This window comes from Quercus robur, chromosome 4 (assembly GCF_932294415.1).
Source record: "Quercus robur chromosome 4, dhQueRobu3.1, whole genome shotgun sequence".
Lineage (NCBI taxonomy): Eukaryota > Viridiplantae > Streptophyta > Magnoliopsida > Fagales > Fagaceae > Quercus > Quercus robur.
The window spans coordinates 22,157,577-22,229,665 of record NC_065537.1 but is presented as its reverse complement, the minus strand read 5'-3'; the positions used below and the strand labels follow the sequence as shown (position 1 = coordinate 22,229,665).

Sequence of the window (72,089 nt, the reverse complement as noted above, 5' to 3'; positions counted from 1 at the left end):
CTCTTAGCAAAGATGGACCCAATCCAAAGCTCTAGGAAGAACAACCATCACCCAAACCCATCCCATCCCTTGGTAGTCTCTATCTTTACTCGCAACAGATCACAAATCCACCAAATGATGATGATGATCTCAAAAGTGTTTCATCGAGAGGATAGAGCTTGTTAATTATTCTAACATGAGTCTACGAGGAAATCAAAACATACAGATCAAGCAATAATAACACAGGGATGGATAACATTTCTCGACTTCTTTCCCTAATAAAATTTTTAATTTAATTCAAACCCAAAAAATAGAGAAGAAGAAAAAAAGGATAACCACGGGGAAAACATTTCTTAGTTCATGCTTGACCTTTCCAAAGATGAAAATGAAATTCTATTTGTCTGTCTCTGTTACTGTCTCGGGTTTATTCATATATGTGAAATGATGCTTCCCTCTAATGCACAGATGTGTGTTTTACGTATGTGGTTCTTACATGCTGTGAGAGGGTTGTCTCATGACACCGTCTCCCCAGTTACGGCCAATTAGTACTTCTCTTTAATGCTTGACCAGGCCTCCTTCACCCAAATAACCACAAAATATAAATATATATATATATATATATATATATTATTCATCACATTTTCTCTAAACCATTAGTTTTTGTGAAAAGGGTGACATTTTTCAGTTTTATCAAAAGTAGAGTTCAGAGATACAGTTTATCACAGGTTGCTTATTGTGGAGTCTGAAAATTTTAGCTCATTACTAATGTTGCTATTGTTCACTACTGACCTCTGGGACCTAATACCACTTTGGTCTATAAATACGGAGTAGCGGGTGAAACCATTTAATGCGTGCGCGCATGAATTAGTTACCAAGCCCAAAAAAAAGAAGCAAGAAGATATTATTTTATGTAAAGAAAAGGAAATTTCTTAGAATTATATAATATCTATAAGATCTTGAGTACGAAACTTTATGTTTTTATTTTGGGACCACCCTTAAGGGATTATTTCTTATAATAATCTGGTATGTGTGGGACAAACTGCATATACCCACAGAAATAATCAGATACTAGTAGATATCTAGACACCCTTATTTGTCCCCCTCAAAAAAAAAAGAAAGTATATATTTTGTAGTTATGAGATGTTATGAAGATCAACAAAACAAACTCCCTTAGAAATTTCTCCAAATTTCTTTTATATAGAACCTTATGGAGAATAAGCACTCAATTACGAATATAAAGGATATTGATGATGCCAAAATCGTCAGTTGGATCACTCATCCAATCCGGAGCTTTAGACGATCTTGTGGGACTTGCAAGATAAAGAGAATTGATCGAAGAGACCACTGGATTGTGCCCGGTAGGGGAGCCTCCGATGCTTAAGTAAGTATCAGCCCATATCTTTTCTACTATAAATAGCATTTTGTAGTGGTTTCTTGACATACCTTGCTAGTGAGACCGATTGTCCCTTTTATAGGTGACTTAGGTAGTTGTTATACATAAATTAGGGTAATTATTACCTTGATTGTAACGTTTTTTGTCTTGATGAGAGTTTAAGACCTTTGATAGTCGTTATTGAATGTGTTGAGCAATTATCTTTGATGGTCTACTAATGATGCAAGGTTGTCCATATTAATGGACTACCTTAATGATTTTTCTGGACTCATCAGTTGCCCCCCATTCCCAAGTCTGATTTTGCTTTATGTTGGCCAGGCTTAGGGAATATTCTTGACTTGTTTAGATTCAGGCTTCTTTATCTTCAACTACTTTCTTCTTCAAGAATGGTGATATTTTTGCGATGACTTCTTAGTATATGCCTTTTGAAGGTCTTTTTGGACGTTCGAGGGATCATAGCTTGATCTTGAAAGTGAGCTAATTTCTTCGGACGATCATTTTTTATTACTGCTGAAGAGCAAGCTAATTTCTTTGGACGACCATTTTTGATCACTACGATGCTTCTTCTTTCACTCATTTTCTGGTTGTCACGTTTGTGTGAGAATCCTTGTCTGCTTACACTCGTCTAAGGAAATTTTAGTCACTTAGCCACTTTTAGGTGACTTACATCCAGTTACGAAGCTTCGCCATTTAGACTTCGTTAGTGATTTGCATCGGTCTAGCGGAATCTTGTCCATTTTTTTTTTTGGGTGACTTACATCTATTTAAGGAATCTTGTCACTTAGGCTTTGTCAGTGATTTACATCCGTCTTGGCGGAATCTTATCACTTAACCATTTTTTGGTGACTTATATCCATTTAAGGCTTCGTCGGTGATTTACATCCGTCTTGGCGGAATCTTATCATTTAGCCATTTTTTGGTGACTTATATCCATTTAAGGAATCTTGTCACTTAGGCTTCGTCAGTGATTTACATCCGTCTTGGCGGAATCTTATCACTTAGCCATTTTTTGGTGACTTACATCCATTTAAGGAATCTTGTCACTTAGGCTTCGTCAGTGATTTACATTCGTCTTGGCGGAATCTTATCACTTAGCCATTTTTTGGTGACTTACATCCATTTAAGGAATCTTGTCACTTAGGCTTCATCAGTGATTTACATCCGTCTTGGCGGAATCTTACCACTTAGCCATTTTTTGGTGACTTACATCCATTTAAGGAATCTTGTCACTTAGGCTTCGTCAGTGATTTACATCCGTCTTGGCGGAATCTTATCACTTAGCCATTTTTTGATAACTTACATCCATTTAAGGAATCTTGTCACTTATTGCTGGAAAGATTCCTTGACGCTATGTCGTTTTGGACCTTCTTGAGGCCATGTTGATATCTGCATTAAGTAGCACATGCACTTGCCAAGACTTGGTTATACAAGAATTTTAGAACAATTCATATATAAATAATAAGTTACCAATAGCCTAGGTGGACATTTTTTCTTATTTCCTTGTCATCCTAGAGTTTTACCTCTTTTGTCAGTGATTTACATCCGTCTTGGCGGAATCTTACCACTTAGCCATTTTTTGGTGACTTACATCCATTTAAGAAATCTTGTCACTTAAGCTTCGTCAGTGATTTACATCTGTCTTGGCGGAATCTTATCACTTAGCCATTTTTTGATAACTTACATCCATTTAAGGAATCTTGTCACTTATTGCTGGAAAGATTCCTTGACGCTATGTCGTTTTGGACCTTCTTGAGGCCATGTTGATATTTGCATTAAGTAGCACATGCACTTGCCAAGACTTGGTTATACAAGAATTTTAGAACAATTCATATATAAATAATAAGTTACCAATAGCCTAGGTGGACCTTTTTCTTATTTCCTTGTCATCCTAGAGTTTTACCTCTTTTGTGATCTGTCTAATAATGCATATATTTTTGCATGGAACCTTACTAGGTGTAAATTTTTATAGACGAATATAAAAGATACAGAGATAAATGTGATACCTTAAATGACGATATTATTTTGTCACATACCCCGATCTTTTTATTGCTGGGATCTTCCTGACTAGCTCTTCCTTTTTTAAGATGACGAGCTCTTCTCTTTTCAAGGTTTTTTAAGCTCAACATGGTACTTCATGTCTAAGGCCTAGATCTCTTTTTCTTCAATTTTTTTTTGGGTGCTTTGACGACTATGGCCATTGCTGTTTGTAATAGCAATTTCCTCTTCCTTTTTCTTTAATTGTACGGTTAAGTCACTTCAAAAGTGCTAACTACATTTTGTTAGGAATGACGATGTACGAATATGCAATTGCATGCTATACAATTATGGATGTCATTTGACAAAGTGAATTCTATATGAATCATAGAAAAGTATTCTATGATATAAAAAGGATTGAAGCTATTTGACTACATGCTTCTTTAAGTTGGTCTTTGTTAATTGCTTGCACCATATATAATTTTCAAAGCAATTTAAAAAGATTTTGGTGAGTTGACGGAGATAGAGGAAATTTATCGAGACTTAAAATCATGACCATATTGTGAACACGATCATCTAGCATTTTAAGTTTAGGAGACCTAATAGAACCTCTCAGACTCATGACGATGAAACATTTGCTACTAAGAATATATATAGCCATATTAATTGTGATATTTGTAATAATTTTGTAGCAATATTTTCAACATGTTCTATATATACATATTTGTAGATAATCATGCAAGTTTGATTTGCACTTAGTTATAATAAGCTAATATATGGCATGGCTAATTAAAAAGAAAGGAATGAATGAGTTACCTCGGCAAGAGACCTTAAATCACGATACTATTGTGTACATACCTCAATCTTTTCATTGTTGTAGTCTTCTTGATGAGTTATTTTGACACGTACATCGTTCTTTTTACCATTGGAGTCTCCTTGCCGAGTTCTCCTCCTTTGAGATTTTTTTTTTTTGGTTAAGCTTAACATGATATTTCATGTTGAGGGCCTAGATCTCTCTTATTTCATTCATTTGAAGGGATGAGAACTAGGCCACATTGTGGTAATTCATCGAGGTCATTCCAAGGCTATATTTCATTTATCAAAGGATGAAGGTCATCCTATGTTCTTTTATCGTTGTTGTCCATAGTATCTGAAGACGACCAAAGGGTTTGTCCTCGTTCAAACATGAAGGGTGCAGTCCTTTGTTTGATGATAACCAAATGAATAATCTGTCATGGTTTGAACCCGTATATTTCTTTCTTAGGGCTTAATCTTAGCTTTAATTGTGTACTCAAAATGAGTCACCTCAATAATGCTTGCTGCATTTTGTTAGGAATGACAATATCCAAATAGGCAAATTGCATGTTGAACTATAATAGATATCTTTTGACGAAGTGAACTAAATGTGAATCATAGAGAAGTATACTATGATATATGAAGACTAAAGCTACTAACTATATGCTTCTTTAAAGTGTCAAAGTTAAAGCTGATATGTCCATTATTTTGGATACTCAAGTGTCCAAAGTATATCAAAAATGATTTTAAGATAAAAAGAAGTGTTTGATGTTGTGACAGCATGTGCAATAAGTTGGTAAGATATGAACTAGAGAAACGGTCATGAATTTTTTTTTTTTTTTTTTTTTTTTAAATGGTGTAGCGAATCTTTTATTCTAGACCTCAAGTTTCTCTATTTTGACCTTACTAAATCATATAAGTAATTAACTATCAAAATAACAAACTGTTGCAGATATTTAAAGGATAGAAAGGGTTGAATTGTTAAATAATGCAATTCATCACGTCCTACAATACTATTATGGTAAAACCATAATGATATTTGGTTCCACTTTTTAGTGCCTCAACATGGCATATTTTAAAAAGAATTTGACTTCACCTTTCTTACAGTCTCGGTAATTATAGAGCTAGACTAAAGGAAAGTATAGGATTTCCTTGGATTTATTTATTTATTTTTTTTGACTATCTGCCTTAGATTCATTTCTCATTTAGTTGGTAACTTATGCAATTCCTTAAATTTAAGATATATACATTACACACATCAAAATCAAGTTTTGAAGATTAAGTTAACAAGAGAGAGAGTGAGTAAGGTTTAATTACCTGTTTGCCTTGGGACTTTTTCTAGAAATTGAATATCTGAGCCCACCTTTGCAAGGATCTTAGAATAGGCATACTTGGCTTGGAACCACTTTGTTCACATGGCAAGTGATTTAGATGTGTGTATGTGGTACTTTGGGTACCCTTCTAAGTTGATTTCTTTTCAACGAGCTCTTCTTTGGTGGGTTGATATTGGCTTCAAAGCTATTGAGGCTTGACTCCCCATTTGTGATGTCAAAGGAATTTTCATAACCTTTGGTTGTATTACCCTTTTCCACTTAAGGGTTTTTGATATTTTTCTTGGCAAGTTCTTCTTGACAATTTCTTAAGAATATAGGTACAATCAAGCTAGCCTAGTTACACTAGTGAATAGTTTAGTACTTTTACTGTGCAAAGTGTTAGACTTAGAGCTATATTGTCAAGCATAAATAATATTAACCACAAATGTTTGAATTATTTACTTAATTTTGAGGATGGCATATGTTGATGCGTCCATGACATAGTCTTTAGCACAATATCCCTCCAAGTGACTATGTAAGACAAATATGTATGTGTGTATAAAACAAAGGAAGCGTAATTTAGTTCGTATTGAGCACTAAAATAATGGCTCAATTTATGAAATTATGATGCATAGACATATAGATACCACTAAAGTTTTCATGACACCATATGGTGGGATGTATAAATGGAACAATTTAAATTCTCCATTCTCAAAGTCAAAGTAACATGTAATTATACATGGAAAAGTTTGAATGGTAAACTTTGTTCATTCTATGGTGGAACATTTCAAGATATAAAATTTCATATCTTAGTAATGATGATGGAATTTATTTCAAGAAGAAATATACTGATACTAAATAATATCTTTATGTATATTGGCATAAATTCTAATGATTTTTGAATTATGAAATTTTACAAACTTGCATTCCTTGAATATCTGGATCCTTTGACCCAAAAATAATGCCATTATCATATTTTTTAAACCATCTTATATCTAATGATATTGACCATTCTAGAAGTAAAAACATATAACGTTTTATACATTTAATTGACTGCTCTAAGGAGCATTTATAAAATTAATTTCCATTAGGAAACTAATTGTAGAAAGTAAAAACATATAGGAGTATTCACTAACTTTCTTTATCCAGAAATTCTTTAACTTCAAAAATCGAAATTGAATAACTTCGGGTTTAATACCTAAAGCAGTTTTTTTTTTTATTTTTATAATTTAGACAAGCAATAAGATTCCAATACACCTTTTTAGTGCTCAGAATTATGACACACTATAATTCTATTAAGATAATAAATTTTGGTTTTACTTTTTTCAAATGCAGAAAGTTAAGATTTATTATCTTTGGCAAAGCAATTATCCTTGGCTTCCATCTTTCCTATCTTAGCAAGATGTATTAGGAAAGAAAAGAAGTGATATAAAAAGCCATAATGCTTGAATATCAATTAGGATGTTATCAACGGTTTGTTACAATATTAGGAAAGGTAATAAAATCCTTTCTAATGGCCATAAATTGTATTCAAGATCATAATACTTTGCCGGTATTTAGCCATGGATATTTTTTATTCCTTTCTTTGACTATATATTTATAGTGTGTTTCGTGTCTAGGCTTTAGATTCTTAAACTTCATAGTTATACTAATATTTAAACCCTCTTTTGGATAAGTGTATCTCTTTTAATTTTGTGATTATTTGAAACAAGTAATATGAGATTAAAACCATTCTTGTGAAATCATTCACTATTTTTGGTGTAGCGACGATTATGGTAAGTTTCTAAAAGAATTTGAATTGTTATGCATGTATCTATTATCTCTGTAGTTGATAGGTGCTTTGCTTAATTGGAACCATTCCTTTTTAAGAAAATTTTCTAGAAGACTTACCTAAAATTAAGTTATGCAATACCAATTTGTAAATACATGATTTGATAGCTATAATGTAATTGTTTCCAAGAAAATTTTATGCCTTATTTAGAGTCACCTAAACAGTAAGACTTTAAGATCTTAGGCAATACGCAATTCTACCAAAAAAAAATATTACTATAAGGAGAATCACGTCAGACATACCTGAGTGATTGTACTCAATGGACGTATTAGTGGGTTAGCCCATGGAATGCATCCATTTACCATTCATTTATGAGAAGGATTTTTTCTTTACATGTGTCCTTCACCAGCAAAACGACGAAGGTGCTCCAGTAGTGTATTAGAGATTCAAATGGGAGGATTCCTTGATTGGAGTGATATTTTGGGTTATTTGGTACTGCACTTTAGCGTCCATTACTCCAAATTGAAAAGAGTAACCCTTTGTTGTAGGAAGAGCTTAATGGCTAATCTCCCCACAGACGGCGCCAAACTGATGATGCCAAAATCGTCAGTTGGATCACTCATCCAATCCGGAGCTTTAGACGATCTTGTGGGACCTGCAAGATAAAGAGAATTGATCGAAGAGACCACCGGATTGTGCTCAGTGGGAGAGCCTCCGATGCTTAAGTAAGTATCAGCCCATATCTTTTCTACTATAAATAGCATTTTGTAGTGGTTTCTTGACATACCTTGCTAGTGAGACCGATTGTCCCTTTTATAGGTGACTTAGGTAGTTGTTATACATAAATTAGGGTAATTATTACCTTGATTGTAACGTTTTTTGTCTTGATGAGAGTTTAAGACCTTTGATAGTCGTTATTGAATGTGTTGAGCAATTATCTTTGATGGTCTACTAATGATGCAAGGTTGTCCATATTAATGGACTACCTTAATGATTTTTCTGGACTCATCAGATATGTTAATATAAACCCTAATGATGAATAATTAAAGAATAGATGGATTTTCATGAATAATTAAGGAATGGATTGAGACTTAAGAGCCCTAGTTTACAGCTATGATGGGCAAGCTAATCTAACCTAGCCTATATACACAGACATATATAGGATGTCTTTAAAATATATACAACAAATTTTTTTTTTTTCCAAATTCTTCTTTGTCAACTTTAATTTTTGAATTTAAAATTTTCATATTTTTGTTTTTTGTGGTTTCATATTCAATAAAAACTAAAATGAATCTCAAAGTTGATGCTAGAGCTAAACTTGCTTATGAAATTTTTTGAAGGTGTAAGTCATAGGAGTAAAAACTAAAAAGCCTAATGACTTCAAAGTTTATGGTGAGCAACTCAGCAACCCCTCCACTTATAAACGTTTTCAATCACACGCTTGTTGGGCTTAGTGGTGACGTTGCTATGTCCATAGATGCAAGTGCACTAGATACACATTTACTTAAAACTAAGCTTGCAGGTATTAATTCAATAATTGTACTTAGGCTTATAAAATATGTAGATTTTAAATTATATGTTTATAAACATATAAATAAATACATATATACATGATTATATACAAACACACACAACAACAAAAAAAAAAAAAAAAAAAAAAAACACACACACACACAGCTACTATAAGCTGAGTAGAAGACTGTTTAAACTATTTAGTATAATAATTGAGTCGAATAACACTCAATTTTAGGCAAATTGGGGATCCTGTTAATTAATCTTGCTTTAAGTAACTTGAACGTTATCAATTTTAATAAAATAATGCCACATGGTAACGATGAACCCTTAGTTCCTCCTAAATCTTTGACAAGTTGATGTAATCAAACAAGCTAACAAATTGATTGATATCCAAAATCATATAGGATTTGGACCCAAACAATGCCACATTAAGTTAGTAATCATGCTTTAATTAAGTAACAAAACCAATTGAAAGCGTAATTAATTGTCTGCCACTTGCGGGTGTGTGAAAAGAAGAAAAGTTAACATTAATCAGATAGCCCAAAACACTGTTCTTTAGTGAAAAAACATAAACTATTTCACAATTTCTTTGTCAAAACTGTAACGTGGTAGAGTGTAAGTGGTAGAGAAAAAAAATTATAAGTTTATGTATAAGTAATAGAAAAAATTTTATAGTTACGTTAGAATTGTGAAAAAAAAAAAAGAAAAAAAAAAGTGAAATAGTTTTTAGTCGAGCATCAGCATTGAAGAATGCTACTCTATCCTATTTTACTATCTCAAAAAATTACTTTATCAATTATACCATACAATTTTACAATACACCCTACATCCAAAAACTCTATTATTTTACTTTTTCATTAAAATATTATTTTTTAATCTCTCTTTATTATTTTTTTCACATCATCACTTTTTTTCAGCTAAGGATCTGATTCCAACGGAAAAGGGGTGGAATAAAAAATATATATTTTTACCATAGTGCTATAGTACAATTCTAAGTTTAGAATTGTACTGTAGCACTATTGCAAAAAATTTTGCAATAATGAGGTATACTATTTTTTGATGCAAAGATTTTTGAGCTATGAAATGCCAAAAAGGCCTTAGATATAGCATTAGCATTCTTCAATGCTAATGCTCACCACCCTTGCAAACAACCTATCCTTACCTACCTACCCCTTTCTTGTTATCACCACTATACAATTATGAATACATTTTGCACATAAAAGAAGAAAAGTTGTGTGAAAAGAAGACGGGGCCGGTCAAAAAAAAGAAAAAGAAAAAGTAGAAAAGGAGGGGAAAAAAAAGTGTACCTACTTTTTTTTTCATCGTATATTATTCTAATGAAATTGCATTCTCTACAAAGTGAATCAGACTACAAACAGTATGGTAATTAGTGAAAGAAGGAGAGACATTGATTAAAATTAATTAAAGCAATGGTTGTAAGTTTTCTCTAACAAATCATACAGGAGAAAATAAAAACAAAAGCATTCAACATAATTGGTGCCTTTTTGACAATCACTTGTATGCTGTTTTTGGTAGAGTGAAAAGGGAGATGATGAAAAATGGAAAAAGGAAATGGAGAGGGTAATGAGATTTTTCACATAGTTGTTGCCTGGTAGCAGGCAGTTATATGATGGTGTCCAGGAACACCATCACATAGCCTCCTACTGGCCCTTCAAGTTTTGGCTATTTTGTTATTTTTTCCAGTTTCTTGGCCCACATATATCATTGAGACATAGGTCTCTTGAAACCGTCTCATAAAATATTTTCTCTAGTCCTCCCTCCAAATACACGGCCAATTATTCATGCGATAAAAGCAAATTAGTCAAGAAAATAATTGGAAGGACACCAAACATCAATTAGAGAAATGGTCATGACTCAAGAGTCTACTCTAGCAATCATGCATGAGAAAATAGAAAGAGCAAATTATAACTTTCTTACCTATGAATTGGCTAAAATTTAAGTTGCCTACTTGTGGTTTAAAAGTTAGTACTTTGCTCACCTGAAGTTCATTCCATTAGGCTTTTGTTACCCACCTTTATACTTTCACCGTACCGCTAAAAACACAAAAAACATAACAAAAACATAAAAACCAAGATTTAAAAGTATATTTCTTAAAATGGTGAAGATTTGGCTTAAAAACATTCTTCCTTTTCGTAAGAACATTCTCAAGCCTATTGATCTAAACAAAACTCTCAAGGGGATATTCTAATATGAGAATCAATAAAAACTTGACAACTCAACAATTGCTAAAGTTGTTGTGAAAAATGTTGTGTATTTGGCATTGCTTTTTTTTTTTTTTTTTTGATTGATAGTCCTGGTTTAGCTGTAATTGATGGTTTAGTGTGGCTGAGATTTAACTTCCTCCCAGCAGTTGAACACTTATTCGTAATTCACAACAAGATATATATAGAAATCCTCTTGAAAGTGCGGAAAATGCTAAAGGAGTGTAATATACAAAGTGGCATCCGACATGGAGTGTATCACAACAGAAACTTAAAACAATAAGTACATTTCTAACTTCTACATCCAAAATTTAAAAATTCATTATTTCATAAAAATTCGAAGTAAAACTAAAATTATGATAAAATTAAAAATCATTACATTTCCCCCTTCTATCTCATCTTCGTAAACTCTTGGTAATACCCAAAATGAACCCCATTCAAGCACAGCAGTGGAGTTGGAGATGAACCAGTTGGATTAGATGGCCCAAAGCTTTAATCTCCCCATGGCCTCTCTCCCATAATATAATAATTTGGTCTTGTCTAGTCTAGAATAAGTTTATCATATCAAAATATGCCTAAAAATTAGTTTGTAAGAGGCTAACATCTATGATTTGCACAACATCCATAAGTCAAGACATGCAAAAATTCAAACATTCATTGATTAAAGGGAGGAAGAATATCCCTTTGACAATTTTGTTAGGATTGATAGGCTTGAAAATGTTCTTATGAAGAGGAAGAATGTTTTTAATCCAAAACTTCATCATTTTAAGAAATATACTTTTAGATCTTGGTTTTTATGTTTTTGTTTGTTTTTATTTTTATTTTTTTTTTATTTTTGTGTTTTTAATGGTACTGTGAAAATACAGAGGTGGATAATGGAAGCCTAACGGAGTGAATCTCAAATGGACAAAGTGCTAACTCTTAAACCACAAGTAGGCAATTTAAATTTCGATCAAACCACAGGTGAGTAAGTTATAATTTACCTAAATAGAAACAAAAGCATATATCCAACATAATTATAGCGCCTTTTCAACAATCATATTTATGTTGTGTTTTGGTTGGAATGAAAAGCAAGGAGTGAAAATAAAGAAAAAAATATATATGATTTCTTGTTGTTCAGTTGGAGTGAAAAAGAAAGAAATGAAAATTGGGTGATTGGAGTTTTTCACCTAGAGGGCCCACTATTTTTATTTTTTATTTTTCCATCCCAATTGGAAATAAAATGGGAGGGGATAGCATTGATCAGAAGACCATTACAAAATTTTTCCCTATCCGTCCACTTTTATATAATAAGTGCACAATATAATATAAATAATTACTCTCCATACTTTTACTTTTTTTATCCCATGCCAAACACATTTGGTGTAAAGTATAAATCATTCCTTTATTTTTTATTTATTTATTTTTTTCAGTTTCCCAAATGTTTCTATCCTCTCACCTTTTCTTATCCCTCAACCAAACGAAGTATTAAAGTTTTAAATTAAATTTGGTTTTGCAAACCTTTACATAAATTGAAATAAAACATTTTCATACCAAACAATTCCAAACCCCACAAATCATTATGCATTTTGGTCCTTGACCTCCTAAGTCCTATGGCAATGAAATATTAACTGTATTCACAAAACTTTTATATATAAGCACATGTAGGCCATATTTGTTGAGGTGTTCCAAAATATAACCCATAAAGTCTTAACATCTTCCATACATTTTTTTTTTTTTTGGTTTTTTGTTTTTTGTTTTGTTTTTTTTTTTTTTTCCCATTCTAATTGTACAATTTTCTTGCAATTTCTTTGTACGGGCTACATGGAAAAGTAAACGAGAGTAGGGCATCTAAGTCAATTTTATTTCTATAAGTACGAAATTCAAAGGTAATAACCTAAATTTCTATTATGTGGCTTATTTCTTAAGATTTTATTCATTTAAGATTTCATTTTAGCAAAAAAAATAAATTGATGCACTTAAGTTAGTGAAAATAATTAATAAATGCTAATTCATCAAGCAATAATCAACATATAATATAATTGAAGTTGATTTTTCCTAATTATTATAACATTTAATAAATATTGTATATGGTAAATAAGATAATATTATAAAATAATTAAATACACCGTGCATCACACAGAACATCAACTAGTTTCTTCAATTGAAAGATCATAACCTATTATGACAAGTAATGCTTACGACATAAGGCAATGATCATTACAGCAAGAAAAATTATGCAATGGGCTCTCAAGTAATGGTTTAAAGAAAATTCTTGCAAAGTAGTTAGAACTTTGAAGGACGGAAATTTTCCTGGTTATAACTCATAACCCTTTTTATAAGAAAGTTGTCGTTTATGGGCTAAGGCTGAACTACAACGAGAAGTACTAACCAGGTCCTCAGATTTATGAGCTATGTTGTCGTTTCTACTATTGCTGCCTTTGCCATCCCTTCCCTGGTCACTTTTTGAATGTTTTTAGTACACCTATATCCGTGTATATTTTTAAATCACAAGAGGTACTTATTTAGTTGATTTAATGGTCATATGATCAAATCAACAACGCAAACGTTGATAATCAGAACCACCACGTAATGGGGTCCAAGAAGAATCCTCTAAATTAATTTAACCAACCAGTCGGACCAATCCCTTCTATAAATACCACTCAATCCATTTGAAATTATTCATTTACCACTCAAACCATAGTTGATCCTTTTCTAGAAAAAGATCAAACCATAATGACATCCCTTTCAAAGAAACCGCTCTTCAACCAATTCATTTCATCTCTACTCTTAGTCCTCCTTCTTGTCATCATCCTTGATTTGGTTTTCTCATCCACTGCTTCTGTTTCCTCCGTTACTTCTCCTTTTGCTTATGCTAACAGAAAGGTTAAGATAGCAGAGGAATCAAAGGAAGCGGTGGTTCTTTTAAACTGGAAACTCAGCCTTCACAACAAAAGCCAGTCTCTCTTGTCCTCCTGGGTTGGAACCACTCCTTGTAATTGGGTTGGAATAAATTGCGACCAATCTGGAAGCGTCACCCATCTAAACCTTTCAAGTTACGGTTTGATAGGTACGCTTCACAATCTTAGCTTTCAATCCTTTCCCAATCTACTCAGTCTTGACCTTTCTGACAACTCACTATATGGGATCATTCCCTCAAATATTTGTCACCTCTTTAAACTCTCTTATCTTAACCTTTACGATAATCAATTCACTGGGAGAATTCCTTCTGAAATAGGAAAATTAACAAGTCTTGACTCCATTGACCTCAGTCAAAATCATTTGAGTGGCCATATCCCTCAAGAAATAGGACAGCTAAGTTCTCTACATTTCTTTGCGTTAGCTTTAAATAATCTCATAGGTGTCATCCCTGCTCCTCTTAAAAATTTAAGCGAAGTAACCATTTTATATCTTTATGAGAACCAACTTTCTGGTTCCATCCCTCAAGAATTAGGAATGCTAAGTTCTCTCACTGACCTTGAGTTATTTTCAAATAGTCTCACTGGTGTCATTCCTGCCTCTCTTGGAAACTTAACAAACCTATTCCGTATAGTTGTTTATGATAATCAACTTTCTGGTTCCATCCCTCAAGAATTAGGAATGCTAAGTTCTCTGACTAACCTTGCGTTATCAATAAACAATCTCACAGGTACCATCCCAATTTCTCTTGGAAACTTAAGCAACCTAAATACTCTATATCTTCAATGGAACCAACTTTCTGGTTCCATCTATCAAGAATTAGGAATGCTAAGTTCTATGACTGACCTTAATTTATTTTTTAACTATTTCACAGGTGCTATTCCTGCTTCTCTTGGAAACTTAACCAAACTCACATATTTAACATTTTTCAATAATAAGTTAAGTGGTCCCATTCCTTTTGAAATGAACAATGTCACTCAATTAAAAGTTTTTGATTTATCAGATAACCAATTGACTGGCCATTTGCCAGAAAATGTGTGCCTTGGTGGAGTGCTTGAGATCTTCAATGCAGAACATAATCATTTTATTGGTTCAATACCAAAGTCTATACAAAACTGCAGTAGCCTAGTTAGATTCCTACATGAAAAAAATCAACTTACTGGAAATATTGGAGAATGTTTCGGTGGTGTATACCCCAACTTAGTATACATAGATTTGAGTTATAATAAGTTTTATGGTGAGCTTTCAATTAAGTCGGGGCAATTTAAAAACTTGACATGCCTAAAAGTCTCTAACAATCAAATTTCAGGTAGAATATCTTCTGGGCTTGGAGATTTAACTCAATTACATGTGCTCAACCTCTCCTCAAATAAGCTAGATGGGGAGATTCCAAAGGAAATATGTAAGCTGACGTCTTTGATAGACCTGTTTCTAGACAATAACAAAATTTCTGGACACATTCCTTACAATTTTGGAATGCTACCAAATCTAGAACGGCTTAATCTTGCCAAAAATAGTCTAAGTGGCCTAATTCCCGAACTAGGGAATTGTAAAAAGTTGTGGTTATTAAATTTGAGCAACAATCACTTAAGCAAATACATCCCACTTCAAATAGGCAATTTACAATATCTCCAAAATCTTGATCTTAGTAAAAATTTTCTAACGGGAGAGATACCACAACAACTTGGAGATTTGAAAAAATTAGAAATTTTGAATCTTTCCCACAATGAGCTCTTTGGATCTATTCCATCAAGTTTTTATCAAATGATAAGCTTGACATCCATTGATTTGTCCTACAATCAACTTCGGGGTCCTATTCCGAATACTAAAGCATTTTGTGAGGCACCTATTGAAGCTTTTAGAAATAACAAGGGTTTGTGTGGCAATACCACAGGATTGAAGGCTTGTCCCTCTGCAATTAGCCACAATCCTCATGTCAAAAGGGGGAATAAAGTCATGAAACTTATTTCAACCCTTTTAGGCATTGTCTTACTTATATTTATCATTATTGGAATCACATTATATATTCGCTCCAGAAAGATGAAGACAAAAATTAAGCCAAAAGAAGAAGAACATCAAAATATGTTTGCAGTGTGGAGCTATGATGGGAAAATGGTTTATGAAAAAATTATTGAAGCAACAGAGGATTTTGATGACAAACATATTATTGGCGTAGGCGGCCATGGAATTGTTTATAAAGCTGAATTGTCTACAGGTCAAGTTGTTGCTATAAAGAAACTTCACTCACTCTCAGAAGATAGTGTGGTCAATCTAAAAGTTTTCACCAGTGAGATATGTAGTCTAACTGAAATACGACACCACAACATTGTAAAGCTTCATGGCTTTTGCTCACATCCAAGACACTTGCTTTTAGTTTATCAATTCTTGGAAGGTGGGAGCTTGGAAAAGATACTAAACAATGATGAATTAGCACTGGAGTTTGATTGGGTTAAGAGGGTAAATGTTGTTAGAGGTGTGGCAAGTGCTCTATCTTATATGCATCATGACTGCTCTAGTCCAATAATTCATCGTGATATATCAAGCAAGAATGTTCTACTAGATTCAGAATATGAATCTCATGTCTCTGATTTTGGCACAGCTAGGATTATGAGTTCTGACACATCTTATTGGACTTCGTTTGCTAGTACATTTGGATACACTGCTCCAGGTATGTTATTTAAGTAATGTTGGCAACATTAAAATTTTCACAATTGCTAATATGACAAGTTATGATTGAAGTAACATCACTTATACATAAACTTTCTTCTTTTTTTCTTGCTTTAGATAAATTGATAGTTAGGGGTGGGGGAATTTGAATGCTAGGCGTTTCAACTAGAAACATCAGAAGATGTTAGTTCAGCTACAAGGCTTTTAGCTTTTACATAAACTTTCTAACACCACTTTTTTTAGTACCAATTATAGTATTTTAAATCACTAACTACGTAAAATATTGTGTCTCTAGTCGTATTCATAATTGTTAGTATGGTACGATACGCAATCTGTATTGTACGATGTGTATCATATCGTGTACAACAAATTTTGTATCGTAAGTGTTCATAAATCGTCATAGTATTTTAAATCACTAGTTATGTAAAATATTGTGTCTCTAGTCATATTCATAGTTGTCATTATCGTAGATATGTGATATGTATTGTACTATGTGTATCATACCATGTACAAAACATTCTGTATCATAAGTACTTATTAATCGTCCGATACATAGGTGTGTATTGTATAAATCATATAGTATTAGTGAATCTTATATACGATGTGTAGACATGTGAGTTTAAAATGAGTTTTTTTTTTTTTTTTTTGGGTTAAAATTTGTGGTTTTATTTTATTTAAACAACTTATTAGATTTTTTTTTTTTAACACAATTTTTGGAAAAACAAGTTTTTAGACTTTGTTTAAACAAAAAATTAATGGGAAATTTAATTGAGTCTAATAAAATAACATTTCCATGAGTTTTTTCCCCCTCTTCTCTTTCTCCTACAAAACTTGGACTATACACATGACAATTCACTTTCATATTTACAAATTTTTTTTTTGTGCTATGAATAATGTATTAAATAAAAATATAATTATTTTTTTATTTTTTTTATTATTGTTATAAGTCTAAAAAGTTAGAATGCCAAGAAAAAATATAAAGAAAAATTTATTAGAAAAAAAAAATATAGTAATTGTTGATAATAATGAAGAAAATGTCAATGAAAAAAATAATTTTGCAAGATGATAAACATGATAATAACATTGACTTAGATAGAGTTGATTAGACAAGATGATGAAAAGAAATTATTATTTTGGCTCATATATAATTTATTATCACTTCTGAGTTTAATCAGTTTGAATATGTATGTTATAAAGTTAATTTGATTTATTTAGTTAGCTTTGTTAAATATTATTACATAAGTAATCATTAAATTTCTAAAAAAAAGTAATCATTAAATTGGTTATAAATTGAATATATTCCAAATTTAAAATGAATATACCTTTTATGTATGTATATCTATAATTTTTTTTATAATTTTATTGGGTGTTCGTGTATCTTACTTTCAGAGCATGCATATACAATGGAAGTAAGTGAAAAGTGTGACGTTTACAGCTTTGGAGTAGTTGCGTTGGAAGTAATTATTGGAAGGCATCCGGGTGATTTGATCTCATCATTTGTATCATCATCATTTTCATTATTGTCCCATGATGTGCCTCTAGAAGATATATTGGATCAACGTCTTGCACATCCTACAAATAGAGTTGCAGAGAAGGTAGTTTTAGTGGCAAAGATAGCATTAGCATGCTTACACACCAGTCCACAATCTCGTCCCACCATGCAACAAGTTTATCAGAAACTATTAAATTGGAAATTCCCTTTCACAAAGCCTTTGCGCATGATCACATTAAGAGAGCTCATTGATCTTGGGAATTTGAATGAAGCTTCATAAGTGTTTACATATCTCATGTATGATATTTTGCTTATATACATTCCATCCTCATGTAAAGTGTTAGATACTTATGAGGCCAATACTTCAAAAACCACAATTCGCGTGACTATTCATCTTCGGCGGCTTCATTGTTCATCTTTGACCCATCCAAGCCTCCATCTTATTGTTGGAGCCTCCATGCCTCTTGACCTAAGCTCTTCAACCCAAATGGAAGCCGAGCTCTTTCTGAAGGTGTGGGAAACATAGTTGGTCAAGGTCAATCAGAACATTGGCTTCGAACTTATCATGGTATGTTCTTTGGGTTCCTTCTATTTTATTACAGTTATTATTGATTATGTTTTGTTAAGATTGCTATTTGAGATGTTGTATCAAGTTCTAAAGAATTAGTTCTTCTCAAGTGTCTCACTCTGCCAATGTCGTAGGTATCTTCACTCTTGCTTTCATTGTTTCTGACCACACAACTCATCGACAAGACAGGAATAAAAACAGGACTTCCCCTCTCGTTGTTACTATCCAAAATATGCCAATTAGGCCTATGGCAATGTAAAATGGGATTCCATACATCTAGACAATTATGCATTGAAACTTTCTTCCAATGGGAATGAAATGAAAGAAACTCAAAAGATAAGGCCAAGGAAACAAGCAAAACTGAGCTGGGGAGCCTTAATTTAAATAAGCAGCAATGGAGGGAAGAGGTTAACTAGGGGAGGTAAGGAAAGCATTGCGCATGAATTACCTACTTTGATTGATTGAGATCCTTTTACAGCCCAGGTAGTTTTTTACATATATATTTTAAGCTCATGAATACAAAAACACTAGAAGCATGCAATTTGTATCGAAGTTCATGAAAAATGATTTGCTATATTAAAAAACAAAATTTTTTTATGAAACACATGGCTAGACTTTGACAAGCTATCAAGACAAACTTAAATGCCCTGGCTTTTTTTATTTTTTTATATTTATTTTTATTTTTAATGAACGGGTGGTATGAAATTGTCAAAAATTTTCTTTTGTCCAAAAAGTCTTTAGATTTTGGATGATAGAATTTTAGGTGCGTAGAACTCTCACATAAGTCATAACTTCCCGACAACTAGCAACATTTTTTTTAACCTACAAAAGGATTTTAAATGGAAAAAAGAAAAAAAAAATCCCATCTTTAAATGTAAATCTTTTACTTCATTCAATTCCTGCCATGAGATTGTAGCTAGAAATTTATTACAGGTTTGGTTGTTGTATTAGTGTTTTTGACCTTGTGGAGTTTTCCTATAATTAGATTTTTTATTTTTGGTTTTTGATAAATGGTTTCTTAATTGTTTGTTTGTTTTTGTGGAGGTGGTCATAGATATTTTAAAGACAATGTTGAAGCTAGGATTAGATTTAAAGGATGAAGTCCTGGGAAAAAGAGGTAGAGACTAAATAACTCATAATTCCAAAATTAATAAGTACAAAAGGATATTAAGAAGCTAAAACTATTGTGTTTGAGAGTAATTGGATGCATTTTGCTTGTATTGGCATATTTGGAGTTACTTTGGGATTACGTGCATTTTGTTCATTCGTTTGTCCTCTAATTTGGTTTTAAGACCATCTTTGAATGCATTTGGAGCCTATTGACATATTTGGAAATAACTTGAACTTGGGTCTTTTGGTTGGGCTTAGTTTTGATTTGGCATTTGAAACATTTGTGGCTTGAGAGAATTCTCTACAAGGTGGACCAGAATTTGATTAAATTTGGTGATCTAAAAATTTCTCCATTGTGGAGAATGGTTGTACGGTTTGGAAAAATTTTTATTTATTTATTTTTGGATTAAGGAGAAATTATTTAATTAACTTGTCTAGAATATTGTACGGTGGAATTTGAGTTATGGTGACGATTTGTTAGATTTTGCATTATATTCATATTTTGAAAAGGGGATTTGCAATTTGAGATAACCTAGAGGATTTTTTGCTTTTCAGGTTTGATTGAGTTCAAGTTAAGTTGGAGTTTTGTCAAATATTGGGTTGACCATTCAGCCGTCTTTGTTCACTTTGTTTTCCTCTTGATTAAATATATATCTGATGCTCTCTTATTTGGTTTGTGTGGCTAGTCTAACAGTTTGGGTGTAGCAGAAATTGTAAAGGAATGGAGTGGCATGGCAAAATGCGAGTGTGACAGATCTCTTTGAGGAGGGCTGTGTGAAGGAGGCTGTGCAGCAATTTTAGAGAAGCGAAAACTTCTTCTTGTTTTAGGTGCAGTCTCGAACTTTGTAATCGGCCCTCTGATTTGTATTGAGAGAGAGAGAGAGAGCTTCTACTTGTATGAAAGAATAATTTTGGGTGTAATGGGATTGGGTTTTGTGAGAATGCTTCCACACCATTTTGTATTCTCTATATTTATTAGTGAAATTTTTTCTTGTTGCAGCCCGTGGATGTAGGCCAAAGGCCGAACCACGTAAATCTTGGTATTTCTTTTTGTGTGTTTGTATCTATTTTTCCTTTTGGTGTTTTTTCATTCATACAATATTATTTAATTTGGATGTATTTCTAAAAATCAGTTGTTTCTTATAACAATTTTTTTTTTTGAGAAATAATTACAACATGCTACTAACTCCTCAGCTTGAATCCTTTCTCCACTAGACCCCAAGCACTTTGTACATAGGGAGGTGTCAATTTAGTTACAAGGCCTTTGGCTCCTATAACAAATTAATAATAAAACTTTCAGTTTTTACAATTAATTGATATCTGTGATTCATATTTTGCAACATTAATGATTTACAACAACTAAATTTTTTGTATAAAATTTTGCAAAGAATTTATACTACAATTTTACCTTTTATTAATAGTTTTTTCTTTTTTGAAAGTTCACTTAATGTGTAAAATACTTGTGAATGTTTAGACCCCCAATTTCAAAATTACCAACACAGGCTTATATTCAAATAATGTATGTGCGGAATGATAAGTATAAGCTATACCCAAACAAGTAAATTACTCTAAGCCATAATTTAATCACAACACAACAGTAATTAAAAGCAAAGAATAAGGGATAGAGAGAAGCAAACGCAAGATAATACCGGCACGTGTTATTGAAGAGGAAATCGAAGAACACGGCGAAAAACCTCTCCACCGTCCTCCAAGCAGTAATGATCTATTAGAAAATCAATTAGGAGGATTTTGATACCGTTGATATGATATTTGATACCAAATACCTTCTCCCTTCCATGAAATTTGCATTTTCCAGGGTGACGTTTTTTAATGGATTGGACCCATTATGGGCTTAGGCCATGAGTTGGGCCACCCTTCAAGAGCTAGTTTAGGTTCCCATTTGTAAGTGGGCATGAACTTCGTAATATCGGCTGCCCACTTGACGTTTCTTTTGGTTCTACTACGTTAGGCTTTTCTTGTTGGCCGAATGAGTGCATGACCTAGACCATTTTATCCAAGCTTTGTTGGTTTACGGATTTGGATCTTTAGACTTGGGCCATTTGAGGCCCAAAGAAAAATGAGGCATGAACATATTTCCAAATTATGGTTGATTTTTCTCCAAAAAAAAAAAAAAAAAAAAAAAAAAATTGTAGCATTTCATTACGATTGGTGTAACATTTCATTGCAACAAAGAATGGTCCATAAATTAAACTTGGTGTGTAAGATATTTTTTTCAATTTGGTGTGAACCCACGATTCAAATGATAGTCTAGTGATAATGACATCTTTTATGATGTTTCATATATGTGGTTTTAACCCTCTCCTTTCTCTACTCTACTATTTGCATCTCAAAAAGTAAAAACTCTTAAAGTGAAACCAACAGTTTTTTTTTTCCTCTCACTTTCATGACAGATTAATGATATATTGAAATTGTCAAAGTCATTTTTGGCGCATCTAGATACCCTAGATGTGGTGAATTGCTTGAATGAGCCAGAGCACAATTCTTATCAAGCACAATGCTCTAGACTTTTTTGACTTATAGAAGGATAAGGAGGTGAAAAAATGAAAGCCTCATAAAATCCCAAGCTCATCTCAAAATGAGTACTTTACGCTCTACTTCTCAGCAAATGCCAAAAATTTCTATTTTAAATCGATGTGAATAATGTGCCAAATTTTATTTTTTTATTTTTAAAGAAAATACTAAAGGTATTACAAGTTTTACTAAGTAAAGCTTACAAAGTGTTGTGGCAATGGTTGTGATTGGTGAGTTTTTATCACTTCATAAATTAATATTTGAATTACCTCTTTATGATTGGTGAATAGTGATGAATGAAATGTCAAATAAAACAAATTCAAAATTCTATTTGAACAACTTACCCTGAATATTTCATTATGGCATTACTGGATATACACACCACAAATACTTTTCTTGAATAATTCAGCATATGAAACAAATTATAGTGAATCATAAACATTGTACAACACATAAAAGCAGCACCTTGTCCATCTAGACTAGTAGTGCTACCATTGATTATGAAACAACGACATAATTAGCACAACATAAAACCAATTGAGATGTCCCATTTTGCTGATTAATTGTACCAACAAAACAATTGGTTTTTCTGTGCAAGTCTTCCAGTGGCATCAGAGCTGAGCATTATTGTCCTGCAATCATTTAACAGATACGAGAACCATAAATAGATTTTAATTTTTAACAGCTCTAACCAAAGAAAAATATAGTTTAAAATTTGACCAACATGAAAATTAAAGTTAAAATCGTAGCCATCTAATTGAACTTCCTTTTTGGAATGTGTTCCAAACCCTCCCCAATCAATCTGAGAAAAAGCAAGTGTAACCAAAATTTTGCCTTCACAGTTTGCTGGTAATTGTGATCACCAGCAAAACACTGTCACCTAGAACTAGGAACCAAACTTCAGTTGTTGCCTCTCAACACTACCATCTTGTCGATATCAAATCATCCCCGATCTCTAAAAGATTTTAGTTTATTGATGAGAAATGTCTGGGACAATACGCACTAGTGGATTTTGTTTGTAAGAGCTTATTTTGGATGTCACATGGAAAACAGAGGAGCTGCTTTCCAATGTCACCTTCATTTTCAAGGTTCTGTTAACAGACCGAGTCCAAAATTAGTCTGGTTTGTTTCTAGATAGAGAGAATGCAAGAAGGAAGAGAGCAAGGAGGGCAGGGGTTCATTATGGATGGAGGGTGGAACTAATAGCTCTCTCTCCCCAATTAGGGGATTGCCTAACTTGCCTAGTGATTGAGCTGGACTTGAATTTATAACGAAAAGAAACCTACAATGAGTATACACTATACACTATTCAATATTCACTATACAGATAAGCCCAATCCTAAACCATATACAACTACAAGCATCATAATAACAAAATTTGAAAGACCCAGAAGCTTTAAATTGCAGAAAAATCACAAAAGAGAGCGTTATAGAAGGAAGCAAGCCACAAGGCATTGAAGCCAATTGAATGTCACACTTGCCAAGCTCCTCAAATTGGTAAAAGAAAACAGTGCTCTTCCCTCACAACGTCCCCAACGTTAGTACTTTTGACTTGCTAACTGTCTTCAAATTCAATTGTGGCTCTCTCTTACTCATATAAATATTCCTCATCAGCTAGTACTGTACTGGGTCGCTATACGGACACGGTTTCTACAAGATTTTCAAATGACTAATCAAGCTTCATCTCGTGACTAATACACAGGCTCCCAGAGTTACGCGATGTACATCTTATCCCAACAGATCTCCTAATTTCCATTGAATAAGGGTCAGAGTGCAACTTTGTACAATCTTTGGAGCTACCTTTTTTTTTTTTTTTTTTGACTGTCTTCGCATCTCTCACTTCTTTTGTAAATGGTACAACTATTATCTAGTACAATTCCCAACACGCATCCAATATGCTAGCAAAGTAATTTTCACAGATTGCAATCTAAGAAAAATATCAAAATAAGCCATTAAAAAAAAAAAAAAAAAAAAAAACCAAACAAACACATACAAGTGAGAGGAAAATGGGTTCTAACAAAATAAGCAAGTTTTGATTCTTTTGAATGCCACAATGATATTAAAAATGGTAGGTTTTGAATCAAATATTTCTACTAATGACAAGAAAAAAATAATAATAATAACAAAAAGAAAATCATTGCAATTTACAATACAAATCAACATCGCAATTCCTTCACACTGTTCACCCAAAAAGAAAATACCAATACAAAAAATCTGCTATCGACTCTAAAGCCAATTTTTGGCAAAATTGCACTAACCTTGCTCGACGGAAGCATTGATATTGTTGCTATTATTGTCTTTGTGATTATCAATATGGTTTATTGTTAGCCCTCTTGACCTCTCCAAGTGCTTGGAATGGAGAATGCGAGTGTCAAAGTCATAATATCCTTTGCCAACCACGTGACAGAGATAAACGATTGGTACATGCTCTATGATCCAATGACATGATCCTTACTCAGGATCCAAACTTTCTTCAAATTCTTTGGGCATATCCCAAAATTCAATGCTTTTGAGGCTTCTTACATGTTTGATTCCAGAGGGTACTTCCTTCAACTGCGGACTGGGCCCAATCAGAAGCTTTTCAAGAAGGGGCAATGCTCCTTCGTTTATAATCAATGAATTCAACTTATCCAAGTGCCTAAGCCATAGTAATCTGAGTTTTGGAAACCCTCCTATCTCAAATTGCAATTGCTCTCCATTGTATGACTGATTAAAGATTCTGAGCTCCAATAAATTTGGCAGATTTTGGAAGGCTTTCATAGGATCATCACTCAACCTTGACCAACAAATTAGTAATCTACTTAGATGTTGAAGTTTTGGAATCCAGTTAGGTAACTGGTCCAATCGCCCCTGTATTTAGAGGCGTTGGAGAAATTGAGGTGGAGATGAAATAGATTGCAAATCTAATATCTCGTCTTTGCTTATTGAGGTTACATCTAGAGATTCAAGGTGGTTCATCTTTTCAATAGAGGCACACAAAGCCCTTTCGATTTCTCTTGTAAGATTTTTCATGCCTAGCTTCCTCAATTGTCTCAAGCTTTCCAACTCAGTAGTAAGATCAATTGCCCCTTCATGATTCGCCTCCATATGATACAATTTTTGCAAGTCCTTTAAGCACCCAATACCCTTTTGTAACTTTACACCTTTTTCTTGAGTCAAACTGAAGTCTATTTTGAAGTCACGATTGTAGGCTATGAAATGTCGCAACTTACGAAGATTGTTGATCTCAACTGGTATTTCATAAACATGGGATTGCTTCAGATCTAGAGTCTCTAGATTTTGCAACTTTCCTATGGATTTTGGAAGCAATTTTACTTTGGTATTTCTCAAACTTAAATACCTTAAGTGAAATAAGCTTCCCACATCTTCTGGAATGAAATCCAATGGAGCATCCTCAAAATCCATTACTTTCAAAAGTTTGAAATTAGCAAAAAATTCATGCATAAATGACTTTGGCAATTCATCAAGATTGAACAATAAAAGTGAAAAATGTGTGTCCTTAAATAGCTTCAATACACTGTATGAAACTCTATTTACAGCCATACGACGAGTTAGTCCCTCAAACTTGGACTCTTGTTTTGATAAAACATGAACAAAACTCAAACCCTTCATCTTTTGGAGGACGATCTCACGGAAGAGATCATGGAGTCGGCATAGTCTAACTTTTCCATCAAAGTCAACCCTTGTTACTTGAACCAAGCTTCTATGGATTAGTTCAGTCAAATATTCTCGTCCAACCTCTTCTAATGTTTTACCCTCAATTTCTTTCACAAAGCCTTCAGCTATCCATTGTCGAATCAACTTTATGCAATTAATATAGTAGTCCTCTGGATACATACCAAGATATAAGAAGCAAGACTTAAGGTTGTATGGTAGGTCTTCAAAACTTAGGGATAGAATTTTGTTGACAGGTGAAAGATGTGGATTTCTTTGCAACTCAATGCCAAGGCTATTTTGCAAGTTTTGCCATTCCAAGATAGTTTTGTCTTTGGTTGACAAAAGACCACCTATAGCAACAATTGCTAATGGTAATCCTTCACACTTTTCCACAAGCTCATGAGACAATTTCTCCAACACTTGGGGACAATGTCCTCCAAAATCAAATTGGAACCCCCTTTTGCAGAAAAGCTCCCATGCCTCATTGGGAGGCAATGGTTGCAACTCTTAAACATGAATAGGTGAAGATTTTCTACCAAAATTAGCAACCTCCCAATTACGTTGATTGCAATTCTACCAACCAAATGATTATCAAGTAAAGCATGTTTTATATCATCCTAAAAGTCTATTTTCCATACATCATCAAATACGACCACATACCTCTTTTGCCGTAAATAGTCTTTTAATATATTGATCAATGACTGTTCGTCCATTGTGTCAATTCCTGGCAATGGGAACTCCCTTCTGGCCTCACAAAATTGCTTTATTATGCTCTTTAGTAGATCTTCTATGTTGTAAGATTGAGAGACTAAGATCCAAGCATGGCAATCAAAGTGTCCTCTTACTATTTGGTGGTCATAGACCTTTTTTACAAGAGTAGTCTTGCCTAGTCCCCCCATTCCGACCACTGAAACCACAATACGATCAGACGGTCCTTCTACCAACCAGTTAATCAATTCATCTCTAGGAGCTTCAATGCCTACAACATCTGCATCCTCAAGATAAAGGGAATCCTTTCGAGGGTCGTTCCACCTAACGTTCTGTGCACCACTGCTTGATCCTTGACTAGTTGATTTGAAGCTATACTCACTACAAAAAAAAGGTCCTCTGGCCGCATTTTTAAGACGCGGCTATATGGCAAAAAAACGTGGCTATAGCCTATAGCCATGTTTTTTTAGGCCACGGTTTCTAATGTGGCCTAAAACCCGTGACTATAGGACTGATGGTCCTATGGCCGCACTTTTTAACCGCGGCCCAAGCTCGGGTCCTATAGCCCCGTTTAAAACGCGGCCTAAGGGTACGGGCTTAGGCCGCGTTTTAAACGCAGCCCAAGGTTGAACCTTAGGCCGCGTTTAAAAAGTGCGGCCATACCTGCCATTGTGAAGGCCTGTGACACTCATTTAAGCCGCGTTTTAACCGTGGCCTAAGGTTCAGGTCTTAGGCCGCACTTAAAACACGGCCTAAGGTTTTGCTCTTAGGCCGCGTTTTAAACGCGGCCCAAGATTACAACGTTAGGCCGCGTTTTAAGTGCGGCCTAAGCCCCCCCGAATTCTTATTATGAATTGGTCTATAGCCACGTTTTTATCGTTTTAAAAACGTGGCTATAGTATTTTTTTTTTCCTTCTTATTTCCTTTTTCTGGGCAGATTTTTACAAACCTGTCAAACATACAAAATTTCAACAAAATATCTCTAATAACAACCCAGAATTCCAACAAAATATCAAGTAAGAATTTTCTCAAGCATTAATTTTCTCTAAAGAAATATCCAAATAACTATACATGAAGAGTCCACGAAGAGTCCAAACAATATTACAATTATGTTTACAATATTTTCAATATCCACGAAGTTACAATATTCCGAATATCCAAACAATTATATATGAAGAGTCCATGAAGAGTCCACGAAGATATTATATACTATGATGTTGCGCTATCCTGAAAATATTATATACGCAAAATTAGTAGCATATATTGCAATAAACACGCAAGTTTCATTAAATTAAACGCAAAGTTTGTATTACCTGAATAACCGCTTAAACTTAAATTGACTGGCATGTTCTTTTGTAAGAAGGCTACTATTTCATCCATTCTCCGCTTTGCATCGGCCATTTCCCGCTTTGTTTCGTCCAGCTGCTGCTGATGCCGTGTTTCTGATTCGCGCATTGCTTCGGCCAGTTGCTGCTCATGCCGTGCATTTGACTCCCGCTTTGCTTTAGCTAGTGCTTCGGCCAGTTGCTGCTGATGCCTTTGCTCTGAGTCAGCAAGTTGGTCCCTCATCGAATTTTCCAATGCAGTCATTCGTTGGGCCGTTTCAGTGGACGACGGCCCAGGCACACATGGAAGGTTGGACCCACTTCTTCCTGATGGGGTTGGTCCAAAACCGACCCCACGGACACGTCCAGAACGTTCTTTGCCCATCACTTGAGCGAACGCATCATCTTTTGCCCAGAGAATTCCATCGTGATGGTCTCCTACTAGTTTGCCCCCGTTGTCTAAAATTTCTTTCATTTTATCCTGTTTTCATATAAGAACCAAATAACATATTATTTGCTATAAACATTTCACGCACAAATGTTAAAATAAATAGGTTATGATATAGGCTTACAATCTTGTCTCGCACTTCATTACTAATAGGAGTCCCATCTTTCGTGCAATATGCTTTTATGAAAACATCTGCACACTCCACTGCTTGGCCGCTTTCTTTTGCCTACATCATATTCAACAGTCTCATTACAATAGTGAAAATTTATGTTGGTGATATGAAGCGACAACCAAACACAGCAAATGGAATTTGGAACATAACATGCAATATAACCATAAAACAAATTCTGTAAACATGTAGTTTATTACGTTCAAAAAGACGAATTGTTTTCTTCATGTGAATGCTTTGTATCAAGCGGTTTTTGGTACCAACACTCTTGCCCTTTGATTTAATAAAATAGCCATTTTATAAGAGGTAACGTTTGAAAAAGTGTGGCCATAACTATATGCCACAACTATAGCCACGTTTCTTAAATGTGGTTATATCTGTTACCTATAGCCACGTTTAAAACGCGGCTATAACCCCCTAACTATTTTTAGAATTTGTCTATAGCCACGTTTTAAACGCAGCTACAACCCCCTAAATATTTTTACAATTACTCCATAGCCACGTTTTAAACGCAGCTACAACCCCCTGCCTATATGCATCCCAATTGCTATATACCAAACCAAACTCTTGCTAACAAAGTGGCAAACATAAATATTAATGAAATCACTAATCAAAAACAGGAAACATCACAAGAAATGTCTATTAACAGTCATAAACATGCAAAAAAGCCAAGTCTTCCTTACCCCAACACTGTGCATATGATCAGTAAACTAGTTTCTTCAAACTCTTCAGATTCATCACACATAATAATTTTAATTCAACCAAACAATATGTACGGAAACTCTTTTGTGATTTTTTAATATTGATTATTTCTAAACCAAGAAGTTTGTATTATTACAGTAATGAAATTGTGGATTGCTTAGTTTGGACCCTACGACAACGTTGGGCATTGCCACCATTACTGTCATCTCCATGCAAGCCCTTCCTCAATGCTAAACTCACGCCGACAAAATCTATTTTAATTTCCATGAATTTGAATCGACCATGTTCTTTCAACAACAAAATAAATAAATAAATACAACTAGAATTTATTGATACCACCAATATGTCACAAGTTCAATTAAAATAGTAGAGCATTAAAACTTGGCTAGTTGTTGTATAATGCATTTCTTACCATATTGTCAGCAGTTTGTGCAAAACTTATAGGCCCTGTCCTCGCTATATCCGTCTGAAACGAACCACTTCTCTTGTTTGTATCCACTAATTCCTTTACACATTCCCGCCAACAAATTAAAACAAACAAATCAGTTAAAACACTGTACTCGGTATATCCAAATACCCCATCATATGTATATTACCACTAAAAGATAATAGAGCAAGAAAATAGCGCAACCTTCATTTTAGAATCAAACCAATAGTCAACTAGTGCGCGGTAGTCCTGCTCGTCAGCCCAAGATGGTTTCTTTTCATAAACATCTTCTTTTAACGCATCTTTTGGGTAGCATTTTTTTTTTTAACTTACTCCTTCGGTTCCTTCTCAACTCCCCTAATAAGTGCATTGCCCAGTTCATTTGATTAGCTGGTCTGATAATTTCTGGGTCAATGATCCACTTTTTCTGAAATGCAAAAATTGAGTTAGCATAGTGCAATAATTCACCCTACTGAAAATGCCATTTAGCACATACACGACTATACATAACAATTAAAAGTATCTTAATTTGATACAACCTCTATCTCTACCCAGGCGTCTTCTTTGCATTTACGGTCGACATGCGTCCAAGTAGCAGGCATAAGTGGGCAATAGTTGCGGCAGATGCATAAGGTGCCCAACCACCTTTTGAATGTTTGCCCGCTTTCCCCAACCGGTTGCTGGCTCCCATTTAACCCACATACAAGTTTCTTGTTCGGTGGAAGAGCCCATATACGCTGCATTAGCGTTATTCCACGTTTTTTATTTATATTATTGGATATTGGGGCTTCCCGAACTGAATCTTCTGCACGCCCATCATTGGATGGTGCGGTTTCTTGGACCAAATCGTCTGCATATAGTAAACCATTATTAGAGAGAATGAAATTTCAAAGTTCACAATTACAGAGAAGTCACTGTATATAGCTCAAGTGCTCAACTAACATGATATATGTGATCTTTGTAAATGTGGACATTTTGATACTTAAAGAAACTGATAATAACAAATAAGTCGATGTCTCTATCTAAAAGCTGTTTTTATCCCTTTCAAAAATAAAAAACTGTTTTTATCCAAAAAATATATGTAAGTTGCATATAATTCAACCATAATACCTATAATATTGGTAACACCATTACTGCCAGTGTCATGTACATGCACAGCCAAGTTGAATATCATTTCCAAAGCTCGTAAATCACATGAATATCATTATTACAGCTTGGGTAAAATAACCTCAAACAAGAACATAATACCCATCAAAAGAAATTAGAACTTTTACCTCAAATAAAGTGATGAAGATGCTTTGGGGTTCCTAAGTATTTTTGTGGTGATCTTGTCAAAAAAATGATGGTGAGGATTGATTGCTTTGGAGTGGAGGCCGGTGGGTGAGTGTGGAAGTGAGTGTGTGTGTGTGTGTGTTTAAGTAAAGATAAAAGAAAGAAAATGAAAGACAGAAAAGAGACAGCCAGCCAAAAGAGAGAAGAGAGGTGGGTGAAAATGAGTGATGGGGAGTGGTGTTAGGTGGGGGGCACGTGCGAACTAAAAATCTGACTTGACCCCCTCTTTTCTTTTTGTTTTTTCTCTGATGACAAGGACGTTACACATCCACAGTGAACAAAATATGAGATAAAAGTAACTGTGCTAAATGGAGTTAGGAATAAAAATATCCTTTAGAGACCGAATTAGTTGTTTTTAAAAGTGTTGAACTTAGTTGATATGAACCCAAACTCCAAAGAAGTTTAGTAAAATTTACTTAAGGACACTCATTACCATTTCCCTTCTTAGTATTACTTGATTTTGCATGAAATGTGCGCCACTATATTTATTGAGTCCAATTTTATTGGAGTTTGTGTTCCTTAGAAATTCATTTACTTTTCCAAGGAACAAGTCCAATTCTATTAAATCGGGTCATCACCGTTTCTCAAAAAAAAAAAAAAAAAATTGGGTCATCACCATTTTAGGCTTTGCTTTTTATTAATTGCTTAAAGAAGTGCACATTTGAAATCGATTTGGTCCCTAATTATGTCAAGTGGTGGTACTTAATTGGATCATTTCCCTAAATCTCACTTCTTCTAGAACCCATCTAGGAAAAGATTTAACAAATTTTGTCCTTACCCCCAAGTTTGCACAGCCAATTTGGTTCCATGCACAACCAAATATTTTCCATACCCTCAACAAATTGCAAGCTGGCCAAATGCCAAAGAAAAAGCGATCTCCCATCCCACGCGACCTCACCATCTTTTACTAAAAAATAAGTAAGGCCTCCCATGCAAATCAAGTTTCCTCAATATTTTTCACACACGTCTCTACCCTCTCCACAGAGAAACACCCAAACTCCCAGACACACTACAAAAACTATCAAAACCCAGAAAATACACAAAAAAACCTTGTCACAAACAAAACCTGCAAGAATCCCTCAATCATATAGAAATCCAACCAAAAACCCAGCTCTAAACCCCTACAAACTTTATAGAGAAACACCCAAATTCCCAGCCAAGAACAGCACCAAAAATACCCAAAAACAATGCCCTTGCAAACCCAAATAGAACCATAAATATCCCTGTTTTAACCCATAAAATCAACCCCAAAATCGACAATCTCAACCCCCACTGAAAATAACCCAGCAAATCCTCCAAAACTCTCACTACAAATATCCTAGAATAAGCCAAGAAAAATCCCACTGGAACTACAGCCAAAACCCCACTGTCAAACCCTTAACAATTCTCAGGAAGACCCAAAAATAGTCACTGTAAACCCAACACTGAAAACTCCATCAGATACCAAGAAAAATCCCTTCATACAAACCAACCAGAAAACCCATTTGAAAACAGCATCAACAGAGCATAAAAAAAAAAAAAAAAATGAAAGATAAAAGGAGCAGAAGCATAAGCTAAATACCAAGACATGAAAGCAGAATACAAAGAAGGAAATAAGAAATTCAAAAGTAGAGAACCATACAGAAAATTTTCTTGAAGTTTAAGGTCAACAAATTTTCTACTTTTGATGTTGGGCTTACTATTTTTTTCCCCTAGATTTTAGATCAAATTGGTTTTTGTTGGGCTTTTTGCATTTAATGTTTAAAAATGCTAAGATATTGTCTAGATAATCATATTTAAGCTCATTTTATCTGTTGAATTTAAAAAAGTTTGGGATCAGGAGTTCAAAATTTTATTTCAAAGGGTCAAAAAAATATTTTAAAAATATTATACATAATTCTTTTTTTTTTATTTAGCTCTTATACTTTTTTTCTTTTTCTTTTTCTTTTTTGGCCAGCTCAGATGATTTATTTAAAGTTTTCAACCCCCTAATCTTCACTTGGTGCCGCCCCTGTGACCACCCCGTGACTTTACCATTACATAAGGTAATGTCCCCCCAACATTAATTGTGTTCTTTTGTTTAGATCTAAATATATCCATCATAAAATTAAAAACTGATTTCTATACTGTGCAAACTGCACATTTTTACAAGGGAAAAGTGTGTTTTTTTTTTTTTTCTTAGAAACAGAAGGGAAAAGTTAATTAAAATGCAGTAAGAGCAGTAGTTTAATATATATTTTCAGAAATTTTTAATGATAAAATGAAAAATAAAATTAATAGTTTTCTCAAGCTTAGTGAGGGAAGAGGGAGATTTGTATTTGTATTTGGAGTTAATGAAACAAGAATTGTGTTAGGAAGTCTAAAATTTGCTACAGCACATCAACTCATTTACATATGCTTATAGGATTTATTAGCTTGTTGAAAAATATTATAATGAACATAATTATGGAATAGTTTTTTAAGCGTATGACTTAGATTTCTGATGTGCACTCTGCACAAATATTGCACTTTAATTTTTGATAATCAGCACAAGTCTTAATGCCTCCAATGTACAGTTGTTTGTAATAATTAATGAATTTCTATTATATATATATATATATATATATATTTATAGTTGACCCTATATCTTCTTCTTGTGGAGATGTACAACTGAGCTAAGCTATCTTAGTTGTCTGCTTCTTTGCTTTGAGTCTCCTCAATTAAAAATGAAAGGTTCAATTGTCTTCATTTTCATGGGAGAGTATTGGCAGAAACTATGCTTTAGGTTGTTTGGAATACTAATGTTATAATCCAAGAATTGAATAGTTGGGTCATGAAATCCCAACTACATTTGTTAATGTGGAACTTAAAAATAGTAGTTCCAGTGTAGATGTCTTTAATCTGTATTTGAACACTTAATGGATTAAATTTGACAGTGATCCTTTGTTAGGCAATAGAACTCATGGTTGTTGATGCTCTGTTAAAAGCAAATGATTTTCTTCAAATTGCATCACCAATTCATCAACCAGCAGAATTTTGGACGGTTTGAGCTTTACACATTATCATCAAACTTCTAGGTTTTACTTTACAGCACTGACATAGTTTCTCTGAATGTGCAGTTAGATGACTCAATCTTAAAAATCATTGAAATTTCTAATGCACAAGAGCGCAAGGAAGCATGAGACATCATTTAACGCATTCGAAGAAGGGAGCTATATCAGGTATCTTATTACAATTGCAAGATGGGGAAGAGGTAGTAATGTTTGAAATTCTTCATGTCTCAAAATCTTTAACTTCTCCTATTGAATTATTTTTTATTAAAAAAAAAAAGGAACTTTAGTGAACCAAAAGAGATAAAAAATTGTTAATTTTATTTATACAGTTTAAATTTTTGGATCATTGTGTGAATTTTAATTCATTCAATTAGTAAATTTCATTTTACTTGAATAATTAAAGTATGTATCAAGTCAAAACTACTAAATAATTGAAACCATATAAACATAAGGTTAAAGATATAGGTAGTTAGAGTGTTTAGTCATTAACAGCAAACATAAAAGTGTTACCCTAAGAATAATTTACACTGTACGAATAACTACCTGCAGAAGGCGGCTGTGTCTCATCATCATCATCATCATCTCCTTCCTCCTATCTTGCGTGCTCAGCATCATAGGCGGCCCTTAACTCCTCCTGCATGATGTCTCGTGAGCGTGATGAACCTTGGCCAACTTGCACAATTGTCAATGGATGGTCCCTCTCCATTCCTACAGCAAACGACCGAAAAATTAGTTACAACAGTAATAAATATCAAACGTTACATTTCAAGATATGTAAACTACCTGTGGGTTGTGACCCAGCATCACTAGTATGGGCGGCTTGCAGCTCCTCCCCTCTCTGTCGTGAACTCGAGGGTCCTTCGCCGACTTCTACAAGTGGCAATCGGCGTTTCTTACCCATTCCTGCGTCTAACAACTTTACAAAACAAAAAAACTGTTAACTATAGACAACAATCAATTGCATAAAATGTAAGTGAAACATTTTTGGGTTCTGACACCCTTTACAATAATTCAACCATATACACGTTGTGTGCACCAAGATAGCCAGAAGAAAACTTTATGTTAAATGTCGCAATTTTTGTTAGAATTGAGCTGGATGAGGACCTATGGTAATTAAGATCATGAAGGTAAGATATTAAAGATGATTTTAAAACCCCCATAAATGAACCAATAAAAAGCTAGACTTTGGTATATTTACAATCTGTTACAAGTCATGTAAATTCAAAATAAGAAAAAGAAAAAGAAAAATTTTAATTTGCTTTTGACGTCTATGTTTTTAATGACACCTTTTTTGTGTTGGTGGGTTTAGACAGTTGGCTTGTACTGCATGTTATAAGCAACTGAGGTACAAAAAATCAAGTGTTTTGACATATGATAAATGGGTTTTCAATTTTAATGATGTTTGGGAAGAAAGAAAGGTTTCTCTCTTCTTCTCTAGTCTCCACCCACTGTGGTTCCATCATCTGCTGTAGGGTCTGTCTGTCTTCTGTCTATATGTATGCAGCTTATGTCTTTGGTTAGAATGTCCCTTTCTATAGGGGTTTCAACTTTCAAAAATATCTAATAATAAGATATTCAGGACTCGTTCAGCTATAGGATGAGTACTATCCACCATCAGACTTGGAGAAAGGGTGGAATGTTTCATGCAACATAATTGGGGTAATGACTTAATGAAGGACACAATAAAATGGGCCGATAAATATCAAAGAACAAGTTAAGCAGTGCCATATGTACTATCGAGTCCTTAATGAGGCTATTATTATAAAAAATTTGTAATTTAACTTACATTTCTTGACATTTCTAACAAATACGTACATAATTCAAATCTCTTTTTAGCTATCAAATTATCAAAAAGAAAAAAGAGTCTAGAGACATGACGTTTCTATTAATATCACCACAACTTTAAAGTGATGAATTAATGTAAAAATAATTGTTTAACATTTACCTTCAATCATCATAATAGTGCACGGTAGTCTTGTATAAAAATTACTTTAAAAGATGAGGTTATGTTTTTAAATTTTTATTTTTTACAATGTCCCCACCAAATGATATACACATTAAACATGAGTCCTCAAAAATAAATTAATATAAATATCTTGAAAGAGAAAATGCTGTTAAAGCCATGATATGATAGTGTATCAAAGTGAAAATAAAAACATAATTAGTCATGGATTGGAAGAGCTTGCTTTAAATCCTTTCCTTCTATAGTATCCTATGACTTTGAAGCTTAACAGCTATGACACCAATAGCAAAATATAATTTTTTGGTAAATGCCATATCTCTTCTGTTATGATCACATGATAACATATTAGTCTTTCCATAATCAGAAAATCAATAACACAAACCCACATGTTTGGATGGATTAAAGTTGACCACCACTTGTACACTGATTATAAGCCAGCAGGCCCAGCACTAATTAAATTAATCAATGAACTAATTAAAAGGGTTAAATATGAGCTTAATGGGGTGAACCAAACTTTCACTTACAAAAATGGGCCAAAGTTCAAATTGACATTGTTTGTTTATTAATTTTTACGAGACTCTATATGAGTGCTCTTCCATTTATGGTGCCAGTGAAAAGAGCGTAAAACTGTAGAAATCACCATAAGTGGAAAAATCCATTTGGGCAGGTCCCAGAAGAGGGCTTTGTTTACTACACACGCTTTACAGAAGAGCGTGGCGAGTATATTTTCTAGAGGAAGGTTGCGTAGAAAACCAACAGTCAGTTTCATTTTTCCATTTTTTTATTGGGTCAAGAACCTCAACACTGACTCCTCTGTATAAAAAAATTAAAGCAGGTCACCCCGACCACAAGCAGAAGGGATGCAGTGATATCCACGCGCCAACTCATTGTCAAACTCAATCTTGGTGTGTGTTTAGGTTTGACTGTAGATGAGCCTACTGATATTAACAGTTATGGAAAACACTGCTTGGAAACGTTTGTTTGCAAACAAGTCAAATCTAATCACAGCTTAAGCTCGATTATTAGACACGCTAAGCTCAAACAATGTATTGCATTGGTGAACAAAACGAAGGTGATTTGAGTGTGTATATTTGGAGGGGTAGGTATATTCACTTGTACAGGTGTTCCTTTTTGAACTAGGACTAGGCTCGAGTGGATTAGCTCCCCATACTTACTTCTTATCATGATAGTTGATTCAAATCAATATGGTATGACCTAAGCCTAGTTTTGGAATACTAGTTTCGATCCTAACCATACCTATTTCTTAACATGATAGTTGGTTTGAATCTATATGGTATGATATAAACCTAGTTTCGGAATAATGGTTTCAGTCCTAGCCATATCAGTATTTGGGTAAAATAACTTATTTTAATATCTAACAATATATAAACTACCCTATCCAAGTTTAAGAGCTTCTCTTTGCCAAACACTACAACCACAACGAAAAGAAACCCTAACACCACACGATCATATAGTTTGTTCATAAGAAATGAATTTCAAATCCAATAGCGAAGAGGGGAAGGAATTGGATACATCATAAGTAAAAATTAAAGGAATTAACAATATTAAGAGGAATTAACAAATTCAACAAATATTACACAGAGGCATTCCAACTTATTCATGAATGAATACGTTTTCATTAACAACTGTAACATCCAAACACATAATACACTACTAAATTATTACACTACTCATCCTCGGTGTACTCATCCTTGTTGTCGTCTTCATTGTCAGACTCATCGTCAATAAACTCATCTTCATTGTTTACTCCATGAAGATCTCTTTCAGCAATGATGGAGGCATCAATTGTCATTCCCTCTAGATCATCCTGAGCCCAACGAAGGTTGTCACTCACAACCTCATTACTACTTATATTGTAGGGAACATTTTCAGAAAAACTATATATGTCATCCTCCTCACATTGGGGACCAACACCAGCATCAAACACGTCCCTAGCTTTAGTTTTGACAACAGCATACCAATCCTTGTGCCTTTTATCTTCCACATAAAAAACTTGTGTAACTTGAGATGCCAAGACGTATGGTTCATCTATCATTTTATCCCCACCATGTATGAAGTGTGTAAAGTTTACCATAGGAAACCCAAATTCATCAGTCCTATATCCTCTCCTATGTTGGTCATGAACCCATTTACACTTGAATAACACATGTTTGATATTGTCAGAATAATTCAACTCAATTATATCACTTAAAATACCATAGTAAGTATTGCCCCCATCAGTAGCCACACTAACTGCACTATTTTGTGTTTTCCTATTTGCCTCATCATTTACACTCCTAAATTTTAAGCCATCTATTACATAATGCTTGAACCGCTTTACATAAATATATTTGGACAATGCAACAAGGGTATCACTAACTCCATCCCTTTCCTTATCAGCACCAGTGAGGGACATCACCTAACATCAGTTGGCCAAAATAAAATAATTCATATCAGTACAGTTAATCATGGTTGAGACAGTGTTACAAGTTTAATAAGTTGAAAATTTCATACGTACGTGACCCCCAAACCAAGTAGAAAACTTCTCCATGTGGTGCTTATATATAATGGCATCGGAAACGTTACGATTGTGGCCTTTTCGAAGTTCATCCTCTATCAATCTTTTGTGCATCCTGTGCAGGCAATTGTATTAGGGTTAATAGACCTTACGTACATTGGATTGACGTGCAATTATATTTGTATATGTAATACTTACTCACGAAAGTGGTTGATGTTTTCAGAATTGAATAAAATGTAGCGATGGGCTTGGGTCCACTCTTTATTGTTTAATGTCATGATCGAAACCACCCCCGTTGACTCCTCAATCATCCTGGTGGGTCGATTGAATATAGTTTCCATTCCTTCCATATACCGTGAACAGAATGTTAAGCACTCCTCTACTATGTATCCTTCAGCAATAGACCCTTCCGGAGCAGCTCTATTTCGTACGTAAGACTTAAGACGTGAGAGGTACCTATAAAGGAATGATAAGATTAATGATTGGCAATGGTAATTCGAACACGCACATGAAACTGGAAGTTGATTAGTAATATTACACACATCTTACCTCTCAATGGGATACATCCAACGGTAGTGCACTGGACCACCAATCTTAGCTTCAGCAGCTAAGTGCATGACCAAATGTACCATCACTGTAAAGAAGGATGGAGGAAATATCTTTTCCAATTCACACAATGTCACTGCAATCTCTGCCTCACTAGTCACAATATCTGAAACCGTAAGGGTTTTGGAACAAATTTCTCTAAAGAAGCAAGCTAACTTTATCAAAGGCCTACTAACATGAGATGGCAAAGACCCACGTAATGCTATGGGAAAAAGTTGCTGCATCAATATGTGATTATCATGACTCTTCAAACCAGAAATCTTGCGTTCTTTCATATTCACACGGCGTGAGATATTGGAAGCGTACCCATCGGGCACTGTTACATCCTTCAAAACTTGCAAAAAACCATGTATCTCCGATGAAGTCATATGAAAACATGCAGCCGGTATGGTATACTGGTCATCACTTTTTCGTTGTAGGTGGAGTTCACTCCTTATCCCCATGTCCGCCAAGTCAAGGCGTGCCTTGTAATTATCCTTCGTTTTATCCTTCAAGTTCAACAGTGTGCTTAGTATATTGTCCATCACATTCTTCTCTATATGCATCACATCAAGATTGTGTCGCAACTTGTGATCCTCCCAATAAGGCAAGGTAAAAAATATACTCCTTTTCTTCCAACCACTCTGGTCTGCCTCCCTTCTCTTCCTTTTTTTGTAAGCAAGCTGACATTTCCTACCCAGACAACGTCCAAGTAAATGTTCAGTTTCCACAATAATGTCAGATGTGACTGGTGGTTCAGGAGCCAATCGAGTATCAATAGATCCATCAAATGACATACCATCTTTGCGGAAATCGTGGTCAACATCCAACCATCGCCGATGTCCCATGTAACAGAATTTGCGACCATTTCTCAAATATCGAGACTCGGTTTTCACGGCATAAGAAGGACACGCCAACTCACCTTTGGTACTCCAACCCGACAAATCCGCGTATGCAGGAAAATCATTTATGGTCCACATCAATGCTGCACGCAATTGGAATACTTCTTTTGAAGATGCATCGTATGCTTGTACTTCAACATCCCATAACTCCCTTAGTTCTTCTACTAACGGTTCCAAGTACACATCTATAGCAATCCCTGGCGAGGTAGGACCAGGAATAACTAATGATAGAATCAAAGATGACCGTTTCATGCACAGCCAAGGTGGGAGATTGTACGGGACCAACATGACAGGCCACGTACTGTGACTAGTACTCATAATTCCGAAGGGGTTGAATCCATCCGCAGCTAATCCAAGTTTGACATTATGAGGGTCAGATGAGAAGTGTAAATGCTTACTGTCAAACATTTTCCATGCATCTGAGTCAGCAGGATGCCGCATTACCCCATCATCAGTACGACCATTAACATGCCATTTCATAGAACTAGCCAGGTCGGGTGACAGAAATAGTCGCTGCAATCTTGGCTTTAAGGGGAACCACCGTAGGATCTTCGCAGCTTTCTTCTTCCCCTTATTGGATGAAGCATGCTTACTAGCAACTGATGCCTCATTTGTTTTCCACCTTGAAGCTTTACAACAAGGACACGCCTCGAGGTTAACATTTTGCTTCCAAAACAGCATACAATCATTGGGACAAGCATGGATCTTCTCATAACCCAAACCCAAATCTCGAACTATCTTCTTAGCCTCATAATGGTCCTTTGGCAACTTAGCATCTGAAGGAAGCATATCCATCAGGACTTGAAGCAACAGAGTAAATGACTTATTTGTCCAACCACACAGAGTCTTCAACTGGAACAACACGACAATGGCTGAGAAAATGCTAAATTTTGTACAACCTTCATATAAAGGTTTGTCTACATCATCTACCATCTTGTAAAACTTCTTGGCGTCATCATTCGGACCTTCACCCTGACATTGCGCAGTTGGACCTTCTTCCATTGGTTCGGGTGGGATTTCATGCGGGGGGCACAAATCGTGCAACATCCCATGGAAATCACCATATGGATTTTGGGTTTCTTGCACATGAGAGCTCCCACATTCGGTAGCTGGCGTAGCAGCCGCCGATTCACCATGAAATTTCCAAACTTTGTAATTTTTAAGCATCCCCGAAGCCCAACAGTGCTCACGTACCACATTTAGCGATTGTATAAGCAAATTCACACATTTCACACAAGGACATAAGATGTTCCCATTGCGCGTGGATGGAGTAGCAAATTCCACGAATTGGTTTACACCTTCAAAATATTCCCTTGTACCCCTCCGCTTCTCCATCCAACTTTTGTCCATTGCGATACAATATTTACCGAATTTTACCTACTCCAAGATTTGTTACTACAAAGATACTAATTATTATAATTACATTCATTTGTCATTTGTTAAGAACAGACATACCCAAGTATGCGGCTATTTTCTTAGAACATATAACACTTGTCGTAGACTAACTCAATGTGATAAGTTGTAAAAGTAGTTAAGCATAAGTGTTTACAAAATATGAAAACAAATACCAAATTCATGTAATTGTAATAATTATTAAAAACTTAATAATTATTAAGTCTATAATACCATGATGCTCAATTACTTGGGTCATTGGTCAAAAGTGAGTTCAAAACATTTGTCAGATAGGTTTAAGATTTGGCGTGATTCAAGTTTATAGTTGTTTTGTTGAGGTTTTTATTTTATTTTTTTTTATTTTAGAAAAAAAATTACATTAGTTTTTCCATGTGTAGCAATTTAGCATATGGGACCCTCTATGATAGTGGGTTTTGTTTGCATTAATAATGATTGCAAACTTGCAACTGTTAAGACTTAATTTTACATGAATTAAATTTTTACTGTTGGGCGATTCCTTGAGTATGAAAGTTGATACATCATGATCATTTTGTGTTCATTATGTTTTTGTAATCATTATCATATATTTGTTTTAATTCATCATACAATCCTGGATTTGTTTGCAATTAGCCAATATAAGGAGTATCTATGCATTTCATTTTTATTCATCTATTGTGAAATTCTGTTTAGGTTATTCGAATGTTGTGGCCTATAGTTTTCTAATACTTACAATTCAGACTAGAAAAAGGGGGGTCCCATCTGTCGTGAAATTACCATTAGTTTATTAGAATGTTGTGGACTTTAGTTTACTAATGCTTTTTGTCATAGAAAAGCAAATGGGGGCTTAAGGGGTACTAACTTGGGCTTAATCACAAACATTAAGATCTTCTTGATTTCAACTTTAATATGTTCCTTCATACCCTCGCACAAATTATGATACCTCAAATTAATGGTTTGCATTTAGGTATAATATCTGGAATGTAAATGGATATTGAACAATTTAGACAAAACTCACGAATTCTTTATCTTGTTTTTCTTTGTTTGTTGCTCTGCATTTTACTTTGGTGTAGAATTTTGTGAGACTATTTACTATTGTAGCTTGATGCATTTAATGGATTAATACTACAAGATTTGAATATCATAATATTATAATTATTAATTATTTTTTTGTCGAAGTTGCCTATATTTGCTTCTACGAAAAACAAAGACGCCTATAATCTCTCTTGGTCTGCCATAATTTTATTTTGTTATTCTTTTGGACAGTCAGAACATGTTTTGAATAATAAATTGTTGGAGTAAAAAAAAAAAAAAAAAACAACACTTTTTTTCTACTTGAGTGCATGGTTGGTAAATAAAAAAATGTTTTTTTTTTTTTTTTTTTTTTTTTTTTTTTTTTTTTAAATCTTTTTTATAAATGGTCTATTTATAATTTTGTTGAATGAGCAAAAAATTTCAAGATAAGATTTTGAAATTTCTATGAAGGACTCCATCAATTTAGGTTTTTTTTTTTTTTCTTGCAAGTAATTATTATTATTATTATTATTATTATTATTGATTTTGTATTGTCTTAGTATAAAATGTTTAAATTTTAAGTTCCCATGTGTCTTTTGTAACAAGAAAAGAAGGTATATTCTTGATGATGATGAGTTGTTCTATTTAATGATCTTTTGTTGTATATTTGCTTCTCATAGTGCTTATTACAAGTGGCTGTCTTGGATATTGCATGATAGTGCTAATGCTTTTAGATTGATTTCATCCTTTTCAATTTTGGGCTTTTCTAGGTTTTGTATGTAATTATATTCTTAAAATCTTAGTTAATCTACTTGGGTGATGAGGGGGGAAAATCAAACGTCTTGACTTGAATTATTTGGAGTAGCAAGTATGGTCAAACTATATTTCCAGTGGTGTGCTCAAATAGAATTTTAATTTAAAACTATCTCGAAATGGAATTGATAGGTGAATCAATCCCAAATTTTCACAGCGTTATCTGTTATAATGTTATGAAGATTAAATGATTAAAGATAGTCTTATATATGTGTATATATATATATATATATTGATTGTAGAGGTTGTAATTTAGTACTTAAGTTTTTTAATCATATTTATGATAAGTATTTTTGCGATATTGTGAACATCTAATTTCTTATCCATTTCTATTTCTATTTGCTCTCGGTCTCTCAAATTTTTCTCAGTGTACCTACAATGCAGAAGATGTATATATAAAAGAAAGAGGAGAGGCTGAAGCAGCTAAAAGGGGCAAGATCCCTTCAATTAGCTGCCTCTATTAGATGTGATGGATGCTCGTGAAAATAAATAGTACATAACAATTACAAACTTATGTTAAAACAGAAACGGTACACCAATACTCAAGTTACTGCATAATTTAGAGCAAACTCAGGGGAATAATTTCAAACTCATGCTAAAGTAGAAAGTGGATTTTCATATTGTTTTTGTATTCATTTGTGGGCATTAAACAATGTTTATATTATTATGTAATTGCATTATGTTTAATAATAAAATGGCATTCCTGGATTTGCCTTCGTCAAATTTGTACAAAACTTTGTAAGACTTTGTAATGTTGCAGCTTTGAGTGCTACTAGTTAGTTCGTTTATATATGATCCCTAATACCCCAAAAAAAAAAAAAAAATTGAACTATCATAGTCTTTTGTTTTCATGCTTGATAGTCCCATGAAAAAGCTAGAAGTTTTCATTGGAAAGTAATTGCAAATTGGGATGATCTAGTAGATTTGTGCGGTAAAGATAGGGCAACTAGTCTGTGAGGGTGCTGAAACAGGTGTAGAAGTTGTTGATTTGGATAGTGGAACTCGAGTCCAAAAGAATTGTTGGTTGATGATGATAATTTATCGTCAGACTTGGTTAATATTGAAAAGATAAGAGCTCAAGTACCAATTGTTCCTATTAGGGCATTCACATCTTGAATTCCTATTTTATTCTATTTTACCATCTCAAAAAGGTACTTTATTAATTACATCATACTATTTTACAACACCCTCAACATCTCAATTTTTATTTTCCTATTCTACTCATTAAATTAATATATACTATCTAATAAAATAATATAATTCAATCTCTCTCTCTCCCTTCTCCCCCATGCCAACAACAAAAAATATTATTATTTTTTTAGGATACTAGACCAATACAAGGCCAAATGCTGGGGCCTTTTTAGTACTTTAATGGTAAAATTTGCTTACATATGCCATTTGCATGGCCAATTGTGAATGCTCTAGAAAAGAATGGCAAATGCCAAATGCCAAATTTTTGGTATTTGGAAAACAAACACCAAAATCATTGTTCCATGGGTGTTTCAAATCTCAAATATTTTTCCAACACGCAACAGTGTGGTTCTATAAATAAAACCGCATTGTGGCATGTTGGAAAAAATTTTATTATTTTTTTATTCACCTAGGTGGACCCTCTATTTTTCTATATATTGATTTATATTCCCTCACACTCTTTCTCTAAGATGTTCCCTCTGCTTCATGTCTCTACTCTCTACTCTCTTCCCTCTCCAATCTCCTCTCTTTGATCACCTTGCTCTCCCTTGCGTCAAAAAGTGGAAAAGGGTCCTATAGGTTGTTTGGGCGGGGCTGGCTAACAGGGGTCAAGGTTGTGGAAGGGAGGGGCCCAACTATTAATAACATAAAATATACCTACGAAAACAAAAAAAAATTTGGGCCGGGGGAGGGTCCGATCCCCCTACTAGGTCCATCCCTAACATAAAATCATGTACTTTAACAACAAAAGACAACTAAATATCCAGAGAAAATTCAGACCTCCCAAACAAAATAAAAATCATTCCATCAGCATACTATTTAGTGACATGAAGTTGCAAAATATTTCTCTTTGTACGGGAAATAAGCATAAATTATGGTTCAGCTTCAACCTGGTAGCGAATGTCAGTTTTTGATGCCCAGTCTGGATGAAATTTTCACACGGCTTGTTTACTGTTTGCACCTGAAATTAAGAAATAATTCATATTAAAGAACATGAAAAGTTTTATATAAGAAGTTGTAACTGTTGCATATATAATGAGACTTATATAACTGTAACTTGGTTTGCCTATGTTAGAAACTTATATGCATATGCCACTATGAATCATGTCAAAGCATTTTCTCCTTACTCTGCCAAAAAAACACTGCTGCAAAGAATTTTTAAATTTCCTGGGTAAACCAAAAGGTCATATTAACAAACCAAAAATTAATGATTTTTAATGTATGGCTGGCCAGTTAGAGTTCTTATAAATTTCAGCAACATCAACATCTGCTGAGATAGACTATTTGCATGACTCCATGATTTTGTGCTGCATAGAAACCTCTAAATTTATTCAATCATTTATTCAGACGCTTCCTTGCATATTTCAGAATTTCAATGATTAAGTCCTGCCACGATTATTATTATGTATATATTTGTACTCAAAAGAATCAGAAAAGGTCAAAGAATGAATGTCTTTGATTTTAGATACATCACTACCAAAGATCAACTCCATCTACGTAGGTATTACCCAAATTACATGTCCAAAAGCTATCAGAATTCAACGAAGAATTACAAATAAAATAAAATATGGGCAGAAGCATACCTTTAGTATATCATAACAGCACCAGAAATGTGCTGAAAATTTATCTTCGCAGATGTCTACACTGAAGCAGCCAGCCGGAACTGATTATTAACCATAGCACCTATAGTTATGATGCAAATGAGTTTAGAAAATTGAAAATGAGAAAAGACAATAGGAGAAGAAAACCAAAAAATAAAATAAAAATAAAAGTAATATTTGTATTGGTAAGTCACATTTGCAGCCAATGACTTTTGACTTAAGGCTCAATGCCAAGAGAGCACAATAATTACACTTTGAAAGCAGTGACTGTGTGAGCTTCATCTTCATCTATTAAAAACTAGGTGGAAATTAAATTATTGGAAAAATATATCCAAATCAAATTAATTTATGTTGATAAAAACGGATAAATCAGAACTTACTTGTGAATATCTTTTTGTTTTTGTCATACACAAATTTTTTTCTTTCCAATTGTGGTAGTTAGATAATTTATTTCAAATATTCATTTCATTATAGTTAGGTTGGGATATTTTCATAAATGCATGAAATGTTTATAAATAGGAGAAAACATTAATGATACCATTCAAATATGAGTATATATAGCATTTATGCAAGATACCATTCAAATATGAACGTTAAAAAAAATTGTGATCAAGTGAAACACAAAATATGCCTAGAGAAGTTTCATTCAACACAACTGAATCTGAGGACAGTAGTATCAAATTAGCAAGTGCTCAAACTCCATATTTGTACTCACTGATTCTCCAAATTTGACATAACAAGAGGGTAACATCCAGAGCCTATAACTAATGACATGGCCTATCTATATACAATTCTAGTATATTTGAGACATTTACAAGACTCACAGAGTGAAAAACTTACAAACTCTTTTCAAGAGCATGCATTGAATATGTGAATAGAGAGTTTACTAAATCACTCTGACAGAAGCACTCACACCTATTATGGTTAAAACGTAATGTAATTGTAAAAGGGAGGCCAAAAAACAAAATGTAAATAATAGCCTCCAACTCTGGCATTCCTTTTTCTTCAATTCTTATGTAATTAATGTTATTTCTACAAAACTTCAAGCTGTGTGAATGAAGATCATATTAATTTTATCACTGTGAGCATGACACAAATTATGAGTAGCCAAAGGGAAAAAAATCAATTATTCTACAAAGTCCATCAGTAAAATTCTATCAAACAGAACACAAAAATTCTACCCTCAATAGACCTGTTAAAAACAAGTAATTGACAATAGAATACCCAATTCAATGCTCAAGCTCAGGAATTGACGACTTTCGTAGATCTGAGTGGCAAAGAATACTCACAATTCTTTCAAGAAAGGATGTTTCTAGAAGTCTGCGTCAATTCTCCCTGTCAACTGGTTGTGATCCAAGTACCTGAGATTGAATCAAAGAATCCTTTAGAGTATATACCAAGACAATTTCCTGCCCATGGACATCAACAATAATAACATAATCCAACGACGCATGTATCCAAAAATTTTTAAATGAAGAAAGAAAATGCATTCCATTAATTGCCAACTCAAAGATGCATGCCAGGACAGCAATGCAAGTTCTGCGTAGGTAAAACAAGCCATGGAAAGTCTTCAAAATGCATCTCTATTTTCCACATTTACAAAGGAAAAAGATTAAAATCTTAAGTCATACTCTAAGAACTTCAAGAATTGGGCATGAAAGACAAAGCCATGGATTAATGAATCATCTAAACAATGCATGTAATGGTACTGAAGTGAAGGTTGCATATCCTAATGAAGGCAGCAACCAAGACACAAAGTTAGGAAGATTAGTGTGGATCATTTTGAACAAACTGAAGTGTGGCAGACATTCCCATTAAATTTAATTATTATCATTCTTGTCTGATAATACACTGCCTTGGTTGCCAATAGCAAGCAAGCAAAAACAACAACAAACTTAATATTACAAAACGTAAAACAGCATTTATATATATATCATAAGAACATTATGTCAAAAGGTTAATTAGATCACTGCCTTACTCCACATATATTGACATGGTTGGAGATAACTAACGCTATTAGATCACTTATTTGTAGAAGGTTGATGACATGGCCATTAGATTTATTACAAATCAATGACTTATAAAAGTTGTAACTCTTTCAAAGTTATACCAGATATAACTTGAACTCACTCATATATATATATATATATAAGTTAATTAAAATGAAAATAAGATTAATATGTCTATGAAGTCAATTATGCATAAAAATTACATGACCTTCTCAAATCAAACAAAGTCTGTTGATGAACAGTATCTCTATAAGTGTATTGAGGTATTATTCATAAATTATTTTGGTCCATAGTTTGTTGAGTATAAAGTATTTCTGTCTTTGGGTAAGTTTAGCTATATTTAGTAAAAGCGGGGTTTATTGAGCCTAATGGGAATGCTCTTATGCCAAAAGAACTTATATAGAAATATGTAAAATAAGTTTGTGTTTTCCCTTATACATATTATCACGATATATTTCAAGACTGTTTTTGTATTTTTTTTATTTTATTTTTTTTGCCAATTTCAGATTGGTAAGAAAAAGAAAAATGAAATAAGAGAAATACAACAAATTTAGCTAGTTACAAAGGTTAGCAAATTGACTAATATCCCACTTCAATCAATTTAAGATCACCTATCGAAACTAATATATGTAAGGAGAGGATTACTTGTTAAAATAAACTATTTGAGGAAGTGGCCAAGATGAGATGATGATATCTCTAACATGAAAATGACGGCAACAGAAATGAAATAAAGATATGTTATATGCAATTTGCACTTTATTCTTTTGGCAAAACCAAACTGCCCAATGAGAAAGACATATGGGACTTTTCAAACCCATAATTAATATCGTATATGGAAGCAACATGCTTTTATTGACTTATACATATATATGAATAGTTCACATGCATATCGTATTTGAAACAACATAATAATTTCTTACTACTGTGAGTTTAAACTTGAAACCACCAATTATTTCCTTTCTCACACTTGAGAATTTAGGGTATGATATCAACTTATCACTGAACCAATGAATCTCAGGCAGAGTAAACATTAACCTGAGTACGTAATTAAAACTGTGTTTTCTAAAGCAACTTCAAGAAGTAATGACTAATGATAGCTATAATGACCCCTAAACCGTTACGATTGTCCTCTTCATTTTAATATTAAAGTAGTAAAGTAACGTTTAGACTTAGAAGGATTGCTATGGAATTTCAAGGATTACATATTATGATTGGGCTTGGAACTTAGAAACCACTTCTTGTTCCAAAATCCAAATAAAGGGGGTCAACTGTTCGTAGCTTTGATGAGTTATAAAATAAGAATGCCGCATTGCCCCCCCCTTAAAAAAAAGTCGTAAAAGGAAATTCATACCTACTAATTGCTTGGTGTGAGTTAAGCTATTGGTCAAATCAGTAGGGTCAAGCTTGATAAGATTGTGAATTTATATTTAAATATTTATGCCGTGGAGCATTTCACTTAATTAGTATTTTTTATATGGCTAGACCACGTTGGTTGACACAATAGTCACAAACACATTTAGCCCAAAAAGTGAAAAAGGTCTCAACACACACCCGGACTTTTCAACACCAGCCCATGGGTTGAAGAGTCACTCGTAGGCTCATAGCGAGTGCCTTCGGCTTCTTGCCTTCGTTTCCAAACAAAAACAAATTAAAAAGAGAAAACATAAAAATATCTTTGTGTATGGAGATAAAGATAATACACCTGCCAAGACTGTCTTTGTTACAATATACAAGACTTCCCCAATGCAATCATTAGGAGAAAAAAAAAGTTTTTTTTTTTAACATTTATATACGCATTGATTTGTTGATTCTAGATTAAATTTCTTTAATCTCTAATCCAGTTAATGAATTACCTTATTCACTCATTTTGATTTATTGATAGGATAATTATCTATACATGTTAAATACTATGCCGAAATAGTTTTCTAGTTTCACTTTAGGTTCCATCACTTTTATGAATTGTAGAGCAAAACTTTCACTACACAATTCAATGCCCCGGATTCAATAGGACTCATAAATCATAACCTTATTAAGCATCAACATATACTGCAAATCGAGACCTAACCCCTTCTTCCCAAACTTTAGTACTATAGTTTATACAACCACCATAAGTTAGTCAATTTTTATTTTTAATACAATAATATTAGGAGTACTATAAATTTTATCATATAAATTTTATAAACCTATGTATGAAGATTTAAAAATAAAATAAAAAATTAATTAAATTCAAATTTAACTCTCCAAGATGAAGCACATGGGAGACGATGGAGATGTGGAAATTCTGGAAAAAGTGGATACAATACTCAAACAGTTGCGAGAAAAAGAAGGAGAATTTGAAGATTTAGAAGCTTTGAACCAAACATTAATAGTGAAGGAGCGCAAGAGCAATGATGAGCTGCAAGAAGCTCGAAAAGAATTAGTTAATGACCTGAAAGACTTAGCTAGCAGTGCTCATATTGGCGTTAAGAGAATGGGAGAACTTGACAGTAAACCATTCCATGAAGCAATGCAAAGAAAGTATAATGAGGAAGAAGCAGAAGACAGAGCTTCAGAGCTATGCTCATTGTGGGAGGAATATCTGAAGGACCCTGACTGGCATCCTTTGAAAGATATTACAGTTGATGGGAACCATCAGCAAGTTATAGATGAAGAAGATGAGAAATTGAATGATCTGAGGAAAGAATTGGGTGATGAAGTTTACAAGGCTGTGACAACAGCTTTAATGGAGATAAATGAATACAATCCTAGTGGGCGGTCTATAATATCAGAATTGTGGAACTATCCAGAGGGAAGAAGAGCTACACTTGAAGAGGGGGTCATGTTTATATTGAAGCAATGGAAAGTAGCTAAACGCAAAAGGGGAATGAGTTGAAGGAAATAATATATCTAAGTCCTCTAACGGAACAATGTAGTGGAATTTGGAAGACATGTCACTGAGAGATGGAATAAGCTGCCCGCTTACATGATGGTGGTGGGTGTTCAAGGCATGTGTTCTCTGTAATTTATTGTGTTTCATATCGGAGGGACGTTCTCTACAAGTCTCCATTGAAAAACTTGTTGAAAGCAACTGCATATTTAGCATTCTTCTTGTTCAATGGATGGGAAACTTGATGGAAAATCTATTTGAAAATGCAGTGTAGCCTTCAATCTAAAACTTGTGTTCTAAAATAAATTTATTTTCTTCCCAAAAAAATAAAAATAAAAATAAAATCTATCAAAAAAAAAATTAAAAATTTATTTATTATACTGTAAATATAGTACCATTTGCATTCATTGTGATTTTATATAAACATTTAATTGTAAAATTGGTAGTAGTTTCAATATTTTTGTTTACATTTTGGAAAAGTTCGTTTACACTCGTCTTATATACAACTTCCCAAATAACAGTGACTTTACTCACAGTTTCACCTTCTCAAGAACCTTGACCATGACTCCATCATGCGACTCTACACCTCTTGGGTTGATATCAATCGTAGAACGTTCAACTTCATCTCCGAAATGTTCACTTCCGGAACACTCAGAGAGTAAGTAATCACATGACCTTATTCTATTTTCCTCTATTTTTGTTTTAGAAGGCGTTAGTTTAGAGGGTTTGTATTACCAAAAGCGGCATTTTCAAGTGTAACTTTTCAAAGGCAACTCTTCATTACATACATAAATGGTGTTTCATATTCATTTATTAAGGAAAATGAAAGTTATATGTCTTTTAGAGCATAAACAATGTTTAATACCATAGGAGAAAAAAATCACAAGATTCTTTCAAGATTGCTAGTTGTAGAATTGGGGATTAGTTGTATCCTGAAGGTGATTTTCCTGGAACCCTATAGCAAGCTCATTCAAGTGGGGGCAAATATCATCTTAAAGCTAACAAATTTATTTGTCCCTCTAACAACTTTAACTTGGTTCAGTGTTTTCGAAAACTGAATGCACCTACATCCAACTAAAAATATCTACTATTATTCACTCCTCACATTATATTCAACAAACCCATATCGTCATACACATCTGATCACAATATTAGTTAGTTTGATTGAAGGCATTGAGTAACAAGAACGCATAGTACCATTTTTCTATAACTTTCTATAGGCTAGTTGGTCATGATATAGCAGCAGCCAAAGTTCAAATACATTTATTATAAGGAATAATAGTAAAATTAATAAATAAGACAATATTAATCACAGATCGCTAAAAAATCACTAAATGCACCGTTTTGCCTTTCATTTCAAAAGCACGTTTCACACACAAAAGAGCCTACAAATAGAATTCTCACACACAATTGATTGTGAATACTATAATGAGCTTGAGAATATCTAACAAGCAAACAAAAGAAACAAAGATGAGTAGAAAGAAGAAAAAAAAGAAAAAAGAAAATAAAACTATGAAAGATAATATATATATATATATATATATATATGTGTGTGTGTGTGTGTGTGTGTGTGTATGAGATGACAGAAAAGATTATCAATATCATCAATAAACCACAACTCTATTTTTATTTTTAGTTTTTTATAGGAAGATTGTGAATTCTTTATTCATGACAAGTAAGATGGATTAAATCATGAGCCAAAGCTTGCTCAATACCTCGACTCTAAATTTGGGAGGAACTTTTACTCCAAAAATAAAGAAAATAAAAATTGAGAGAAAATCTCAGCAAAAAATCCTAGACATCATTTGAATTCGGCAGGCTGAGTTGGGTTCGGCCTTGTCAGCGTTGGGGTCGTCGGCGCTGGGCTGGTCTCTCTGCGGCGGCGTCGGTGGAGAGTAAACTCAAATGGAAGGATAAAAACACTTATTCAAATGGGTTTCTCTGAAGAAAGAAAAAAAATTAAAAAAAAAGTGGGTGAAATTTAGGGTTTTATCTTGAGATCGGTTGAGATCGGATGGAGGGTGAGGGTTGAGATCGGATGAAGGGTTGAGATCGGATGGAGGGTGAGGGTTGAGATCAGATGAAGGCTTGAGATCGGATGGAGGGTGAGGGTTGAGATCAGAGATGGAGGCTTGAGATCGGACGGAGGTGATGAGGGTCAGATCGGGTGGAGCGTAGATGAAAGATGGAGGCTTCAGATCGGATGGAGGGGTAGATGATGGGTTGGAGAGTTTATCATTAATATTTATACTTCCCCTAAAGCCGCATTTTTAACATGCGGCTATAGGGGAAATCTGAAGCCCCGTTTCAAAAACGTGGCCCCATTTAGAACTAGAGCCGCGTTTTTAACACGCGGCTTCAGAACCAGTCCTTAGGCCGCGTTTTTATCTTAAGCAAACGCGGCCTCAGAACCAAACTAGAGCCACGTTTTTAACACGCGGCTTCAGAACCAGTCCTTAGGCCACGTTTTTATTTTAAAAAAATGCGGCCTCAGAACCTGTCTATGGCCCCGCGTACGAAACGCGACCTTAAGGTTCTGTGAAGCCGCGTTTTTTAAAACGGGGCTTTAGGCTCAACCTTAAAATGCGGCCACAGTAAAAGAAGACAAAAAAAAAAAAAAAAAAAAGAGTTTGAGAAAAAAATAAAATGCGGAAGTCCTTAGGCCGCATTTTTTTCTCAAAAAAACGCGGCCTCAAAACCTGTCTAAGGCCCCGCGTAAAAAACACGACCTTAAGGTTCGCCTTGGGCCGCATTTTTTAAAACGGGGCTTTAGCCTCACCTTGGGCCGCGTTTTTTATGGCCGCGGCTTAAAAAACGCGGCCCAAGGCCCCCGCGTTTTGTAGTGACTTTTCACTTCTTTCCTTAATTTTCTGCACTGATGCTTTGAACCCCTGAATTTCACTGGCTATATTGTGACGGGGTTTTAATGATTTTGGTAAGCGAATGATTTTATGGAGGAAACCAGTGAAGCCACGCTGATGAGATTGTTGTGCCATGTGAAGCAAGTATCGGTCAATTGCAACTTCTATGTGAAAAGCTGCTTCTCTTACTTGTTTGACCCAGGTTTTGATACCCTCGCTCATTTCTTCTTCAGCTGCTGCCCTTGCATCTGCATCCTTGAGGAAAGACTGAATGCTCTCCAATTCATCTTTGATGTCAGCTACTTCTCCATGGATGCCTTGTAATAATGTTGCTTCTTGGGTCAGTAATGGGATCAATTTGTCTATGAGAAATAATACCGCGGTTTCTGCCATATCGTGTCTCTTCTTAACAATTTAACCGTTTGGTTTTTCTCTTCGAAGAATCTTTGACTGTGATCGGACTTATAGTTTAGATCTTGTACTTCGAAGTTCAACAACACCAACTGTCAGCACCTTGAGATCTTTTCTAGCTGCAAACGCTGGGCTTGGAATTGGGGGATTGTTTCTGGTCTGCTGAAAAGTTCTGGGTGGTATTTTTTTGTGTAGAGTACGGAAGAAAACTTTCATGTTTTTGAATGGGTTGAATATACGAGCAGGTTTGGAAGCTGTTCAGTTGATCAGATCAAGTTCCAAAATGGAATATTGACCGAGCTGTATGTTTGGTAATTTGCCACTAGTTCATGAATTGTTTAATGCATAGGGCAACTACTCCATTTGTGTTTTTCCTCAAGTGTCTGTATTGTATGGTAATGTGTCTTCAGCAATACACATGTGCCTTGTAGGATTCTTGCTATAGGTTACATTCACAGGGCCAAAGTCATCTTGCCGTGTAGGAATTGTCTAGGACGGGTATTATTATTTTCTTTTAATAAAATTCCAAATCAAACAAAGAGCTACGTGTCTCGGACTTGGTCTTGTAAGCATTACTTGAACAGAGAATACCTTCTCGCAAGTTTTAAATTGCAAGTTGCATTAGCATCTATGCTTAGACTGTCTGATATAAGAAAAGAAGATATTGATTTAAAAAATTTCTTACGAACGTTAAAAAATTCTCACGTGGTTGCAAATCACAGAATCATATGCCACTCAATACTTTTTTTTTTTTTTTGGTGAGAATGTGGATTACTTTAAAAAAAAGTAAGTACCGACATTCTCATACACGGATAAAGTTACATTTTGTATAAATTGATAACTTTACCCACTCTTCCTACCCATTAGCCAATAAAAATATTTTTTTTTATAAAAAAACTATAATTATAAATGACAAAATTTAGCTACAAAATTTGTTGTAGTTAGCCTAAACTATAACCTTACTTAATAAAATAAATATTACTATATATTTTAAAAATCTAACTTTTGAATTATATGTTTTTTATGCTCTTAATATACAAGTCAAATTTTGTGTCAATTGGATATTATTTACTATATGATCTATAACCTTATATTTTATGCATAATTTTAAACTACAAAAACTTGCAATTTAAACAATTTTTAACTAGATGATGTCCTATGCGTTACGCGGACTATTTTACAATTTCATTTGAAATCATTTTTATGTATAATAAGACCTACATATAATACTTATTCTGTTGTATAATATTTATGTTTGCCTACAATATTGTTGAATACTTTGAAACTTAATTTTCTTAATTCACATTTTATTAAAAAAAAAAAAATTTGTATAACACTATAAAACTATAACACTATATTTACCGTTAAAAGTAGATTTTATTTGTTAAACTGTTTAAATGATTTTGAAATCTATAAATAAGAATTTAAAGCATAAAATTATTTTATATTCTAAAATTTCATAAATTTAAGCAACCCCTAAACATTTCCTCAACCACTTTATTCTCACAACCAAATATGGAGACCTCAATCGCAAACACCCAATTCACTATCTCAATAAAATTAAGAAAATCATTTGTAAGTACCAACATAAAGAGAACATAATTAAACATAGAGAAATTGGCTAAAAACACATTCATTTACCAAAATTTAATTCTTTTTAGTTAGGCTTCTGTATCTTTTAAAAAGAAAAGGAGGAAAATACTTTAAATTTATCATCAACTTTTGTTTTAATCACTATGGCTCATACCGCACAAAATAGTAGTAAAAAACCTACAAAGAAACCTACAGATTATGAGTTCTAACACAAAATAATAATAATAAATTAACAAACTTCATACATTTATGACTTTTCCAAACCAAAATCTCAAACACCCAAAGACTCAAAGTGCATCACAACCTTTACAAAATCTACAACGTTCGACTTCAATATCAAAACTGTAAGCTACCATCACTAAATAAAAAATGCAAGCCCCTTTCTTGGTCATATCCTACTCATACAAGTTAGAATCAAATGGTACCAAAATATTGGAATTATATAGGTGTAATTGAAAGGTTGAAGGTAAATGATATTGTTTTTTGTCTAAGTGTATTTGAGATGGGATGACATGAAGGGTTGTGAACATGTGTATATAAAGGAGTAGAAGTGAAAAGGATGAATGAGAATGCGAAGAGTTTTTTGTAGGTGAGAGAGAGGAAAATTCTTAAAAATTTGAACCAAATGAAACAAATAATAATCTTAAAACATTGAATAAAAAATGTAACAAAAAGTAGTCTTGAAACATTGAACCAAAGGAAATAAAAGGTCTCTATTTTTAAATTTGCTCTTATCTCTAAGAGTATTTCAATTATTTTCATAGAGTGTACCACATGGCAAAACCTCAAGCTTTTCCGCATAAGGTCTCTACTTATATATATATATATATATATATATATATATAAATTGATTGATGATTGATTGATTTTCTAGAAATTTTACAAGCATTGAGGATATAAGAAAAAGATGTAATCCAATGGTGGATTTTTCATAATTCACCTCCAATAAAAAGATATTAAGTAAGGTTGTAGCCCAATATTACAACTAATTTTGTAGCTAAATTTTATCCAATCATAAATTAACAATTTGAATAATTATTTTTGTATTTTACACGTCATTTAAAAAATGTTATATTATAGTTTCATTGAATTTTCTATGATTTATAGTTTGTATTTTGTTTCTCATAATTTAATTGGAGGATAATTTTAAAAAGCACCCTTGGCATTGTATTTTCATATCAAATGGTATTTTAGAAAAATAAATAATTCTGATAAGATTCTTAGAAATAAATCAAATATGGGCATTTCATATTCTCAAAATTCCTTTATTAGATTTCAAATCAAACCAAACATATAAATAGTTATGTAGGGACTAGAGCCCAGAGTAGCGTATTGGGCCTTGGGCCTTATCCGAGGACATAGACAAGTCCGAGGAGGAACGAATAGCTACTAAGGGGTTCCCAGTTGAAATCTCACAAGTGGAGTATGAATAGAAGAATATCCGAGGATAAATACCTCCTTGGACATGACAAGTGTAGTCCAAGTATATACTAAATGTGCCCTGTGAACGTTCGAAAAGGAAGGAAACTCAAAATATCTAAGAAAAAACTATTACCACTGCATTAAATGCATTGCAGTTACTTTTCTGGCCGCATTTATGTGGAGAAGACCTCTGAACAGTATTGTATTAGCTACCACAACTTACAGAAAGCTGAAAAGGGTGTCTGATGGGATGGGTACTCAAGTGTGGATTCAGATGATCAACAAGTGTAAGGTCCAGATGATCAACAAGTGTAAGGTCAAGATGATCAGAAAGAAGTTATAAAATGTGGAAGAACCCCTATGAGAGGGGGATTGGAAAAACAAAGAGAAAATACTGTAGTAATCTAAATTATCTCTGTATCCAACTGTGATCAATATACAATAATTGTGGCCTCCTCGGACTGAAAGTTCACAGACTTCAATATCTTTTATTTGTTCTTGATTGTCTTTTAATCCAATACTAGCCATTGACCAATTCATTAGGACCCAGTTCTTTGACCCATTCTCTACAAATTCATTGTATTGGGCTCATTGGACCAAGACTTCATACATTTTGGGCTTGGACTCCAAATTTTTAGCCCTACAAGTTACATTCTCAGACATTTGCATTGCCAAATTTTTAGCCCTTTTCCGTTCCGTGCAAATGGTGCGATGATATGCTTAACATGCTTGTTTGTGCCACCCATTGGCTTTCTATCATCTTGACACACTTGCTTACATGTTCATGCATGAGTCTTGCTTGCTAATGTATTGTTCATACTTCAACATAATGAAGCTACGGACATTCGATTCAAACCTACATTTGTCCCTCGTCGACACCACTTTTTGTTTTTTCTTTTTACTTGTTTGTCTTCTTTCTTGTTTGTTTGCTTGCTTGTTTGCCTTCTTGCTTTCTTGTTTGTTTGTTTATCTTGTAGCTCGTCATGTCTCCTGCCATATCGATGAGAATCAACAAGCATTCAAGGATCCATTGCATGTTCCAGCTGGGCCCATTACTAAAGCAAGATCCAAGAAGATCAAAGAAGCACTTAATAGGCTGATTCAAGAGATTTGGGCTAATTCAAACGCAGGACATTCCAAGCTGGGCCCAAAGAAAGATGAAGACGTAATAAATTTAATTCAAGCTACTGAGGGCTGATTTGGCTTAATTGGGCTTGATGTATGGCATGGATTAATGGCTGATTGATTTTTCAGCTCCATATCAGTCAATAAATATTTTTCTTATTCTAGAGCTTCTAATTTCAGACCAAATCTACCTTAATTTTAGGCTTTTATTATTTAGAACGTTTTTTAGCTATTTTCCTATTTTGGATTTGCTAATTTCAGACCAAATCAACTTTTATTTAGGGTTATATTATTTAGTACGTTTTTAGATTTTCTATTTTTAGTCATGTCTTATAAATAGCATGCACTCATTGTAATAGAGAAGGATTGATTGAATAAAAATCAGAAAAAAGGTGAGGCTTTGCTCTTCTTTTGGTTCTTCAAGAACTGTGAACTTATTAGAGATTCTTCCTTGTGGCGTTCAAACTTTATACCTTTGGTTCGTGATTCAATTATAATCATTGGGTTAAGGTGTTACACTTATACCTTTGGTTCTCGTTTCGATTATAAATGTTGGGTCAAGGTTTCTATCAAAAATCTGAATTTTAGTTTTTTTGGGCAAGTATTCCAATAGTTTTGTTGGGTCTCAAAGTGTGTCGATTGAGGTTCGCATCACATATGTTACGCTTGCCATGTTTATCATACTTATTTGCTTTATGCCTCTTTCACATGCTCTTTACATTTTTTTCCTTCCATTGTTTGTTTGCTGTGTTAGGACATATGTAAGACTTGTTAGAAATATATGTTATGTAAATTGGCTAATCCTTTGACAAAACACACTTTACTTGTAATTGGATAGATCTAGAATGAGTTTAGTACTTTAAAGAACAAGAATTCATATTTAGTATTGAAGCCATACAAATCTATCTAAGAAACAAGTGAAGAAATATTGTTCATTAAAGCTAGATAGATAGCTCGACAGATCCATTTCTATCAAGGTATAATGCTGATGCTCGACAGTAAATCGACAAAAGTTGTATCTATCAAGAATTACAAAATTTAGATTTTCAGATATGATTTCACGCATATCCATGTGTATTTGCGTATGGTTTCTTTTCTCACAACTCAAGACATATATAAGGATTATTTTAAGAGCCGTCAAAGGTGATGTAACTTGATGAAAAGTCATTGTGCATGCAAATTGTGACCAAAGACAGAATTTGCCCAAGTTCATCATATTCTCTCTAGAAGCTACTGCGTCTTTGCGTCAAGGGTTTTGTGACCAAGGAGCTTCCTGATCTTTATTGTTAGATGAACTGAAGAACTTTGCAGCCAACATCTTCCTCAAGTTGGTGTGTTAGTCACGTACTAGGATCCATGCATCATTGGTTAGTCACGTACTGGGATTCATGCATTGAACGAAGAGATTGCCACTACATTACAAGTCCAATTGGATATTGGGATAAGGGTTCAATTGTAGGTTGGTATTAGGTACTAGGATTCCTTTTACTTGTAACCGCTTGTTTTAATAATAATGGATTCTCGGGAGTGGTGACCTTAAATTCACCCAGTGGGGTTTTACCTCGGTGGTTTTCTCCATTCGTAAACAAATCACCCGTATCAAATTTATTTTCCCCTGCATTTAACTTAGTTGGTGATTTGTTTGTGCTACCACGCTTTTTGCATGTAATTGAATCTAATTAATTCACTTGGCCTATCATGCTGGTTTCTTGTCTTTGCCTTTGCCTTTGCATGTACACATATGGAGTGAGGACGCATGGAGTTAGGGCACAATCTCCCAAGCGCAAGCAAAAAGGGTGAGGATGCAAGCATGTGGATATAAGCCAAACAGCTATGTTCAATAGGTTTAAGTGTCTAGCCTCTCCCATTTGGTTATGTACTCTTTTAAATCCCCTTCCTTCCTTCCTACTTTCTCTCTTAGATGGGTTGTATTAGGTATATCATGCCATGTACCATTCGTCCTTATCTCTAGAGTATGGCGACACCTGTTTACTTTCCTACACCTATATTTTGGGACATGCTCTAGGGATGTAGGCATTTACTTTCCTACTCTATATGCTTGCATTGTGCATGATGTATGTATATATATACTTGCTCGCCCTTTCCGATGTGATTGTCATAGTCCGTGTCACTTAAGGCGAAACGAAGCCTAATTTCCGCCGCGAAAGTAAGGTGACATGTCGTTGGATTTTCGCCATGGAAATCTGGTACTTTGCCCGAATGCCTTAGGAAAGCATAGATTGAGACCACACCCATTCAAAAGCCAAACCTCAAAGCCCCCATGCATACAAAGCCCCGAAAGCCAATGCGAAAATCATGTTTTTTACTGCCAATCTCTGAAAATTAAGGTTTTATCAAAACAAATGATTGTCCTTAGACAGGCGTTGTGGGGTGCCTAACACCTTCCCCACACGTAATCAAACTTCCAGACTCAAGAATCAAGATTTTTTGTCATCCACATTAGATTAGGAAAAATGCCCTTTTTCTTAGCCTAGGATTGGTAATAAAATCAACTAGAAATAGGTGACCAATCACATCTTAGAAAAACCCAATGATTGGTGGCAACTTCACTTACCTTTGATAATTCCCTTAAAATTTGGCCTAGATTACTGCCACACCTTCAAAGGTAGACAAATACCCTAATCCACCGAGAGAGAGAGCACCCGAAGCTCCGTGTAAACCACACACTACACGCGCACTAACCAGTTGAGAGAGGGGCCTCCAACGGGCCCCCAACGTGCCCGAGAGCATTGCCATGGCGGGTGGTTGAACGAAGGCTTGACTGTTCTCCATTTCAAGGTCAGGTGTCGACAATGACCACTCGAAGACTAAAAGGATACAACTCAGTTGGTATAATTGTGATATAATTTACACAATTTTGTAAAGTCCACGTTCCAAAAGAACTAACATATTCATGTGTAATATATTCTTGGTAAATGAATTGTGATATGATTATGCTTTATGTGTAATATATGCCTTATACCAAGGATACAACTGAGGACTTTACACAATTGTGATATAATTTATTTAACCCCAGAACCTACTTTCTCCTCTAAAAACATCTCATGCAACAATTGGCACCAATTCAGGGATTGATGCAACAAAGGATACAACTAGGGCTATCCACGGGTCAAGCCGGGTCAGGTTGTTCTAGACCTAGACTTGACCCAAAATTTTTAGGTGGATAAAAACAAAGCCCAAAACTGACCTGAAATTCTCGTCGAATTGACTGGTTCAGGTCTTTTTGGGTTATACCCATCGGTTTCAAGTTTTGTCACCGAGGCTAAGATTTGGCCAGATTTATCGAGATCTAGCCGATATTTGGCCGAATCCATCGAAATCTGGCCAATACCTGGCTGGATCTGTCAAGATCTTGCTAGATCTCGAAGGATCTGGACTAGATCTCGATGGATCTCAACGAAATCTCACTGAATCTGGTTTGAATCTTGACGGATTGAAGATAAGAGAGATATATCGTTGGTTAGTTTAGTTTCTATTAGGTTTTGAAAACCAAAGCCGCCACTCGACTCACGCCCCTCAGGTTCTAACATCGGAGACTCGTCACCGATTGCGAGTTGCTCTGAACGGGTAGGCCTTGTTTTAGGCGGTGCTGGGTCAGTTGGTTCCAATGGGTTATTGGTTCACTTGGACAGCCCTATATACAACTCAGTCAAAACCAGCCTAAGAGCACTATCTTAAGATGCAAAAAGCCTAACCCTTGGGTGATGACCACTGGAAGACTCAAGAAAAGCTCCAAGACAAAAAAAAGAAGGAAATGGAAGGGAAAAGATGCCTAATCTTAGAATAATCTGAAAGTTCAACAACGTGTACAAAAACACTTTTGAACGTTTAGACCCCCAAAAACCAACTTAACCAATACAAGCAATATGTCAAACAACTAGTGTGCGGAAACTTAACATATGCTATAATATGAAATTGGTTAAACAACTATCTAAGTCATAACAAAATAAAACCACAGCAGATAATGTAAAGGCAGAGATAGAGAGGAAGGAAGATGCAAACACAAAGATAACACCCGATGTGTTATCGAAGAGGAAACCGAAGACCTCGGCGAAAAACCTCTCCGCCGCCCTCCAAGCGGTAATCAATCCACTAGAAAATACAGTTGGGATACAAGGACAGCAATAGACCCTCCAAGCCTAATCTACCCAGTGCACCTAAGCCCTCCAAGCTTCTTGCTCCAACGAGGTTGCGCCGAACCTTTTTCTTTTCTAGCTTCCCGGATTCTGCTACTACACCGTAGCATCAACCAATGAAGATTGGCTCCTTCCTAACTGCTTCCCAGAACTCCAAACGACTGTCTCACAGAGATGATGATGGTGAGAACCAGGTTTGGTATAATGCCTCTCAAGGTTTTGACAATGGAGAGGAAGAGAGTGAGGGAATTTGAAGAGACTCTAAGGTATAGATTGTGGGTAAAACAATCTGGTTTTTCTTTAGGGTTTCTCTCTCAAAATTCTCTCTGGAAGCTCTCTTTCAATCGTGGGTTAAAGGGGTATTTATACTGGAGTGGAGAGGAATGTGAAACGTCAGGTTTTGGCAAAACAGGGGTGGCTCGCGGCTTGACCTCGCGGCTTGACCAAGTCGCGAGATCCAGTCGCGAGATAACCGTATGGCCAGTTGTCCTGTTTTATCCTATAGTGCTCCAGCTAGCATGACTGTTTATCTTCCAGCATGCTTGGCACGTGTGCAGCTTCTGGCGGCTTGCAGCCGCGAGTCCACCCGCGAGTCCCAGCCGCGACACTCTGTTTTCTTGCACACTCTTGAGCAATCTTCACTCTATCTCACTCACTACCCTTACAACAAACCCACCTAAATACAGGGTTACTAAATGCTGAATTACAAGCAAATTTGGCACGGAATAAAGCCAATTAGATGGTTGAATAAATTCAACCTTACAATCTCCCCCTTTGGCTATTCCGTGACAAAACCCTAAAACAGACTCTAGACTTAACATGTGAGTTGGGAACAGTTGAACAAAACTCACTCACACCTAACTCTAGAAGCTGTGAAGCACTTGAATCATATGAACATAAACTCCTGAAACACAACAATACACCATGATCATTGTAAGCAGAAAATTATAAATGCATATGAAACAGGCAATATGAGATCAAGCAAAGATGGAGTTAATAAACAAACCATGGCTTGATCAACCAAGTGAACACCATAAGGTAGTGATCACAGTGCTCATTCACACTTGGAATGAACACAAGGACATACAAGTTAACAAGCACAAGGCAAGACACTTGTATGCTCAACACTCAACCAATGCATAGCACACAAGGCATATGCATCTAGGAACAATCCTACAAGGGCACAAGAGTGACAGTACAAAAACCAAAATGCAGAACATTTAGATTAAGGTACTGATTTCAACATAGCATAAAGGCTGCACTTAAGCAAGGTACATACCATAAAGCCTACAAACTATGCATAAAACATAAACCCTAAAAGCTTACAAAAGCACATGGGTACAGACCAACAAATAACCTGAATAACAGTTTTACAAAACACAATATATCAACTTAAAGAGAAAAAAGAAACAAAAAAATAAAGACACTCCCCCTTAGATAATGACACTCCCCCTTAGGGTAATATCCTCCCCCTCTGATTATGCCTATCACTCCCCCTTTTTGTCATGGAATAGGCTAGTCATCCTCTTCTAGCTTCCTCTGAATTTGATCCAATTGAGTTTGAAGAGAAGTAAACTTCATATCCCATCGGTTACTTTGATGGTGTAGAGAAGCAGTGAGTCCAGACATCTTTGTATTCAATTTGTGGACAGAGGAGACAATGCGATCAAGTGTCTCATCGAGGGAGAGATTGCTGAACTGAGAGTCATTGTGAGATGCAGAAGTTTCTGGTTTGGCTCTCTTCCGACTATGTCCAACACTTGCATTGTATGTACGCATGTTGATTGGACTCGGTTTGGGGATAGGAGACTCATCAGCCGTTGGATAAATTCCCTTAAGCTTCAAGATCCGTGAAATGAGACTGCAGAAAGGAATGCATATCCGAGACTCACTTCGAAGAACCGTTTTGCGCAGAACATGAAAGATATGAGCACAAATGTCGATTTCTTCATCAGAGATTAGATCATGAAGAAACAAAGCACGTCCGAAATTCATATACCCAGTACTTGATAAAGGGTACAAATTGTGAAACATCACAATTGTAAGCACTCGCAGTTTCGGAGAAAGGGAGGAAACACTGATGGATTTGCCATTGGGTGAGAACTCCAAGTCTTGACCAAGACTTTGTTTGAGAAGCTCCTCATCAGGACATAGATCATCATAGACCGGTGAATGACGAAAAATGGGTCTGTTGATGTGAAGAATTTCTGCCAGGTATGTAGGAGAGACAGAAAAGCTCCTTTGCCGAACCCAGCACTTAAGTTCATCTCCTTCCACAATTGCGTTAGCATAAAATTCTTTAACCAACTCTTCATACACGATATCCGGATCAGAGAGAAGGTAATTCCAGTCCTTGTGAGCAAACCATATCGGAATGTCAGTGTTATGAAGTGAGGGCAGATCCACAGCTCTCTCTAGTAATGGTGTGGCATGAAGAAAAAAATTCTCATATGACTGATAGGCTGCATATGATCTGAACTTATTGGGATCGAATCGCTGTGATGAAGAGCGAGTCACTTTCGGGAGAGGTGTGTCTTCATCAACATCAATTACGGGTTCCTTCCCTTTGGAAGAACCTCCTTTCACAACAGCCTTTTTGAATGGAGACATGACCAGTCTGTATTATAAACAAGGGAAATGACAGAACACAATCCAACAGACTAAATCAGCAGTGGGTTAGTGAAAATTTAGGAACAATGAAGAAACCCTAACAGCTGGATGAGTATGGTCAGAAAGTAGCAATGAGGGACACCAAAGGCCCAAATTAGAACTACACAGTATAGAGAGATCAAATATAACCACATAATCAGCTGAAAAAGGACCAAAATTAACACCACATCAACAAGATACCACACAGGATCAAAGAGAAACATGATAGCAACAGCAGATCAGACAAAAATTGCTAACCCTAGCTAAGCACAGGATGAAGAACACAACCACCAACATAAACTAGCTCAAACACAGTAACATAAGCACCCAAGCGAAGCTAGAACAAAGAATAATAGTTGAGCCAAAAACCCATCACAAAATCACAAACAAATGTGAAAGAGCCAGAGGGAAAACCAAAAGAACAAGTAAAATAGAGTGCAGGACAGAAAACCATACCTGTTAGGCGACGATTTTGAGCTGAAAAGAGACAAGTATGGGAGATCGAAAAATGGAGGCACGGTGATACAGTGTAAGAGCAAATGAGAAAGACAATGAACAGTCACAAAAAGATCGAGGGAAAAATGAAAAGTTTAAAAACTGCCCCTGTTTATCCAAAACACGCGATTTTCGCGACTGGAACGAGTCGCCAAAAAGTCGCCAGAGCAAGCCGCCAAAACACTGAAGAACAAAAAGTTGAAAAATTTTCTAAATGTTTTTCGCGACTGGAAGGTCTACCCGCGAGTGAGTCGCGAGCTGAGCCGCGAAAATCTCTGAGTGAACCTCGCGACTGGACCTTCCACTCGCGAACAAGTCGCCAAAAATGACCAGCGAAGATGCGACTGAGTCTCGCGACTTGACATACCCGCGACTGAGCCGCCAAAACAGGGCAAAACAGGATTTTTGAAATTTTCAGAATTTTCAAATAAAAATACTTTCCAAAAACACCTAAAACACTCAAAAATCTTTTTGTGCTTGAATTAACAAAGATTGAGCATGTGAAAACACATTTTATCAAGTACAATCACACAAATGAATATGGTATTTATTGAACATAAACTTGTGTGTTGTGTGTGGATATCAACAATGAGATAGTCATTTGTCTAATGTGAAGCTTCAATGATCAATTCAACCAAGGCATACACAATTAGCACTAGATCATGTGACCCATCTCAATTATAGAAATATATATATATATGACCTCCCACATAACTTGATAATCATAACTTGGAGCTTATCATTTTACTCCACTTTCAATCAAAACATTTGATCTTTTTGATCTTTTGAGGCAATCATCTCTCATTGTGAGAGGGATGTATAACATTTCTCTTTGAAAAACAGGCCTTTGGCCTTTTTGAATGAACATTCACTTTTAATATAAGGTCACTTACCCTTTTTCCTAGTCAAATACTAGAATGTGCGACAGGTTTTTGCAGCTCAATATCTCTTTTCATTTGGAGATTTACATTTGGTGAGCTCTTTTTAGCAAAACAAAAATAAAAAGTGGGAAGATATATAGACACAAGTCTATGCATGTCTTAAGATCAACATAACCATTCACTAATCATTCATGACAAGTTTGAAGATCTATTTACAACAATCACATAGATTTCAAGAGTTTTCCCACAGTGATATGAGTGCATGAAAACAAGCAATGCTCGAAAATGCACACAGCCATTAGCACAAAGGTACAAGGCAAAACAAGTTTTGAGACAAAACTCAACAAAGTCAATCAAGCTTTTTGATTTTCTAATTTTTTTTTTATGTGATTTTTGGATTTTTGACACAAGAAACAAAAAGAATGATTGAACAAACATAAAAAGAAACAACAGTATTCACAAAAGGACAAACAAACAAGAAACATGTTGCACAAAAAGACTAATCAAAAAGGTGTGTGCCCCAACACAAACAGATTTAGCATATTATAAATATGTGAAGCACACAACACACAAGAGAGTCAAGGGATTGTACCAACACCAATGGTCTTACGGAGTGATGCAAACCGTGGACCATCGAGAGGCTTGGTGAAGATATCCGCCTTTTGATTGTCGGTGTGTATGAACTCAAGACACACAACTCTTTCCTCTACCAAATCCCAAATGAAATGGTAACGTATCTCTATGTGTTTGGATTTTGAATGCTGAACAGGATTCTTGGAAAGATTGATGGCACTGGTGTTGTCACAGAAGACACACATCGTTTCTTGAGGAATTCCATAGTCATGAAGTAATTTCTTCATCCAAAGAAGCTGAGTGCAGCAACTTCCAGCAGCGATGTATTCTGCTTCTGCAGTAGATAGAGACACTGAATTCTGCTTCTTGCTCATCCACGAAACCAGATTGTTACCAAGATAAAAACAGCCGCCTGAAGTGCTTTTCCGATCGTCTACACTGCCAGCCCAGTCAGCATCTGAATACCCAGCAAGACAAGCATTTGAGTCTTTTGAATACCACAGACCATAGTTTGTAGTACCATTCACATATCGAATGATTCGCTTAGCAGCAGTCAGATGAGATTCCTTCGGATTAGCTTGGTACCTGGCACAAACGCCCACACTGAAAGCAATGTCCGGTCTACTGGCTGTAAGGTAGAGCAAACTTCCTATGATGCTCCTATACAATGTAGGACTTACTTCAACTCATGACGAATCCACATTCAGTTTAGTGGAAGAGCTCATGGGAGTGGAGGCATGTTTTTTGGAGTTTAGGCCAAACTTCTTGACAATGTTTCTGGCATACTTCTCTTGAGATACAAATATACCCTCCTTCTGTTGTTTGACTTGAAGACCCAAGAAGAATGTGAGCTCCCCCACCATGCTCATCTCAAACTCCTTCTTCATCTCCTCAGAAAATTCAGTAGCACGATCTTCGATAGTTGCCCCAAACACTATGTCATCAACATAGACTTGTGCCACAAGGAGATAATCTTCATCATTTTTGACAAACAGAGTTCGATTGGCGTACCCTCTCTTGAAACCTCTATCTAGAAGATAATGTGTAAGACGATCGTACCAGGCTCTAGGAGCTTGTTTCAAACCATAAAGTGCTTTCTTCAATCTTAATACATGGTCTGGAAAATGAGGATCCTCAAATCCTTTTGGTTGCTCAACAAAAACTTCTTCATTTAGATATCCATTCAGAAAAGCGCACTTAACATCCATTTGATAAAGTTTGAAATTCAAAGTGCACGCAATGGACATGAGGATTCGAGTCTTGCCACCGGAGCAAATGATTCATCAAAATCCACCCCTTCTACTTGTGTGTATCCTTGAGCCACCAACCGAGACTTGTTTCGAATTATCTCTCCATCTTCATCAGTTTTGTTTTTAAAAATCCACTTTGTGCCTATAACATGAACGTTCTCAGGCCGTGGAGCAAGTTCCCACACGTCATTCCTCACAAACTGATTCAGCTCTTCATGCATTGACTCAACCCAATTCTCATCTTGAAGAGCCTCTTCAACCCTTTTTGGTTCAAACTGTGCAAGATAACAGTGATATGTTACATGATTGGCTAGCAGAATATTTCCTTTCCTGAGGCGAAGACCGTCATCAAGTGATCCTATGATATTACTTTCCGGATGATTCTTGATAATTCTTGAGGATGGCCTTTTTGAAGTGGAAACTCACTACGAGAGATAGGAGGATGAACTTCTGGAGGAGTAAGAGGACTTGAAGTTCTAGACATCGATCTCGTTTCCCTTCTTGGGTTGATGGGAGTCGATTCTACTTCTGGTATAGGTTCTTCACCTTCTATATCCAAAGCTTCTACCTCAACATCAGGCTCTTCGGTGCTCGGCCCTTCTACATCATCAATCATTTCCACCTTAGGTAAGGCATCATCAATCTTGACATTTATGGATTCCATCACAGTCTTTGTTCTCTTGTTAAACACTCTATACGCTCGACTTGTAGTAGAGTAGCCAAGAAAAATACCCTCATCACTTCTTGCATCAAACTTCCCAAGATTCTCTCGATCATTTAAGATATAACATTTACTTCCAAATACCCGGAAATACTTCACTTTAGGCTTCTTCCCATTCCATATCTCATATGCAGTCTTCTTTGTACCAACTCGAAAGAAAATCCTATTGCCAATGTGACACGAGGTGTTGACAGCTTCTCCCCAAAATTTTTGAGGTATTTGCTTGTTAAGCAACATGACTCTTGCCATCTCCTGAATCACACGATTTTTTCTCTCTACCACTCCATTTTGTTGTGTAGTTTTGGGAGCTGAAAACTCTCTTTTAATACCATTCTTCTCACAGAAGAACTCGAATCTTGCATTCTCAAATTCTCTCCCATGATCACTTCTAACTTTGGCTATTGGAATCCCCTTTTCATTTTGTAGTTTCTTGCACAGAATCTCCAGCCTCTCACAAGCTTCTGATTTTTCTCTAAGGAATTCAACCCAGGTGTATCTTGAGTAGTCGTCCACAATGACCATAATATATCTTTTTCCCCCTAGGCTTTCAGTTCTGGTGGGCCCCATCAGATCAACATGAAGTAACTCCAAACAACGAGAGGTGGCTATCACATTTACCTTGTGATGACTTGCCTTAGTTTTCTTCCCCATTTGACATGCACCACAAATGGTCTTCTTTACTTTTCCAAACTTAGGAAGTCCCTCGATTGCTTCAAGTTTGGAGACTTTTGCTACTTGTTTGAAGTTGGCATGCCCAAATCTGTGATGCCACAGCTCCAACATATCCACCCGAGCACTTCTACACGATATTGGTGCCGTGGGAACTATTCCATAACAATTATTCGTAGTCCGATTTCCTTCCAAAACCTGAATCCCCTCTTCATTGATGATCAAACATCCTTTCTTGGAGAATTGTACCAGGAAATCGTCATCACAAATTTGAGTGATGCTCAGCAAATTCGCCTTCAGCCCTTTTATGAACAGCACATCTTTCAACAGAGGCAAACCGGGTATCTCAATGGTTCCTTTGCCTAGGACTTGAGCATGGCTTCCATCCCCAAAGGTCACATAGTCACCTACCTTTTCTTTGAGTGACTTAAACAGTGACTTATCCCCTGTCATATGGCGAGAACACCCACTATCAAGATATTACAAACATGCATTAAACACCTTTAATGAGGTATGCACAAATAGGTTCACATGTGACAGACAATCTTGACCTTCAAACACAAACTCATCATCAGGTTTCATGCTACTTTTAGATTGATTTTTCATTTTCAGATTCTCAATCATCTCACACAACATTCTATTCTTTCTTTTATATTTCTTAATCAATGATTTTGATTCAGATATGCTACTATGTAAGACAAGATTCTGATTCTCAAGATATTCCAGCATGTGAACAAAAACTCTAGCATGTTTCTTAGTTTTTAATAACTCTACAAGATCATCAGTAAGACACCTTTCAGACATATGCATAGAGACATTTTCACAAACACTTGAGCTACAATTCAGCATGGTATAAACGAAAACAACAACCACAACTCAGGGGTCTAGGATCACACTTAGGTAATAAAACCAACAGCAGTGTACCTGCTCTGATACCAATTGAAAGTTCAAAAACGTGTACAAAAACACTTTTGAACGTTTAGACCCCCAAAAACCAACTTAACCAATACAAGCAATATGTCAAACAACTAGTGTGCGGAAACTTAACATATGCTATAATATGAAATTGGTTAAACAACTATCTAAGCCATAACAAAATAAAACCACAACAGATAATGTAAAGGCAGAGATAGAGAGGAAGGAAGATGCAAACACAAAGATAACACCCGATGTGTTATCGAAGAGGAAACCGAAGACCTCGGCGAAAAACCTCTCCGCCGCCCTCCAAGCGGTAATCAATCCACTAGAAAATACAGTTGGGATACAAGGACAGCAATAGACCCTCCAAGCCTAATCTACCCAGTGCACCTAAGCCCTCCAAGCTTCTTGCTCCAACGAGGTTGCGCCGAACCTTTTTCTTTTCTAGCTTCCCGGATTCCGCTACTACACCGTAGCATCAACCAATGAAGATTGGCTCCTTCCTAACTGCTTCCCAGAACTCCAAACGACTGTCTCACAGAGATGATGATGGTGAGAACCAGGTTTGGTATAATGCCTCTCAAGGTTTTGACAATGGAGAGGAAGAGAGTGAGGGAATTTGAAGAGACTCTAAGGTATAGATTGTGGGTAAAACAATCTGGTTTTTCTTTAGGGTTTCTCTCTCAAAATTCTCTCTGGAAGCTCTCTTTCAATCGTGGGTTAAAGGGGTATTTATACTGGAGTGGAGAGGAATGTGAAACGTCAGGTTTTGGAAAAACAGGGGTGGCTCGCGGCTTGACCTCGCGGCTTGACCAAGTCGCGAGATAACCGTATGGCCAGTTGTCCTGTTTTGTCCTGTAGTGCTCCAGCTAGCATGACTGTTCATCTTCCAGCATGCTTGGCACGTGTGCAGCTTCTGGCGGCTTGCAGCCGCGAGTCCACCCGCTAGTCCCAGCCGCGACACTCTGTTTTCTTGCACACTCTTGAGCAATCTTCACTCTATCTCACTCACTACCCTTACAACAAACCCACCTAAATACAGGGTTACTAAATGCTGAATTACAAGCAAATTTGGCACGGAATAAAGCCAATTAGATGGTTGAATAAATTCAACCTTACATAATCTACCATCAATGCATAAACAAAGAAACAAGTGTGGGAAGGAGGAGAGTCGTACTTAAAAAGGGATGCTAAGAAGCTTGGGCTCGGAGGAAGAAACATTATAGAGGAAGTAAAAGAGAATAAGGAAAGAAGAAAGAGGCAAAAAAGGAGCTTAAAAGATGTCCCAAAAATCAAAATGCTGGAAAACCAAAGGGCACATCTAGAGGCATAGCCATGTCCATCCTATGAATGTTTTGACACGTGGCCACGACCTGGCCAACAACGTCATGTCTCTTTAAATGTGAGTAGAACAAAATTTTAGTTGTCTTAGCTAACACAAAATGACCTTTGTGGGCACAAGCACCCATAATGTGGTGTCATCCTTGCGATTGGGAAGTATGCCT

At 35.1% G+C, this 72,089-nt stretch overlaps 3 protein-coding genes and 2 long non-coding RNA genes across 5 annotated transcripts; 1 reads left to right on the top strand and 4 right to left on the bottom strand.

Annotated features, from left to right (window-relative positions):
• The first annotated feature begins 13,646 nt into the window (after positions 1–13,646).
• LOC126720875 (MDIS1-interacting receptor like kinase 2-like) lies at positions 13,647–18,820 on the top strand. The gene is made up of 3 exons (XM_050423712.1): positions 13,647–16,528; positions 17,917–18,587; positions 18,722–18,820. Exons 1-2 carry the CDS (start codon positions 13,678–13,680, stop codon positions 18,297–18,299), a joined length of 3,234 nt encoding a protein of 1,077 aa, XP_050279669.1. The 5' UTR covers positions 13,647–13,677; the 3' UTR covers positions 18,300–18,587; positions 18,722–18,820.
• A 3,760-nt stretch (positions 18,821–22,580) lies between these two features.
• Positions 22,581–26,498, bottom strand: LOC126720874 (disease resistance protein RPM1-like). Its single transcript, XM_050423711.1, has 2 exons — positions 24,488–26,498; positions 22,581–22,861 (listed from the first exon to the last, which is right to left on the bottom strand). The coding sequence occupies exon 1, from the start codon at positions 26,064–26,066 to the stop codon at positions 25,086–25,088; it is 981 nt and encodes a 326-aa protein (XP_050279668.1). The 5' UTR covers positions 26,067–26,498; the 3' UTR covers positions 22,581–22,861; positions 24,488–25,085.
• Positions 26,499–29,726: 3,228 nt separating this feature from the next.
• On the bottom strand, positions 29,727–34,696 carry LOC126724391 (uncharacterized). The gene is made up of 3 exons (XR_007654962.1): positions 34,552–34,696; positions 30,205–30,515; positions 29,727–30,092 (listed from the first exon to the last, which is right to left on the bottom strand). It is a non-coding gene; the product is annotated as an uncharacterized LOC126724391 (long non-coding RNA).
• A 2,962-nt stretch (positions 34,697–37,658) lies between these two features.
• LOC126721563 (uncharacterized) lies at positions 37,659–41,326 on the bottom strand. Its single transcript, XM_050424612.1, has 4 exons — positions 39,039–41,326; positions 38,688–38,945; positions 38,490–38,604; positions 37,659–38,390 (listed from the first exon to the last, which is right to left on the bottom strand). The coding sequence occupies exons 1-4, from the start codon at positions 41,324–41,326 to the stop codon at positions 37,659–37,661; spliced, it is 3,393 nt and encodes a 1,130-aa protein (XP_050280569.1).
• A 3,846-nt stretch (positions 41,327–45,172) lies between these two features.
• Positions 45,173–46,068, bottom strand: LOC126724390 (uncharacterized). The gene is made up of 2 exons (XR_007654961.1): positions 45,967–46,068; positions 45,173–45,344 (listed from the first exon to the last, which is right to left on the bottom strand). It is a non-coding gene; the product is annotated as an uncharacterized LOC126724390 (long non-coding RNA).
• Between the last annotated feature and the right edge of the window lie 26,021 nt (positions 46,069–72,089).

Coding starts and splice junctions, on each gene's coding strand:
- LOC126720874 (XM_050423711.1), bottom strand. CDS start 26,066: ATGTATCCAGAGGACTACTATATTAATTGCATAAAGTTGATTCGACAA.
- LOC126720875 (XM_050423712.1), top strand. CDS start 13,678: ATGACATCCCTTTCAAAGAAACCGCTCTTCAACCAATTCATTTCATCT. Junction 16,529..17,916: donor ATTTGGATACACTGCTCCAG/GTATGTTATTTA, acceptor TCTTACTTTCAG/AGCATGCATATACAATGGAA.
- LOC126721563 (XM_050424612.1), bottom strand. CDS start 41,326: ATGGACAAAAGTTGGATGGAGAAGCGGAGGGGTACAAGGGAATATTTT. Junction 38,946..39,038: donor TGGATGTATCCCATTGAGAG/GTAAGATGTGTG, acceptor ATTCCTTTATAG/GTACCTCTCACGTCTTAAGT. Junction 38,391..38,489: donor CTACTTGGTTTGGGGGTCAC/GTACGTATGAAA, acceptor AACTGATGTTAG/GTGATGTCCCTCACTGGTGC.